Raw genomic sequence first — 72089 nt, forward strand, 5'->3', positions numbered from 1 at the left:
TTAGGTTGGCCCCTTAAATTTTGCAGTATATTAAAGGTCAGCCCCTTAAATTCTGCGTTATTTCAAAGGCAAGCCTCAGTAGATTTTGGTTATTTTAAAGATTAGCCCCTAAAGTTTTGCGTTATTTTAAAGATCAGACCCTTAAATTTTACGTTATTTTAAAGATCAGACCTTTAAATTCAGCGTTATTATAAAGGTCAACCTCAGTCAATTTTGCGTTAGTGACCGTGTTATTAATTGCAATTAATACATCAATTGCAAACAGTTCCATCTTATTTTCATACCATAAATCATGACGCTGGGAAAGACGGTAAACAACATAGGTGTCAAAAACTGCATCTAAAAAAAACACAAAAACAGAAGTTACTTGCTCATAATACTTAATAAACTAAGAAACACAAGTTAGAAATTATATTTTCATTTACATTTTTATATTTATCTTATATCATTATGTGTTTTTTATCAAATAGATTGAACATAGTCCTGTGTAGTGCCATATAACATCTGTACCATAGTCTTCCACTGTCTTGGGTTAGAGTTCTCTTGCTTGAGGGTACACTCGGGCACAATTTTCTACCTGTTTCCTTATTATCTTACCTCACTGGGCTATTTTCCCTGTTGGAGCCCTTGGGCTTATAGTATCCTGCTTTGAAAACTAGGATTGTAGCCTAGCTGATAATAATAATAATAATAATAATAATAATAATAATAATAATAATAATAATAATAATAATAATAATAATAGTAGTAGTAGTAGTAGTGGTAGTAGTAGCAGTAGTAGAATAATAATAATAATAATAATAATAATAATAATAATCGTGAACTTTAACTGGGAAACATGATTTAGATGGCAAATTTGAGGGTTTCCAAAAACAAATATTAACGATAAGATAATAATTTACTGGCTATTGTATCTACTGTATTGCTGATTACAGCCGTGTCACATACTGTATATGGAATGCAGGAGAGAGAGAGAGAGAGAGAGAGAGAGAGAGAGAGAGAGAGAGAGAGAGAGAGAGAGAGAGAGATGGTGTAAAATAAAAAGAATGAAGAATGCTAAAAACATATGGGCATAGTTCTCGAAATAATAGATGGTAAGGAAGAGAAGACGATGGATTGACGAGCTGAGAAAATTTGCGGGTATAGAGTGGCATAAAGAGAAACAGACGGGAGTGGAAGGAAATGTCTGAGGCCTTTGTTCTGCAGTGGACTAGTTGCCTTTGATGATGAATATGATGATCAGATTTCTGCTATGGTTGTCCACATTGAATAACAACAACAACAACAATAACAATAATAATAATAATAATAATAATAATAATAATAATAATAATAATAATAATAATAATAATAATAATAAATACTGCAAAATCCAGCTGAAGGCAAAACTTGAATTTCCAAGTTTATCATTGAGCTTTAAACAGATAGGCCTATTCAGATGGAAAAATCTTGCCCTAGGCCTACAAAAACCCTAAATTTGGTGATGGGAAAATCAGTGTTAAGTGCCCTAAAATTAGATTTCATTCATCAAAATAAGAAATATTAGATTTCATTAATCAAAATAAGAAATATTAGATTTCATTAATCAAAATAAGAAATATTAGATTTCATTCATCAAAATGAGAAATATTAGATTTCATTAATCAAAATAAGAAATATTACATTTCATTAATCGAAATGAGAAATATTAGATTTCATTCATCAAAATGAGAAATATTAGATTTCATTAATCAAAATAAGAAATATTAGATTTCATTCATCAAAATGAGAAATATTAAATTTCATTAATCGAAATGAGAAATATTATATTTCATTAATCAAAATAGGAAATATTAGATTTCATTAATCAAAATAAGAAATATTCGATTTCATTCATCAAAACAAGAAATGTTAAATTTCATGAATCAAAATAAGAAATGTTAGATTTCATGAATCAAAATAAGAAATATTAGATTTCATTAATCAAAATGAGAAATATTAGATTTCATTAATCAAAATAAGAAATATAAGATTTAATTAATCAAAATAAGAAATATAAGATTTAATTAATCAAAATAAGAAATATAAGATTTAATTAATCAAAATAAGAAATATAAGATTTAATTAATCAAAATAAGAAATATAAGATTTAATCAATCAAAATAAGAAATATAATGGTATAATGAAAAATATAGGACAGTGGATAACTGAGGGAAAGTGGAATAAAGTAAATAGTTTTTTTAAATACACGTATTGCGTAAAAAGGGAAACAGATGAAATACAATAAACAACAGAATTAGCAAAACATCACATTGAAAATGCTTAACAAAGGAAGTAAAAAAAATGTAGGTCATGGGCTGCTGATAAAATGTAGAACATCAATTAAATGAAAGACACTATGAATAATTTCATGAACTAGAAAATGTCAGACTGTGTCAAGTATTGCATATGTCTGTATATGATTGTGTATAGAGACCTGCTGATTTCAGAGTAAAGCACACGCTGGTATAAGGCCAATTTAATATACTACTACTACTACTACTACTGCTGCTAATACTACTACTACTACTACTACTACTACTAATAATAATAATGTTTATTACATCTGTCTGTATATAATTGTGTATAGAGACCTGCTAATTTGAGAGTAAAACACACGCTGGTATAAGGCCAATCTAATGTAAAACAACGCCAATAACTACTACTACTACTACTACTACTACTACTACTACTGTTTATGGAGTCCGCGGACCATAGAATTCCCCCATGATCAGCTGATAAACAACAGTATTGCCAGTTTAAGCTATTCACGCTAGAACTAGCGCGTTTCTGAATAGTCTAGCGCTATTTGACACCTTGTAGACAAATCTAGCGCGAAATATAGCGCTTTTCCAACCATTATGATTTATGGCAAACTGATTGGTTTAAAGGTCAAGGGTCAGTAACAATGCCATAGAGACTGATAATATACATAAATACTCAGCACCCAAGACCCCTCATCACACAAGCTAGGACCAGGGAGGGCCAGGCAATGGCTGTTCATGATTCATCAGGTAGACCTATAGGCTCCCTAAACCCCAAATCCTTAGCTCACAAGGATGGTATGGTTGCGGACACTAAGAGAAACTATCGAGCTTGAGCGAGATTCGAACCCCAGTCTCTCTAAAACAGAAGCAGATATCATGTTATAGGGATGCTATTAGACTTATGGATTATCTTCGTGTATTATCCAACAGTTTACGTACTTCTTTTTATTAATGATTTAGTTTCATTCAATTATTTTCTCTCTCTCTCTCTCTCTCTCTCTCTCTCTCTCTCTCTCTCTCTCTCTCTCTCTCTCTCTCTCTCTCTCTCTCTCTCTCTCTATATATATATATATATATATATATATATATATATATATATATAATTACAGTTACAGTTACAATTACAATTACAATTACAGTTACAATTACAGTTGCAATTACAGTTACAGTTACAGTTATAATTACAATTTCAATTACAGTAACAGTTACAATTACAATTTCAATTACAGTTACAGTTACAATTTCAATTACAGTTACAGTTACAGTTACAGTTACACTTACAATACAATTACAATTTCAATTACAGTTACAATTACAATTTCACTTTCAATTACAGTTACAGTTACAGTTACAATCAAAATTTCAATTTCAATTACAGTTACAGTTACAATTTCAATTACAATTACAATTACAATTACAGCTATAATGAAAAAAATCTAGCGCACTTCTGGCGTGATTTTGAAGCTATCCCGGCGGGTTTTCAAAATGCAGAAATGGCAACACTGTCAGAAACACCAAAAACAAAACATAGTAGAGACTGCATGACGCGCCCTTGAAGTACCAGTTGCAGAAAGTACGTTATTTATTATTGATTACTTCTCCCCCAACAGCTGTGAAGTGAATTAAAGTGGTAAGTAACTTAAATGTAAAGTATTAACGTCTTGGAGGCTGTTAAGTATACTTATAAGTGGCGTCTGTTTAACAAAGGATACTTAAGAAGCTGTTCTTTAACGTAATCATGTTAATTTTGTTTTTCTGTATTATTTTATTAATTAGGATTATTATCGTTGTTTTATCTTATATGAAACGTCCTTGTCTCGCAATCTGTTGGATGGGAATGAAGCACACCAGGCTCGATAGTTATTTGCGTCTGCAACCTGGCACTCCCTGGTCCTAGCTTGGGAGCTGTTCATATATATACATAGTCAGTGTCTAGGCCATTTGGGTTGAATGTAGTTTGTATTTGGGGTGAATTTAGTTCGTTGGGGGTAGGGTAAGGAAAGAATAAGGCAAGGGGGGGGGGGGGCGGTCGCTGTGGTTCATAGGACCCCCCCCCCCCCTCTCAGTAGGTGTAAGCATATGGCTCCTAGGTTAGGCGGGGAACCGGTGCCTTTGTATATTAGCGGACAGTTTCTCCCGTGTGCATAGAAAATGGACAACAACAAACCTAAACTTCTCCATCTAACCTAACCTACGAGCCATGTCCTTCCTAACTTAGCTAATGAGGGGGTTAATTCCCCTCGTGCAACCCCCCTTACACTGCCGTATTCTTAGTCGGCTGTCGGCATACATACACCCCACTGTTTCCCGTGTAAAGTTTTATTTTTTAGTCTGTCCCAACGAATTACAAAGGTTCCAGACATTGTTCTGCCATTCATGAGTTACATTGAAATGGTATGGAGGTTTTTTTTTTTTTTTTTTTTTTTTTTTTACAGAAGTCCTTATGTTGACGTGCCTAAGAATATAAGTTTTCCAAAGCTTAGATTATGTTCAAGATAGTTTTATTGTTTTTGACCACTATTTTTTATTTTTATGGCAAAACCCTTTTTGGTTCCCCTTACGTTTAATAGTAAAGACGAATCAGTTTGTGAAACTGTTAAATCTTGACCCGTGCTTTATCATGAATAAATGTCAATCCCTCCTGTTCTTTATAAGCCGTTCTAGGTTGACTTTTCCTTACTCAGCAGGGTGGTGCACCTTACACTAACCAAAAATTACCAAAGACCCCAAAGTACCTTGAATTATTACTCTATGGCGCGCACGGAAAGTTATACAGTGCGGTGCTATGAAACCATGGTTTAGTGTAAGCCTATAGAAAAACATGAACAAAGAAATACTGTAATGCTAATAACGGGGTATATGTATAATGACGCCCAAGCCCCATAACCCTTATTTTCACCCCTATCAATAAGAATACTGTAGTTTAAACATTCCTCCTGTTAGGTAAGTAGGTAACGATGTAGCTTGCAAGTTAGGTTAGGTGGGTTCTATGTATACGGGAGGTCCTGTCTGTCATCATATAAAGGCTCCTGGCTAATGCAGTGGCAGTGTGTTTGCCTAGCATTCGCAAGGCAGCATATCGGTCCCACCCGGGATCGTGAGTTAAAGTTGTTTACTGGAGAGGCCACTGCTGTGGTTGGGCACCACAGTTGGCTGGTGTTCTGGTGAGAATTTATTCTCATGTAACTGAAACCAGACACCTTTAACCTTTTTAACTTCTAACAGCTGTGGGAAAATATACGCATCAAAAGTTTCATTGCTAAAAGTTACATATACAGTACATAGTAAGTAGAAATAGGGGTAAAGTGGTAATACTGTCACGAGAGTGATAATTGTAAAGTAAACAGTTGAATTTGAAGAGAGTTTTGCAGGATTTTAAGGTTGCTAATAAACTTGGATTTTGAACACCAGGTTGATCATTACCTACCCCATCTAACGATGCTTTTTCATGACTAATGCATTCCATAATAGACTTGATATACACTGTTAGTGAATATTGAATCGGATATAGAGCTGTCTTCAAGTTTTACCGGGTAACATAGCGTAATGGGACCTAACCCAGCTTAGGGTGGTATGTCCAGACTGAGAGGGGAAAGCAGTGAACCTCTTCATTGTTTTAAAGTAACTTAAATAGTGATACTTACAGGGGTATGTCTTAACCTAGAGGCTATACTGTATGTTGTACATTATGGTTAGCAGTTATGAATGAACGAAGGAATTTAAGGGAAACAAAAGCTTTTGCAGTTTCCCAGATAACTGTAGCCGACTTGCAGTTTCTGCGTAATGTGCAGATACTGTATACACTTTTGTTCCAGTTAACAGCATTCCTGTTGCTGTTTACTCCTTGCTACTGTGTAGTAGTGACAATGATGTAACTGCAACTTAGGAATGAAACAGCATTGCTCTTCGTCGTTTCTCATCATCGATAGAACTTCAAAGTTTTCATTCACATCTGCTGTTCCTTCGTCTCCTAGAGCCGATGGCATATTCACGCATTCGTCGGAGTAAGTGCACACTGCCGATCAGAAGAAGAAGAAAAGAGGGAGCGGCCCTTCTTTTCCTCTTTTTGAACGATTAGTACTTTTAAGACAGATCGATACCACAGTACTTGCATATAATTCACTTGGGAGATACAGCGTTGCCCTATCTTTCACCAAGGTCGAAGAGAGAAACTGAGAGATTATGCGCTACTGTACTTAAGTTGCGCCCATTAGCACAATACTATGCAGTACTTTACTGTACTCACTTTACTTTGATGGCTGCTTTACCTGTCCCATACAGCAGGGGAACCCCACTCTCTAGAGGACCTCCACTGTCGTTTTACCTTGTTCGTTCAGAGTATTTAATGTTTCATATCGCATATTGTTCATTTACTGTTAAATCGTCACTGTCAAAAGACTCATGAAATAAGAAAGTCTTCAGTTTCCTCTTGAAAGCCTTAATGTCTTCAATCATTCGAATGTTTCGTGGGAGCTTATTATAGTCTCGGGGCTGCATATTTAAAGGCTCTTGAGCCTAAAGTAGACATATATCTAGGTTCCAACAGTTTGAAACCATCTGTAACTATTCTCGTCTCTACACGATTTGTTGGCTGCGCAATGTGTAGCAATTCTTTTAAGTATTTTGGACGCCCGGTTCTGATAACTTGGTGAGTTATTGTACATATTTTAAATTCAATTCTCGCTTTAATCGGCAGCCAGTGTAAATCTATTAGTATAGGGGTGATCCTTTCTCTAGGTGGGACACCTTTTATCAGTACTGTGTGTTACTGTGTGCTCGGGTGTCTTATGGGAGCGCCACCTAATCTGTTTGCATAGGAGTGCTATCTCATCTGTTTGCAATCTCACACTTTTACAGTAGCTGTTCATGCACTCATTAGAGCATTATTATGTGCTTGCTCGCTCCATAGAGAGTGCTATCTCACTTGTTCCCAATTGCACGCTCTTATGGGAGTGTCATCTCGCCTGTTTGCGATCGTGCACTCCTGCTTGAGTGCCACTGCATCTGATCACACACTCCTTTCACCTCGGCTGTTCACAATTGTGCACATCTACGTAAATGCCCCCTCACCTGCTCGCTCTCGTGCACCATCTCACCTGCTCATAAGAGCATGCTGCTGTGGGAGTGCCACCTCACTTGCTTAATAGAGCTCTCCCCTTCTGGAACGCAACCTCACATGTTTGCACTAGAGCTGTTATTCATTGGACTCGTAGCATTTATATGCTCGCTCACACTCATTCATCTGACTTGGAGCAATCACATACTTGTGTCCTCCCATCTATTCACACACAAGTACGTTCACTTGTTGTTAGCATGCAATCTTTTAATCGCAAGTACATCCCCCATCCCCATGTGGGTCACACTCGTCAGATCTTGATGTCGCACCTCTTCTTGCTTAAGTGTGCTCTACTGCTGGCTACCAATCTCTAGACAATGCTCTACTATTTGCATTCGCCCCTCTAGAAAACTACGCTCGTCTGATAAGAGCTCACATTCACCTTCTAGTAAGTTGAGGCACTTGATAATAATTCATTATTCCTTGTAAATTTCATGAGGCAAGAGAGTATTCCCGAGAACATTCGTTCCCTGAAGATACGTGTTGGTATGCAATACAAATGCTTACACCCCTGGAACCTGTCCTCTTCCATAAAAATGAGTGTACAAATTACCGGTTGGAGTGAGGGCCTCGCCCTTCTCTTCCTTTACTGTACGAGTATCCTCTTGCTTTCGATAGAATAAGAGAACAGTGGCATACCAAGAGACATTCCTTTGGGAACAGGCAATGGTACAGTATATTCTGTTTGTCACCCGTTGTCGGTCTCGTACTGAATGCGGGGCCCTCAGCCGAATGCTACTACTGTACTACACTTGAAGAGGAAGACATTGTCGAAATACTGTAGGTCTGATCAGTATAAATATGCATCTCCAACAATCTTAGAGTACATGAGGGAAGTACTTACAGAGATCATACCCAACACTAAGTTGCTCGTACCGAGAGCGTGCCCAGAGCTGAGTGGTATGCTATATAAGTGCTCACATGCCTGTTGGTAGCTTTTGGCCATGTACGATATCGAGCTTTCGTTTTCTCAATGGGGAAAAAAAAGAAGACCCCTATCCAGCTCCTAGACTAGAGTTGAATAGGACAGAACCAGAATCGAAGAGGGAAAGGTAGGTGAGTCCCTCGTTCATGCTAGGGCAGGAAATTCCTCAATCTAGCCACCACCAGTGGGGTAATGCTTGGCAGAAAAGCAAATGAGATAGCAATTTCACCAGGCAGAGCAGTGGACGTTCATCATTTCGTATACCACATCCTGCTCACCAGCTCTCCCCATCCTCTCATTCCAGCTCTGACAACATGGTCCTTTTATCACCCAGGATCAAAAAATTATATTGCTCTTCAGTCAAAGGTGCAGACTATTTTGCTAAGGGTGCTTTAGAGGAAGTCCAGGCTGAGTCTCTGGACTTCTTCAGCCAACTGTTTTTGGTCGAAAAGGCCTCATGGTTGAAGACCTGTCACCCTGAGCAAGTTCATCCACCGCTCAGTTCAGGATGTAGATGCCCAGCACAGTCAGACAAGCAGTGAGATAAGATGACTTTATGATCTCTCTTAATCTTAGGGATTCATACATTCAAATCCCCATAAATCGTTCTTTGAAAAAGTATCTATGTTTTGTCTTAGGAAGCAAAATCTTTCATTTCTTTGCATTGTACTGTCCACGGCCCCCTTGGTATTCAATATTCACTCGAGCGTTTACATCGGTGCTGGCATGGGCTCATTCCAAGGGAACTTATCAGATCCAGAATTTAGACAATTAGCTAATACTAGCAGACTCAGTGATCCTTCTTCGTCATCATCAGGATGGACTTTTCGCTTTTGGTCACGATCTGGGGATAGTGACAAATCTAGAGAAGTCCAATCTTTCTCCCACACATAGAATGATACATGGACATAGATACAGGAATAGGGAAATTTTATCCATCCCAAAACATAATAACCCAGTTGTGAAAGATAACTCCTTTCCTCTACCAATCACAGATACCAACATAACAATGGCAACAGCTACTAGTCCACTTGACTTGGTTAGAGACTTGTCCCTTACGGTGCTATTCTCCGCACCTTAGCAGGTCCAAGCATAGCTATCCCGGTTTTTAGCCAGCCAGTTTGGTAATAGGAACTTCCTCCCACCTAAGGATGCATCTCCTATTAAAGGACGGAGGTTTGTAGAGAATTCATGTAGGAACAAATCATGAATTTAGAAAATAGTTTTTATTTTCCTAACTATACAAACCTGAGACTTTTAACTACCTGCCTTCACCTCCCCCGAAAAGCACATGTGCAATCAAAGTGACTTTGTTCACCAAACAAACCTTCCGTTATTTATATATGGATATGTGTTTCGACAAAGCTGGAAAAAGGCCAATTAGACTCTTTGATGCGAGGTGGCAACCCTGCCCATAACTTGGGTAGTGAGTGGCTGGTGGTACCAGCCACCTGTATATACAGTGCTGAACCAGCCACTTTTCTTTTTGGCTTGTAGAGAGTGGATGTCTACTCTCTCCTCCTCCTCAAGGTTGCCATAGACAATGACGAACATTATTGTTTTGCTCTCATTTTATGCTTACTTTCTCTTTTTTTTTTAGTGTGATTGTGCTTAGTTGACGATATGCGTACATGCCCTGGTTCCGGAGATCGTACTTGCGGGACCTTCGTGTTGTCGGCAAACACCGACCCACATTCTTTGTGTCCGACTCGTAGAAGGCGTTGTTGCGAGCAAGACTCGCCTCGTGACGAGTCTGTTCATTGTACCAGCAGGAGGGACAGGGTTTCCCTGTCACTGGCTGGTAGCTACTGGCTACTGCCGACACCTCGTTAAAGTTTTAACTCGTGAGTTCTAGCTGTGCTTGAATCATTCTTATATTAAATGACTCGGGTTTGTATACTATAGTTAAGAAAAATACAAAGTATTTTTAAAATTTTTTTGTTCCAACACAAATACTTACCTCGAACTACTTTCTTAGGAGTTACCTGTAATCTCCTCCCTACCGACAAGAGTTTTGTGTAGTATACCCTACACCCGTTTTCTATGGAGGGCTAACCCGGGAGTAAGAGAACATGCCCCGAGGGTAGCCTTGAGCTAGGTCAGCGTCGTTAGCCAGTAAGTTCTCTGGTCGCGACGTGATACCATCACGTCCCTCTCGTCTCTTACGACCCTTTGTGTCCGACTCGTGTGTCCCGCGTGGTTACTGCGTGGTATCTCTGTGCTTATCCCTTGTGTTCTTGCGTGTTCACTGCCCTTCCTTGTGCTTTCCAAGTGTATTCCTTGTTGATTCCCTTTGTTCCTGTGCCTTGTGGTTGTGTGCGATGGAGCAGATCCGCCGTTGTCCTGGGCCTAGAGCCGGAAAGTCGTGTGGAGCGTTCCTTTCCAAGCCCGAAGTAGACCCTCACTCCCTTTGCTCTTCCTGTAGGGGCAGGATGTGCTCGCCATTGGATACGTGCATTGAGTGTGTTAGTTGGAGTGAGATTCAGTGGGTGCGTTACGGCACTAAGAAGAAGTCGTCGAAACGTTCGCCCAGGAAATCTAGCATCTCTTCGCCGTTACCATCACCCAGTGGACGGTCCGACGGGGCTTCTGTCTCGACTTCCCCAGTTCTGACCCCCGAACCTGGTGCGGAGGTTCCCGCCGGGGAAGACCGGTACCACCGCAGGGGAGTGCCTGTTGTTCTAGAACCGAAGCGCCTGGTGGGAGTGCCCGGTGACCCGGCTCCTCGGGATCAGGCGGAAGGTACTGCTGACGGTAGAGAAAGTTCCCCGACCGAGGACTCGGCCTATCGGAAGGTTATAGGCCTGATTCGAAGGCATCATCGGATTGAGGAACCGGTCACAACCGATGAGGACTACTGGAGGTCCAGCGTGACCCGCTTGATGCAGGCACCCGTCCAACAGAAAACCTCCCTGGCCCTGCCTGTGGCCCGAGATCTCGTCCTGGGACGGGCTCATGTTGATAGAGTTGTGGCAGGCAATGCCGAAGCTCCCAAAACGCAGAGCTCCTCGAAGTTGCTCCAAGGGCTCAAGACACAGAGTAGGTTCTATGTACCAGAGGGACAACGACCGGGAGCCTGCAAAGTGGAGCCTGCCCTCGACGTTCTAGTACAGGGTGCCCCGGAGGACAGAGCCTCTTCAGCCCCGATTTGCTTTTCGCAGTCGGAGGCTGCGATGATGGAGGAGATGTCGAAAGACTTGGTGCACGTCTCCTCTTGGTTGGACTGGTGGGCTTCCACGCTGGTAGGTGTTCAAGCCACATATGACTTAACGGACCTGGAGCAGCAAAACCTCCTGAGTGAGCTTATCATCTCAGGGGGCAAGACCCTGAAGTTCCTTACGTATCAGTCCCTTGCCCTTTCAGCGAATTGGGCTCTTCGCAAAAGGGACACTATTCTGGCGAAGCTTTCCCGGAAGGTCCCAGACAGGGAAGCGAGGGCCATGAGGAGCCTTCCTGTGTGGGGTGACTCCTTGTTCCCCTTGAAAGAGCTAGAAGAGATTATGGAGAAGGTGGCTAAACGAAAGGAAGTGAACGCTCCCAGGCCCCAACCGGTAAGGAGGCCCTCCTACAAGAGATCAGCATCAGATGGGCCCTCTACTTCTCAGGCCCCGCCTAACCTGACGAGGAGAGAAGCCCCTTCGTCCTCGTGGGCTTCAGCGCCACAGCCCCCCCGTAGAGGAGCTCCAGCAGCGTCTGCCTCGTTTAGAACAGGGTATTCTGCCTCGAGGAAAGGCCGTTCAGGCCGCTCCTCCAGGAGGAGGTAGAGTGGGAGGCCCCCTACTCCTGCCCAAGCCTCAGGTTGGGGGATGCCTGAGACTACATTGGCAAGCATGGAAGGCTCACGGAGCAGAGCCCTGGACAGTATCCGTACTGAAGGAGGGGTACAGGCTACCGTTCTTAACGGAAACCCCGCCTTTAATTCCGGCCAGCCTGTCGGAGTGGCTGGCACCCAAGGACCCGTTGAAGAGGGCGGCCCTTCAAGAAGAGGTGTCCACGATGTTGGAGAAGGGTGCCATGGAGGAGTTCCTGCACCCGGGACCAGGTTTCTACAGCCGGCTGTTCCTGGTAGAAAAGGCGACGGGGGGTTGGAGACCGGTGATAGACCTGTCAGCTCTCAACAAGTTTGTGCGAAAGACAGATTTCAAAATGGACACTCCGAAGTCGGTCTTGCTGTCCTTGAGGGAGAAAGACTACATGATGACCATAGACCTCAAGGACGCATACTTCCAAATCCCAGTCCACCCCTGTCATGGGTAGATAGAATAATATAGGAAAGAATGTTAAAACACGTGATTTTTCTACTCTTAGAGAAGCAGAGAGAGAGAGAGAGAGAGATAAGGTCCCGCTATTGTTTATTGAAGCTGCCATCGTCAAGTTATGTGCCTAGGTTGGAGGTCTTTGAGCACAACGAGCCCCTGTCTATAGAGGACCAAGGAACCCATAAGAGAAGATTAAGTGTGTTTGTCGCCGAAGAGAAGTACATTAGCCGAAGGAGTCAACTTTATGAAATTTGATTACACCAGCAGAGCGTTCGTCTAGGTGTTATCAGCGGTTCCAAGGAACACCAATGAGGATGAAGAAACGAGAAAATTTCCTTATATGGACCTGTCCATAGTTAACCCCTCCCATACAGGGATATATAAACTTCCACGCGATCAAGAAAAGGACAGTACGAAAAAGAGACGAGGAAGAAACCCAAGAAAGAAAGAGAGAGAGAGAGAGGGCGAACAAGCTGAGCGAAGGAGAGAAGGCGTAAGAACGAGAATGCAGACGTAACCAGCTTTGTCCGAGATGTCCTAACGAGTTGCCTCCCGCCCTCATTACCCCCGACGAGCCGCCAGACCTGAAAACATCTCCGTTCCTGCCAACCGTCGAGAGCTGCTGCGAAGAGTAGTATATTCTTTTGTATTATTTATCTACCATCTTGACTGTTCCCCTATTTGCTGGAGTGTAGTTTAATCAAATGATTCTCTTTGTTTAGTTCAGTGCTTCCTAAGTACTCAATCAAGAAACATTCACCTTTGACTAGTTGTAAATAAAATTATGTTTTCTTTTGCGAGTTTTCTTTCTATATTTCCTATTGTTTCTAATTGGTTGTAGTTGAAATGTCCCCATTTCATTAATTAATTCAACAGAATCTGGTTCGATCCCCACGAGGATCGTAACAGTTGGCGACCTTTGCCAGAATTTTCGACTACATAACCAATTGAAACAGGGAGAATATAGAAAGAAACAGAATGAGTGCGGTTACGAGAGATTTGATAGAATCAGGTAAACTTCTTGGTCTAGATGGCGATGATCTCCGTGATTATGTTATTAAGAGAGAACAGGAAACGTTTGAGAGAGATGAAAGAGCAGCTGAAAGAGAAGAAAATGAAAGAAAGCGAGAAGAAAATGAAAAAGAGCGTAAGCATGAGTTAGAAATGGCTCGTTTAAGACAAACTCTTCATAACAGTCGGTCAGGTAGCAGATCAGGGAGTAATTCATCTTTAAATAGTGACACTGATAGTTTAGATATGAGTGCAGTGCTTAAACTTATACCGAAATTTGATGAGGAAGATGTTACGAAATATTTTATGTCTTTTGAAAAGTTAATGAACAGAGTAGGTGCTCCTAAAAGACAGTGGACTTTGTATTTACAATCAGTTTTAAGTGGTAAAGCACATTCTGTGTATAGTTGTTTGTCTGTGGATGAAAGTAAAGATTATGAAACTGTGAAAGAAACCGTACTTAGTGCATACAGATTGGTACCAGAGGCGTACCGTAAGAAGTTTAGAAGTTTGAAGAGAGATGATACTAGTACTTATGTAGAGTACGGAAAGAAGTTAGAAAGGTCGTTTTGTGATTGGTTGACTTCCGCTGAAGTCGATAATTTTGAAGATCTCAAGAACTTAGTTTTGTTAGAAAGTTTCAAAGATAACATATCTCCAGACATCAAATTATATATAGAAGATAGGCGTGAAACATCTTTTGCCGGTGCTACTAGATTAGCAGATGAGTACAGTCTCACACATGGTTTAAGTGGCAGTAAAAAGAAAAACGATCTTTTGTCAAGTAAGGCACAACATAGTAAAAGTAGTTCTAGCAATAACGATAATAGGAACAGGGATTATTATCATTATTATTGTTACACGTGTGGGAAGGAAGGTCATATTTCTCGGTACTGTAGGAGCCAATGGGCAGTCAGTAATTCAGAGGTCATTTGTTACAATTGTAATAAGAAAGGTCATATAGCTAGGAATTGCACAGTAGAAAGTACGAATGTGAAAAAACCTGTGTCACTAGTTAATAATCTTTCTTCAGGAAGGAATAATCTCTTGAAAGAAACGAGGAAACATTATGGTGAATTTTTGTCTGAAGGTTTAATTTCTTCTCTTAAAGGAGGTGATTCAAGGGAAGTAGTTTTGCTTAGAGATACGGGAGCGGCCGTATCACTCGTTAGGAGAGAGAGTGTACCAAGGAATGTAATAATCAGCATGAAAGAAAAAGTTATGCTAGGTGGGTTTCCGAACACTTGTGTAGTTTGTCCTTTGTTAAAGATGAAATTGGAAAGTCAGTTAGTAACAGGAGATGTAAAACTAGCAGTCGTGGATACTTTGCCCGTAGACGGCGTTGACATTATTGTCGGCAATGATTTAACTACCTCCAAGTGTGTGAATCCTATTTTAAGTGAAGTTCAAGTGCCTGAGATGATAGTAACCAGGTCAGGATTAGATACAGATATTGACTACGGTCATAGGTTGTTCGAGGATTCGAACGTAGGTAATAGAGGCAGTGACGATGAGCTTAGCATGAGTGTAGCTGAGGAAACTGACTTTACGAATGTTGATGATGTGAACAGAGATGATGATGTAGCTGTCGAAAGAAGTGATGTGCAGATTAGTGTTTCAGAAACTAGCTTATTGAGTAAGGATGAACTAGTTAGGATGCAGAGGGAAGATGAAACACTAACTAGAATTTTTGATTGTGAATTGGATGATGAACCTGAAAATGTTTGTAAGGAAACATTTAGTTTAAAAGACGAACTTTTGTGTCGCTATGTTCGTCCTAAGACAGGTAGCAAAGAGGAGGTCATAGAGCAATTAGTAACTCCTAGGAAACTTCGTGAATCAATTTTGAAATTAGCACATGATGAACAAGGACATTTAGGAGTAAATAAAACATTCAAGTGTATAACTAAAACGTACTTTTGGCCTAAAATGAAAAGTGATGTGAAGAGATATGTTTCAAGTTGTCACGAATGTCAAATGGCTGGCAAACCTAATCAAGTAATTCCCCGGGCCCCGTTATGTAATATCCCATCGGTAGGAGAACCTTTTGAGAATGTCGTAATTGATATCGTAGGCCCTTTGCCCAGGAGTAAGGGAGGGAATATCTATCTATTAACAATCATTGATAGACTAACACGATATCCAGAAGCAATCCCAGTAAGAAATTGCAATGCAAAAACTGTAGTTAAACGCTTGCTGAACTATTTCTCTAAATTTGGACTTCCTTGCGTTATACAGAGTGATAATGGTAGCAATTTTGTATCAAAGTATTTCAGAGATAAAATGAAAGAGTTAGGGATTAAACTTGTAACTTCCACCCCCTACCACCCTGAATCACAAGGAATTGTTGAACGTTTTCATCAAACGTTGAAAAGTTGCTTAAGGAAGTTGTGTAATAATTTTGAGCATGATTGGGAAGAAAAGTTACCTTTTGTCTTGTTGGCTTTACGATTAACTCCTAATGACACCACGGGATTTAGTCCCTTTGATTTGTTGTTCGGTCACACCGCTAAAGGACCTTTAGAAATTTTAAAGTGTAAGTTAATGCAAGAAGAAGGTAGAAAGGATTACATACAGAATATCGAAAATCACAAAGAGGATTTAAGGAAAGCCTGGCAGATGGCAAAAGAAAATGAGAGCAACCGTCAAGGGGAAACTAAAAGAAAATACGATCTTAAGGCTAAAGACAGAATTTTCCATGTGGGTGATAAAGTCTTAGTATTAGTCCAGAAAGAAGGTCCCTCATTATCTTATAAGTTCGAAGGTCCATTTCCTATCATAGAAAAAAGGGGAAATTTGAATTACTTAATTGATATGGGTAAGCGTAGAGCTAAGTGGTTGCACATCAACTTGCTAAAGAAATATAATGAACGTCCAATGCCAGTTGTAACAGTGTCGCAGAGAGAAATTACTTTTGAGAAGAACTCTGATGTTCTTAATAATTTCACGTTGTTTAATTCTAGCTTAGAGGAAGAAAAAACAAGGGAATTATTCAATGTATTTTCAAATTATCCAGAAACTGTTAGTGATAAATTAGGTTTGACTAATCTTTTAGAACATGATATTGAGTTACAGGACACAAAACCCATTAGACAAAGTCCTTATCGTCTAAGCCCAGAAAAAACAAATTCAGTCCGACAGGAAATTAAGTATATGCTAGACAATGGTTTGATTGTTCCCAGCGAAAGTGACTGGTGTTCTCCAATAGTTCTTGTTAAGAAGGAAGATGGATCAGATAGGCTGTGTATTGATTTTAGAAAAGTGAATAGTGTTACGAAACAAAGTAATTTTCCTCTCCCCAGGATAGAAGATTGTTTAGATAAAATAGGAAATGCTAAGTTTATTTCTAAACTTGATTTGGCCAAAGGTTATTGGCAAGTACCTTTAAGTAGTCGAGCACAGAAAATATCTGCTTTCATAACACCTTTCGGTAGTTATGAACCCAAAGTTATGGCTTTTGGTCTACGAAATGCAGCGAGTACTTTTCAAAGATTAATGAATAGAGTTTTAAATGGAATTGATAACTGTGTTGTGTATTTGGATGATCTTGTAATATTTTCAGATACGTGGGAGCAACATTTACGCATTTTAGCTAAAGTATTGTCAGCACTTGAAAAAGCAAAACTTGTTTTAAATCTGAAGAAATGTGAATTCGGAAAAACTTCGATCACATATTTGGGTCATAAGGTAGGTCTAGGTAAGATTTGTCCAAAAGATGGGAACATAGAAGCTATCATCAACTTCCCAATTCCTACCAGTAAAAAACAGGCAATGAGATTCATCGGAATGATTTCATATTTCCGCCGATTTGTTCCTAATTTTTCAGAAATAAGTGCTCCAATTACTAATCTTTTCAAGAAAGGACGAAGTTTTGTATTTGATAATGACTGCATCGAAGCTTTCAATAAGTTAAAGGCCATAATGATTCACGAGCCTGTACTAATGTTGCCCGATTTTAGCAAGGAATTTAATTTAGCGATAGATGCAAGTGACATTGGAATAGGAGGAGTTCTGCTGCAAGAAGTGAATGGGATCAAGCACCCTGTGGCTTATTATTCGAAGAAGTTAAATAAAGCACAGCAGAACTATTCAACTATTGAGAAGGAATTGTTTAGTTTAGTATCAACTTTACAACATTTTGAGATTTATGTACGTAGTGGTCATGTTTTAACTGTGTATACTGATCACAATCCATTAGTTTACTTAGATAGGTTTAAGAATAAGAATAAACGTCTCATGCGTTGGAGTTTGGAATTACAAGACTATGATTTAAAGATAGTTCATATAAAGGGAAAGAATAATGTAATAGCCGACAGTCTTTCTAGAGACTTTTCAGAATGATATGGACGTTTGTTTCCTTTCTGTTTTTGTGTTTTTCTTCTATCAACACGTAAGAGTGTGTTTTGCTTTTGGTTACATGATACGAGAGTAATGAAGTAATTGTCTCTCAGTTTAGGGATAAGAGATTTTCTCCTTTGATAGCTTTGTTTAAAAAAAGATAAAATCAGTAGATTTTCCTTTTTTTTTCTTTTAGGGGGACGTGTCATGGGTAGATAGAATAATATAGGAAAGAATGTTAAAACACGTGATTTTTCTACTCTTAGAGAAGCAGAGAGAGAGAGAGAGAGAGATAAGGTCCCGCTATTGTTTATTGAAGCTGCCATCGTCAAGTTATGTGCCTAGGTTGGAGGTCTTTGAGCACAACGAGCCCCTGTCTATAGAGGACCAAGGAACCCATAAGAGAAGATTAAGTGTGTTTGTCGCCGAAGAGAAGTACATTAGCCGAAGGAGTCAACTTTATGAAATTTGATTACACCAGCAGAGCGTTCGTCTAGGTGTTATCAGCGGTTCCAAGGAACACCAATGAGGATGAAGAAACGAGAAAATTTCCTTATATGGACCTGTCCATAGTTAACCCCTCCCATACAGGGATATATAAACTTCCACGCGATCAAGAAAAGGACAGTACGAAAAAGAGACGAGGAAGAAACCCAAGAAAGAAAGAGAGAGAGAGAGGGCGAACAAGCTGAGCGAAGGAGAGAAGGCGTAAGAACGAGAATGCAGACGTAACCAGCTTTGTCCGAGATGTCCTAACGAGTTGCCTCCCGCCCTCATTACCCCCGACGAGCCGCCAGACCTGAAAACATCTCCGTTCCTGCCAACCGTCGAGAGCTGCTGCGAAGAGTAGTATATTCTTTTGTATTATTTATCTACCATCTTGACTGTTCCCCTATTTGCTGGAGTGTAGTTTAATCAAATGATTCTCTTTGTTTAGTTCAGTGCTTCCTAAGTACTCAATCAAGAAACATTCACCTTTGACTAGTTGTAAATAAAATTATGTTTTCTTTTGCGAGTTTTCTTTCTATATTTCCTATTGTTTCTAATTGGTTGTAGTTGAAATGTCCCCATTTCATTAATTAATTCAACAGAATCTGGTTCGATCCCCACGAGGATCGTAACAACCCCTCAAGCCGGAAGTTTCTCCGGGTGAAATGGGGTACCCAGATCCTGCAATTCAAGACCCTCTGCTTCGGGTTGTCGACAGCTCCCCAGGTATTCACGAGAGTCTTCACGACAGTCTCGGTGTGGGCTCACGAGCGAGGTATTCGCCTCATCCGGTACCTGGACGACTGGTTGCTTCTTTCCTCCTCAGAGGACGTTTTGAAGGAGCAGGGTATAAAACTTCTCCAGTTTTGCAAGGGTCTGGGTATCATGACCAACCCAGAAAAATTGAACCTATCTCCCTCCACCAGAATGACCTATTTGGGGATGACACTGGATTCCCTACTAGTGAAAGCTTTTCCGTCAGAGGAGCGGGTAAGCAATCTAATGAAGATCCTTCTCCCTCTCCTGTCGGGGCAACCCAGGAGGGCGAAGGACTGGCAAAGGCTAATAGGTCATCTGGTGTCATTGGAGAAACTGGTTCCCCAGGGGAGACTCAGACTCAGGGCCGTCCAATGGAACCTGAAGAACTTCTGGAACCAACTGGACTCGCCCCAGAAATTAATTCCAGTCCTGCCAAACACAATACCCTCCCTGGAATGGTGGCATTGCCGGTCGAACACGCTCAAGGGGATGCCCTTCACGACCGAGCCTCCCGAGATGCTCCTATTCACAGACGCCTCCAACCAGGGATGGGGAGCCCATCTCCTCAACGGGACGGCGAGAGGAACCTGGATGGACGGGGAGAAAGGCCTACACATCAATGTCCTAGAGTTGAAGGCAGTCCAAAAAGCTTGCCTGCACTTCATCGATCTACTAAGGGGAAACACTGTGGCGTTGATGTGCGACAACGCCACAGTGGTAGCGTACATAAAGAAGCAAGGAGGCCTAAAATCAAGGGAGTTGTGCGGTCTCGCCCTAGAGATCCTGGATTGGGCGGAGGCGAACCAGATAGTGTTATTGGCAAGGTTCATCCCCGGGAAAAAGAACGTCCTAGCCGATGGTCTCAGCAGGATGGGTCAGATAGTAGGAACAGAGTGGTCCCTCCTCCCAGAAGTAGCCAGGCTCATCATTCAACGGTGGGGTTCCCCGGTGATGGACCTCTGCAACCAAGCTGAACGCACAACTCCCCGTGTATTGTTCTCCTGTCCCAGACCCAAAGGCAGCCTTGGAGGATGCCTTTCAGCACAAGTGGGACAACCTAGACGTGTACACTTTTCCCCCCTTCACGTTGATCAGGCAAGTGCTCAACAGAGTAAGGGCTGCCCGGAACTTAAGGATGACTTTAGTAGCGCCCTGGTGGCCGGAGAGAGAGTGGTTCGCAGACCTAAAAGACCTGACAAGCCATCCTCCGTGGCCACTCCCCGACAGGCCAGATCTTCTACAACAGCCACACTTTCTCAGGTTACACGACAACCCACAGTCTCTATGCCTTCACGCCTCGAGACTATCGAGCGCCTCCTGAGGAAGGAAGGATATTCGTCAGGAACGGCTAAGAGGATGTCGCGATACCTGAGAAGGTCGTCGGCAGCGGTCTACCAAGCGAAATGGGCCTCTTTCACGAAGTGGTGCGCTTCGAAGAGCATCAAACCCCTCAAAGCCTCAGTCCCAGATATCGCAGACTTTCTAGTATATCTCAGAGACGAGATAGGGATGTCAATCCCAGCTATAAAAGGAGTACGAGCAGTCTTGGGTCAAGTCTTCCTTCTGAAGGGCATCGACCTGGGCTCCTCTAGACACATCTCTATGCTTGTCAGGAGTTTTGAACAGTCCTGCTCCCCTCAAACTGTTAGGGTGCCTCAGTGGGACTTGGCTAGGGTCCTGAAGATGTTAGGTAGCCCCCCGTTCGAACCAATGAAGGATATTGTAGACAGGGATCTCACTCTCAAGACGGTCTTTTTGTTGGCCTTGGCCTCTGTGAAAAGGGTAGGTGAGATCCATGGGCTGTCTTATGACGTCTCTCATTCGAAGGGGTGGAGAGAGATCTCTTTCAAGTTCGTCCCTTCGTTCGTGGCGAAAACCCAGAACCCAGCAGTCTGGGATCCTAAATTCGAGGGGTTCTCTCTGCCAGCTATTCCTAGGACTGGGAATCCTGAGGATTTGAGGTTATGCCCTGTCCGTGCCATTAGGAAATACCTTGAGAGGACTGCACATCTCCGGCCGGGCATCAAGAGCCTTTTCGTCTCCACAGGTGTTACAAAGAAGCAGGTATCGAAGAATACCATATCCTTTTGGTTGAGACAAGTTATTGCCAGGGCCTACAAGGAGGAGGGACTAGCCGTGCCAGGTACTCCCAAGCCCCATGACATCAGAGGTCTGAGCACTTCCTTAGCCTTTGAGAAGAACATGGCAGTGGGCCAGATCCTTCGGGCGGGCACCTGGTCGAACCAGTCGACTTTTACTGCCCATTACCTCAAGGACTACTCAAGAAGGTCCTTAGACGGGTTCTCCATTAGGACAGTCATCTCCGCGCTCCAAGTGATTTAACGGTGAAGCCCCAGGCACAATCGTGGATAGCAAAACCAGGAGACACAGGTTCGTTCCTTTTCACCCTAATCCCCGTTTCCTATCCCTATCGGAGATAACCACACTTATGTAACCAATGAAGAACACGTCTCTGCAACTTTGTTACTGGACTCAACATCAGAATATTTTTCAAAGGGTGAGTACTTAGACACTAACGTGAGCTCTTTGTGTAGTTTACCCTACCGTTCGTTTCCCAGTTTTTAAGAACCTAGTTCATATCTAGGATACTTGGCGTCCGCTTTGCTGGGTCTGAAGGTCAGGAAGCCACTCCCACCTCCTAAAGTGTAAATCTCCTAAGAAAGTAGTTCGAGGTAAGTATTTGTGTTGGAACAAATTAAAAATTTTAAGTAATTTTTATTTTTCCTAACATACTTACCGAGAACTACTTTCGGGTAATGGCCCTCCCTACCTTCCCCGAGTGCCTTTCTGCCCTTGCAGGGACTTGTTGCAACATCCGAGGAACTTACTGGCTAACGGGACCCAAGCTGACGCCGACCTAGCTCAATGCTACCCTCGGGGCACGTTCTCTTACTCCCGGGTTAGCCCTCCATAGAAAACGGGTGTAGGGTATACTACACAAAACTCTGGTCGGTAGGGAGGAGATTACAGGTAACTCCTAAGAAAGTAGTTCTCGGTAAGTATGGTAGGAAAAATAAAAATTACTTAAAATTTTTTATGTTTTTATAAGATTTCATAATTGTTTTGAGAATATATTTTTCACAAGATGCAAGGTGGATGGTACGGCAGTGTTTTAACTCATATGATAATTTTCAAATGTTCAACTTAAAATTAACTTGAATTATTTTATTTCAGGAGATAAAGAAGTAAGCGGAGAAGAACAAAATGGCTCGCCGAAGTGGATGTTGTATGTATTTTAACATAATCACTGCTATAATTGGCACGTTTGGCGGGTTGTCAGCTTTTGGCGTATTCTTCTTCCATTTTGGAAATCGTCAAGCAGGTCTTTGGGCCTTTGTGTCGGGTGAGAATAGTTTTGTGTATGAATATTTTGCTTGTTCTTCGTAATAATGTTGGCTGTGTAACTATCTTGCGCTAGTTGTGATCACCATATAACCGTTGTACAGTAATATACTTCTCTCTTAGCTGGAATCTTTTACTCATATTTGTTCCGTAACTGGAATACAAACCACGCTATTTAATAGGGGTATTACTTTCAACGTAACTGAAATGACGAGCCATTAATTTTTAATGAGGGTTTACTACCCACACTGCTAGTTAGAGGGGGTAGGGGAGGGTAGCTTACTACCCCCCCCCCTCTCACACACCTGTGCTTGAGCTCACTTTTGCTCTCGGCTCGGATGTTGGTCGGACGTGTCCGCACTCATCCTCGCCATCATTTGGCAGCCATTTAATTGCTTTTGTCTTTTCTTTTTCTAGTTCTGTATATGTGAAGTGGGCCTCTGCGATCATGCGCACCTGCCGTGTGTTTCCCGACCGTCCCTGTTGAACATTCATGTCGGCGGTCGAGACTGATCCTCACGCCCTTTGTCCTTCTTGTAGGGGTCAATGGTGTGATAGCAACGGCAGGTGTAGGTAGTGGTCTACCTCCCAGCGGGAGAGGATTTCGTGACGACGGAAGAAGAAGTCCAAACGGGATATTTCTCCTTCAAAGGTTTCTTTGAAAGGAGAAAAACCCAAGGCCTTTTCTTCCGTTGCCCAAACCTCCTCCGAAGCTCCCACTCAATCGGTCTCTTTCGAGAGACCGTCGAGTGGTAGCGTAGACCGATGTATTGTTTACCAACCTCGGGACTCGAGAGATGACGTTGCTTCCCCTAGCGAAGCAGCTCCACCTCTCCCCCCAGGGGAGGATATGTCACTAACCTCTCTTTTTCAGCTTTGGTCCTCCTTGGGGCTTACGTGTTCTCCCTCCAAGGAGGTTTTGCTTAACTACATCCGATTGGGTGCTGCTGTCAAGCAATCGTCGTCACCGTCAGAGGTTGATCCTCTGTCTCTTGTCGACGTTGTGGTGTCAGAGGTATCCAATGCGGTATCACCCATCACCTCTGCCTCTCCAAACTCTTCGGTAGGTAACGGCTTAGTTTCTCCCGTTCCTGTTCAACCTACGAGGGAGAAACTAAGTCCGTCGTCAGTCTCTCCTGCTAGTGCTTCTTCCCCTCGGGGGAGTTCACTTACAGAGACTCCTCTTTGGAGGACAGCAGAAGGTCAGCTTGCTGATCCAACGGCCCCCGAGGGCGCATTTGTTGGAAGGCTCTCCTTCCTCTTCGCCTCAGAGGCCTTCCTTCACCTACGGTGAGGAGGCGCCTCTTTGGTTCAACATCTTCGATGCAGTCCACCGCAGAGGAGCCTCGAGACCAATCATCCATCACTGCTCCTGCATTGGTCCTGGACCTTTCTGCAGATTGTTCGCGATCTCCTTCGGTGGAAGGTCGTCCTTTTAAAGGACACGTCGACCTTCCATCCGACAGACCTGCCATCACCATTTCTACATGGGCCTAACAAGGCTTCACCTAAGCATGCTATTGTGCGCCAACCACAAACGCGCTACGCGCCAATGAGACCTGACGTACGCTCTTTAGTAGCTCGCCAGGCTCCATCACTAAACCCTAACACAGGGCATCAAGGGCGTATGCGCCAACACGCGTATACGCTCCAACAGGAGCATAGCTCCATCACGCGCTATGTGCGCCCTCATGCGCCCACGTTCTTCTGCGCACCAGGTCTTGCCTGCGCGCCCTACGCTTACGCGCCAACATTCTCCTACGCGCCTGCGCCCAGCTGCGCGACAACACTCACCTGCGCACCATCAACCTCCTGCGCACCATCAGTCTCCTGCCCGCGCGCATACGCACCCAAAATCCAACTCTCTTGCACACCAACGATCTACTGAGAGTAGTACTTCTGGGAAGTCAGCAATGCTGGCTTCTCCCATGCACCAACCAGTACCATCGCGCCAGCACTCACCTGCACGCACGCTCGCCCATCCTCTCCAAAGGATGCGCGCCAACATTCTCTCGCACTCCCGTGCGCCCCACATGATTTAACTGCGCGCTAGGGATCTTTCTCCTGCGCGTGCGCGCCCTACAGCTGGTATAGATACGCGCGAACTCTCTCCCGTGCGCCCGCGCACTCAACGTATTAATCCTGCGCACCCTCGCACGCGCACCAACAGTCTCCCGCACGCGCGCCCGCGCGCGAACCCCAATATTCTCCCTCGCGCAAGCGTCAATATTCTCCCATGCGCGAGACTACTTAACTACGCATGGCAAGGTCGCCATCGCTTCATTCCCCTCCCCGCAAGCGCATACCGCCGCGCATTGTGGGAGAAGGAAAATATCCAGAGAGGTCCAGGATCCCAAACCCACCAATGATGGGGACTCCTCCCTGGGATCCTTCAATCCCTGTCCCTTCCAGGGGTATGTCTGACAGCGCGTCTGTCAGTCAACAGCCCTGGTTCGGTGCACTGATCAGAGCCGTAACGCAGGCTTTCAAGCCTGTCCTCTCTAAATTGGGACACAGAACCATGGCTTCTTCCACCCCTTTGAAGAGTTCCAGACGCGGTCACTTCCCCAAGGGCGAAGCTGACTCCATGTAGACCTTCGAGGCAGGTTCCTTCCTTTCCTCAGACTGTCTCTCCTTCCCTTTCGACGAAGATTTCCCGTCCCCAAGGGAATCACGCGAAGAGAGACTTTCCCCCATCGCCCCAATGGAGGAAACCTCTCCTCGCACCAAGGGGTCTACTCAGTCGGGGATTGAAAGAAATATGCTACCCTTGTCAATGTTGGAGTCCTACATCCTTCCCAGGAAAGAATCTAAGGACTCCAAAACATTGCCGAAGTCCTCTACTAGGACTAGGATGGAGCCAGCTAGTCACTCAGGGAATGTCCGCGACTCTCCCCAAGAAGAGCCTTTGGGGATAGAAGGACACTTTGCTGCAAGTCCTACTGCAGGAGGACCAGCAAGAGTCAGAACATGCGTTTTGGCAAGTTCTAACTCTAATGAGGGCTCTCAACGGGTTTTCTGTTCCAGAGATCCCTTCTCGAGAGGGCAAGGACACGGTCTTGGACCGTGTCTTTGGTACTCAGAAACCCTCCAAGACCAGTGCAGCACTGCCCTGGTCTCAAGGGGTTAAGAGTACCAGGGACAAGATCTCACAACAGCTCTCCGAAATGTCCTCCTCCAACCGTTCTGGTGCCACCAACAAGCTCCTCCCACCTCCTCGCGTACAGCAGAGGAGGTACTTCGAGATCCTTGAGGAGCCTTGTTTAGCTCTTCCTCTTTACCACTCGCAGGAAGAGCTAACCAGGGGAGTCCCTCTTGAGAGAGACTCCAACCGGCAGGTCTCGTTCTCTGCAGCCGAGATCCTCAATCAGGAGAAAGTCGCGAAGTGTGCTATGCAAGCCACGGATATCTGGTTGTGGACCTTAGGTATCCTGATACGTTCTGAGGATTTCTCCAAGGAACGTACCAGGAAAGCTATGGAAACCTTCATTCTCTCAGGTACTCGCACAATCAAGTTTCTGGCCCACCAAGTCCTGAACTTGTGGGCAAATACCATCCTGAAACGTCGCGATGCAGTAGCTGAGCGATTCCATCAGAAGGTCCCTAGCGCCGAGATCAATAGGCTTAGACATTCCTCCATAGAGGTGTCTTCTTTTGGAGCCTAAGGATGTGGAACATGCCGCTGAGAGGTGGAAGAAGTCTTATCAAGACTACCTCCTTCATAAGGCTTTAACATCCAAACCCTATAAGCCTCCAGCATCACAGCAGTCCCGTCCAGTCAAGACCACTACGACAACAATAGCAGCGAAGACTATGATGTCAAAGAAAGGAAAGGCAAAAAGTCCTCCACGGGAGGCAAAAATCCCAGAGGGAGCAACCGAGGCCGCAAACGCTAGGACAGGCAGTCCCCCTGCATTTTCACCAGTGGGGAAATGCCTACAAAGTTGCTCAAACAGGTGGAAGCAACTCGGGGCCGATTCCTGGACAATCTTCGTGATCAGTCTAGGATATCGTATCCCGTTCATAACATCTCTACCTCCCCTGGCAACGAATCTAGTGTCAGTGAACTCCCTTGCCATGGGATTGGCAAGGGGGCAAGCTCTTCGGGCAGAAGTCCAGACCCTGTTGAAGAAGGGCGCTCTCCAAGAGGTCCTCGTCGGATCCCCAGGCTTCTTCAGTCTACTCTTTCTTGTAAAGAAGGCGTCTCGAGCCTGGAGACCAGTCATCGACCTCTCAGCTCTGAACAAGTTTGTCAAACAAACTCCGTTCAGCATGGAGACGGCAGACACGGTCAGACTAGCAGTAAGTCCTCAGGACTTCATGTGTACACTGGACCTAAAGGACACGTACTTCCAGATCCCAGTCCATCCGTCTTCAAGGAAGTACTTAAGATTCAGCCTAGACAACAGAATATACCAGTTCAAGGTGCTGTGCTTCGTTCTTTCCACAGCACCACAAGTCTTCACCAGTGTGTTCACCCTTGTATCATCTTGGGCACACAGGATTGGCATCCGTCTCCTCCGTTATCTGGACGACTGGCTAATCCTAGCAGACTCGGTGTCAACCCTTCTTCAACACCGAGACAAACTTTTGAGACTTTGCCAAGATCTGGGGATCATGGTAAATCTCGAGAAGTCTTCCCTGCTTCCCACTCAAAGACTGGTATACTTAGGCATGATTAGAGACACCACTCTCCACGAAGCCTTCCCATCAGACGACAGGATAGCACGGCTGAGGAAGGTCGCAAGACCTTTTCTCAGACAAGAAGAACTTCCAGCCCAATCGTGGTTACGTCTCCTCGGTCACCTTTCATCGCTGGCCCATCAGTTCGTAATGGTCGCCTCAGGATGAGATCCCTCCAGGGGCAACTCAAGTCCCGGTGGGATCAAGTATACGACTCCCCAGACATCCAGATCCACATGGGACCTGCGGAACTGACGGATCTCCAGTGGTGGGTGGCAGACGAGAACCTACGAAAGGGAGTGGATCTTCTCGTCCTCCCCCGGATTTGATGCTGTTTTTGGACGTTTCAAAAAAAGGGTGGGGGGCCCACGTGCTGCACCCCACAACCTCAGGCCTCTGGTCAGAGTCAGAAAAGTACCTCTACATAAATCTCCTAGAAATGAAGGCCATCTTTCTAGCCCTTCAATAGTTCCAACAGTACCTGGCAAGTCATTCTGTGGTGGTGATGAGCGACAACACCACAGTAGTGGCCTACATCATAAACAAGGAGGTACTTTATCACAGCAACTATCCCATATAGCAGTAGAGATATTGAGATGGGCCGAAATCCACTCTATACCACTATTTGCATGCTTCATTCTGGGCAAGAGGAATGTGCTCGCCGATAACCTGAGCAGAGCATCTCAGATAGTGAGTACCGAGTGGTCTTTGGATCATCTAGTAGCCAACAAAGTCCTGACTTTGTGGGGTTCTCCGACTGTGGATCTTTTCGCAACGGCCCTGAACTTTAGGCTCCCGCTGTACTGTTCTCCAGTCCCAGACCCCAAGGCTCTCTGGCAAGATGCTTTCCAACAACGGTGGGACAACATCGACGTTTACGCCTGTCCCCTGTTCTGTCTGATGAGGTTACTCAACAAGTCCAGAACATCGGTCAATCTTTTAATGATCCTCATATCTCCGCTATGGCATCCCGCAGAATGGTTCCCGGACCTTCTGCAACTCCTAACGGAGCTGCCAAGAGAACTCCCTCCACGACACAATCTACTCAAACAACCACACGCCAACATCTTCCACAAAGCCGTAGGTTCACTAAGACTTCACGCCTGGAGACTATCCAACATCTCTCTGAGAGAGGATTTTCGCAACAAGTTGCAATCAGGATGTCTGGACACCTGTGAAAATCATCAGCAGCAGTCTACCAGGCAAAGTGGAAAGTCTTCTGTGGTTGATGTCGTGGAAGGGGTATCTCTCCACTCGATGCCACTATTCCAGCAATAGCGGAGTTCCTCGTGTATTTGCGTGAAGAAATGCGCCTATCAGTCTCGGCAGTGAAAGGGTATTGCTCAGCCTTAAGCCTCGCCTTCAGGCTGAAAGGAGTGGACCTTTCTTTATCGCTAGAACTTTCTCTACTCATACAGAGTTATGAACTTACCTTCCCTCAGTCGGGAGTGAGACCTCCCCCATGGAACGTGATTAGAGTTCTCAGGTCTCTTAAGAGACCTCCCTATGAACCATTTCGCCAGGCTTCAGATCGCCACCTAACCTGGAAGATGGTGTTCCTGCTAGATTTGGCCTCGGCCAAGCAAGTCAGCGAACTTCATGGTCTCTCGTATGATATGGCCCATTCAAGGGGATGGGGGGAGGTAATGTTCAGCTTCGTCCTTAAGTTTATTCTCTAAGACTCAGAATCCGGGAGTAGCGGATCCTCGATTCGACTCCTTCCGGATTTCTAGTCTCCGTACTGTAACAGATGACCCAGACCATCTCTTACTATGCCCAGTAAGGAGCTTGAGGCTCTACCTCAAAATAACAGCCGCAGCTCGTCCTCGTGTGCCAGCACTATTTGTCAGCACAGGAAGGACTAAGAGGAGGGTCACCAAGAACACCATCTCTGCATGGATTCTCAGGGTCATTGACCTGGCACTGAATCCAGACCCTCCTCCGTCATGTCGCCCCAGAGCACATGATGTCAGGGGCATAGCTACGTCCCTGGCCTTCAAAAGAAATTTTTCAGTGACGCAGGTTCTTCAAGCTGGGGTGTGGAAACGGCAAACCACGTTCACATCCCACTACCTGCAAGACGGTGACCCGCAGGAGACTCGATACTTTCTCTATCGGTCCTGTGGTGGCTGCACAACAACTGGTTTAAAACCTCAAGCTCCTTATTGGACAAGTAGCAGAAGGTTGAAGGCATTGTTACGCGGTTTTAGTGTGCATGAATGAAAAGGTTTGACTGGCCCTTATTCTTTTCTTCTTCATCCCCTCTCTTGGGGAAAGCAATATCCTGGGTTCTCTGCATAGTTGACCTCAAGCCACTGCAGGTAAACCATGCTTCCTTGTGTTCCTAGTATTAATATTAATACTGTTACATCCCCATACCCTGACGAGGTGGTATTGGGAAAGTCCTAGTCTACAAGTTTCCATCTAAAGAACTTTCTAGGATGAGTCACACTTCTTCATACCTTCATACACAGCTTGCGTAGGTCGCAGACCTTGAGTAGCAAGGTTTTAGCGAGGTGCAGGGACTCCTTTTTTAAATATTAAACTTAGCCGGTGAATATATAATAGCTGACGTCTCCGACGGCTCGACAGATTCCAAAAACTCGCGAGCGATCGCCGTGAAGGTTGCGGGTGTGCCCACCAGCGCCGACTATCGGCCAGATACCGCATATACTTGTCAATTTCTCCAGTTCTTCTCTGTCGGTCTTGTCGACAAGTTGGTTCCGCTCGCTTTATGACCTCGAGTTTTCGACCGAATTGATGAAGTACTTGGTTTTGGTTTTATTGCTTTCGCCGTGTTGGATTATTCAATACTATCTTCAAAAGAAATGCTTTTGAAAGGAGAGGAAAAGTGTTTTGCTCTTGCGTTTTTTTTTAATCTCTGGTTTTTCCCTAGAGAAAAGATGGCCGACCCTTCCCTCAGTGTACGGAAGTGTGTTAAAGGCTTTTAGTAATTATTTTATCACTTTATAAATTATTGTTGATATTTATAGATTTACCTCTATATATTTTATATTTTATATCTCACCCGCCTTTATTAGGCCTCTTCGATTAGCTTTCCATTTATACTAAACATCAAGATAAATTTTATGTTTTTGTTTATATGCGGCCTTTACCTATAATTTATAGGCGGTCCTAACTTGGAAAACGAAGTTAAACAACGTTGAGCCCATTCAACTTTTATTTTTGTTTAGTTTAAAACAGTTGCTCTGTAAGAGTGATGAAATGAATATTTTTTAGAAAATATTTTAAGAAATATATTCTTTGAATAGTCTTCGTGCTGTTTTTTCAAAGATGAACTAACGTTTGGTTTATTTATGCTTCGCAGTTTGCGCTCTATCGTTACGATAGAGAAAGAGAGAATCACGGTTTCACTTTGCAGAAAGAGTAAATCGATTTTGACGTTTTGTTCATTCTTCTTTCAAACTGATGTGTTTTAGATACTAATTTAAAGGAACTTGTTAATTTTCAATTTCTTAGTCCTTTCAGTTTTTTCCTTTAGTCAAATAACCTGTTATTGACGAAGGGTGAGTGGGCCATTCTCTTGTGAGTGACAAGAGAGAGAGAGAGAGAGAGAGAGAGAGACAGAGAGAGAGACGGAGAGAGAGAGAGAGAACGATCCGATCTTTATTCTCCTCCCAAGTCTCTGTACAAGGAGTTTGGGAGCGAGTAACGTTGTTCTCGATTCAGGTTTTTTTTTTACTCTCGTCCCAAGTCTCTGTACGGGGAGAGAGGATAAAACGTTTTAGTTTTTATTCTCGTCCCAAGGCACTGTACGGTGAGAGATTGAAAACGTAGTCCTTAGTGAACTAGTGTTTAGTCTCCTCCCCAGTCACTGATCATTTTAACTTTATATATTTCCATTTTATTCGATATATATGTATATGTTTATTGATTTTTGCATGTGTGTTTCATTTTGTACTAATGTGCTTACATTATACGACTCATTTCACAATTCTAACCTTTTGATGTAAGGGAGAATTGCGTGCTTCAGGTAGAAATCAGTTTTATTCATGTTTAATGTGAAATTATTGAAAAATACGATATCAGTGAAGTAAGTGCAAAAAACATGTTCTGTGTTGCGGAGGGTTCGTTTGTTCGTGCTTGTCACTTGCCTAGTCCGAGACCTCTTTCAGGCTCCCCTGCACCAGGGAGAAGGAATGTCGTAGGACCTAAGGGAGTGAGGAGTGTAAACCAACGAACAGACGTTCCCTCAAAGGTATCAGACGTTGCTCGGCAAGCACGTCCTTGCCATAAGACAGGAGAGACGAAGTTTCTCCTCGTCTTCCGATGATTCGTCTCTTTAAAAGCCTGGGCGTAAAGTTTCGAGACGGTTGAAACATTTATTAGTTCCTTCAGAACAAGTTCAACGTCCTAGCTGTAGTCATAATAAGAGTCCCGTTCATAGCGATGACGTTCATGTACAGACGTTTCTGCCACAGACTCGACGTGACGTTGAGCGGTAGACACCGTAGACACAACGTGACATCGAGTGTCAGTCACCGTAGTCTCGATATAGCATCGATCAGCAGTCACTGCTGTTTACTACGTGACGTTTGAACGTCAGCCACTGCAGTCACAGGTTGATCCGAAGTTAGATATGCTATTAAAGCTTTCTTCTTCAATAGAAGCTTTCCATCCTGTTTCTGTGCGAAAGGATCCTTTGCTTTTTGTACGTCACGGTTCTGGGATACGTGATTCGGGTCTTCAACCTTCTAGACGAGCTTTGTTACGCCACGCTGACGTTATCTCTAGTTACAGCTTTGCTGTTAAGCGAGATGCGGAGCATAAATCTCGATGTAACTTTGATCGCTTTGAACGTCAGCCCCTGCAGTCACAGCGTGACGTTGAGATGCAGACACCGCAGACACGACGTGACGTTGAGCGGTAGACACCGTAGACATGACGTGACGTCGAGGGTCAGTCATCGTAGTCACGATATAGCATCGAACAGCAGTCACCGCTGTTACTACGGGACGTTTGAACGTCAGTTACTTCTGTCACGACGTGTAGTAGAATAACATTCTCTGCAGTCACAACGTGACATCGACCCTCCAACTTTAACTTCTGTTCATATACAAGTTGATGTAGCCGGTCAGGCTTTTCCTTCACGTCATTCTGAATATAAATCTCCTTCTCGCAAGACTTTAGATTTATCAGATGATGTGCCTTCTGAAGAAGTAGAGTACCCCCTTTCAACTAATGTACCTTTGGGGAGTCATTCAGAAGAGGAGTAACCTAGGGTGGTCCAACAATCCCTTGTTTTTTAATTATGAATTTCTTTAGTGAAATTTTGTCCTACTCGTTTTGTAACGGCTGCTCCGCCGTCTGAGTTTACTCTTGGCATGACTTTCTTCGACTCCTACATTTACGAAGTCAGTTCTCTCTTGTTCTTCCAAGAGGGCCATGCTCTTACTGGGAGACTGGTTGGAATCCAGGAGAAGTTTAGGAAAGTCTGCTTTTGCTTTTCCTCCTTCTTAATTAGCTTCTCGCTCGGGCGTCTGGTGTGACACAGGAGAAGCTCGAGGAGAAGTTCTCGGCTTGGGAGTACCTGCCTCTGCCCAGGGAGACTTCTTAAGCCTAGTGGACTCTCCTCGTCGTCTAGCCATGAGACGCTCCAAGATTTTATGGTCTGCTTCAGAGCTAGACCATCTCCTGTTAGGAGTTTTTTCGAGCGTTTGAAGTTTTTTATTTGTTGGATTGGTCACTGGGAGCCTTAAGTAAGAAGGTCTCTCCAGTTGTCAATGTATTGCTATACAATTATGTCATGCATGAACAAGGCTATCAGGGATGGCTCCAATGATCTGGCAACCACGTTCACTGCAGGAGTACTTAAGATGTAAGTGCGCTCAATGCGTTCATTGTCAAGACAAAGTTCACGATGAAGACTACCAAATCTGTCTTGGCAGCAGTAAGGGAAGGCGACTGGATGGTCTCTCTCGACCTTCAGGATGCATACTTCTACATCCCGATTCATCCAAACTTTCAACAACATCTGAGGTTTGTGGACGGGAAAGTAATGTACCAATTTCGAGCACTGTGCATTGGCCTCATTCCTGCTCCTCTTGTTTTTTACAAGGCCCTTGCAAAATGTAGCAAGCTTTCTACATTTTTTTTTGGAGGATTCAGAGCCTCCCTTTATTTTGACGACTGGCTAATCAGGGCGTCGTCATTAAATCGCTGTCTGGAAGGCCTCTAATGGACATTAGACCTAACCAAGGAGCTAGGTCTCATAGTGAACGTAGAGAAGTCGTAACTTACAGTACTCCATTCCAGACTATTCTTTATTTGGGAATGGAGATACAGTGTCCGATTTTTTCGGGCCTTTTCGTCTCCCACAAGAATGGAACAAGCTCTGTTAAAAGTCCTTCACTTGCAAGAGAAAAACAGTTGCTTTGTAAGAGTTTGAACGAGCCTCGTGGGAACTCTTTCATCGCTGGAGTAGTTTATCTCTCTGGGGAGACTCAACCTTTGCCCTCTCCAATTTCACCTAAACCATTGGAACAAGGAGAAGGGCTTAGAGAGTATCTCTTTCCCAATCTCCAACTCAGTCTAGACATGTCTGACTTGGTGGGACAGCAACATCAGACTTTGAGAAGGTCTTTCTCTTGCGATCAAGAACCCAAACCATGTGTTGTATTCAGATGCATCGGATTTGGGTTAGGGAGCTCCACTGGACAGTCTGGAATGCTCGGGTCTTTGATCCACGGATCAGAAGGAACTCCATTTAAGGCAAGTAACATCTCTCCTTTGGCGAGATTTGTGCAAGGAAAAATGAATGTCTTGGCGGACTGCCTCAGCAGAAGAGGACAAGTCATCTCCATGGAGTGGACGTTGCATAAGACTGTGTGCGAGAAGCTATGGATGACATGGGGTCAACCCACCATAGATCTTTTTGCGACTTCACTGACAAAGAGGCTCTCGACTTACTGCTTTCCAGTTCCAGATCCAGAGGCAGCCCACATAGACGCTTTCCTGCTGGACTGGTCTCACCTGGACGTTTATGCCTTTCCACCTTTCAAGATCCTAAACAAGGTGCTGCAGAAGTTCACCTCTCACGAAGGGACCAGGTTGACATTGGTTGCTCCACTCTGGCCCGCGAGAGAGTGGTTCACAGAGGTACAGTGATACCTCGGTACTCGACCATAATCCGTTCGAGATCCGTGTTCGACCTCCGATTTGTTCGAGTACCGAATTTTTTTTCCCCATAAGAAATAATGGTATATATTCTATTCCGTTCCCAAGCACTCGAACAGGCCCAAAATATTAATAAAACGTGTACCTAAACAACAATAATTATCTAAATGTGTATGAAATTGGTCAGAAAATCCTATAAAACAATTTTAAACCATTTACTGTACTAAAATAAAACAATTTTAAACCATTTTCTGTACTGTAGTGAACATACCTTTGAGCAGCGGTTCGATGGCATACAGGGATGGATGTGGAGAGGATGGAAGGGGGAGGTTACTGCTTGGAAGGAGAGTCCCCTTCCATGATGTGGCGGGGTAGTTCTCCTTCAGGAGTTGTTTCTCTCTCCAATGAAAGGGTGGGCAGATCTATTTCAGGGGTTTCTTCTCTTCTTTGTCTCTTCTTTGGAGGAGAAACAGGCTTTGATGTAGCAGCTTTCTTTTCTTTTGTGAAAAACTGGTCTATTGTTAATTGTTTCTTCCTCCTCTGCAGTATTCTTCGAAAATGATACATGACACTATCATTAAACATATGCACTGCCCGGTTTGCTACTGCAATTTCTGGGTGGTATTTTTCAGCAAAAGCCTGCACATCTGCCCACTTGGAACAAATTTCATTGATGAGAGAACTTGGAACATCCTCCCTTACCTCATCCTCTTCTGAAGATTCCTGCTCCACAATCAGATCCTGCTGCTGTTGTTGTTGCAGGTGCAACAATTCCTCCACAGTCAACTCGGTAGAATGGCTTTCTACAAGCTCATCAATATCATCCTTGTCGACCTCAAGCCCCAAACTCCTGCCCATGACAACAATTTCCTCAACGACATCAGTGTCATCAGAAATTACAGGGGTAGCAGTGCTTGGACCCGCCTCTGGTTGGAAACCTTCAAACTCCCTCTCTGTGACACATGATGGCCACAGCTTACGCCAGGCAGAGTTCAATGTCCTATAGGTCACACCTCGCCAAGCTTGGTCAATCATGTTAACAGAGTTGAGGATGCTGAAGTGTTCCTTCCAGAATTCCTTTAGGGTCAACTTCGTGTCACTGGTCACTTCAAAACACTTTCTGAAAAGGGCCTTGGTATAGAGTTTTTTGAAGTTTGAAATGACCTGTTGGTCCATGGGCTGGAGTATGGGAGTAGTATTGGGGGGCAAGAATTTGATTTTGATAAAGCTGTATTCTTCTTTCAAGTCATCCTCGAGACCTGGAGGATGTGCAGGAGCATTGTCCATAACCAGAAGACATTTCATTGGCAAGCTCTTTTCAATGAGGTAAGCCTTAACCTGGGGGGCAAACACTTCGTTTATCCACTCAGTAAAGAATTGTCTTGTGACCCAAGATTTAGTGTTCGAGCGCCACATAACTGGTAGTGCACTTTTACAAATATTATTTCGTTTGAACACCCGGGGGTTGTCCGAGTGGTACACTAACAAGGGTTTGATCTTGCAATCGCCACTTGCATTTGCACACAGCAACAATGTTAGCCTATCTTTCATTGGCTTGTGACCTGGCATCTTCGTCTCGTCCTTGGTAATGTACGTATTGGCTGGCATTTTCTTCCAAAATAACCCAGTCTCATCACAATTAAAGACTTGTTGTGCGATCAAATTTTGTTCATTTATGTACCGATCGAATTCCCCCACGTATTTATCGGCTGCAATTTGATCCGAACTAGCTGCCTCCCCATGCCTAGTAACACGATGAATACCTGTTCTATTACGAAACTTTTCAAACCAACCCCTGCTCGCTTTAAATGTAAATGAATCACTTTCACTGGTACTCGGACTTTTCTTCACTAATTCTTCATAGATATGCAACGCTTTTTCACAAATGAACGCTTCACTAACACTTTCCCCGGCCAACTGTTTTTCTTTAATAAATATTAAAAGCAACTTTTCCATCTCCTCAATCACTTGTGGCCTTTGCTTAGTTACCGCCGTAACTCCCGTTGCAACATTCGCCTTCTTAATCATTTCTTTATGCTTTAAAAACGTAGAAATGGTCGACTTCGCCATTCCGTATTCTACCGCTAAATCGGACACTCGTACACCATTCTCATATTTCGCTATAATTTCCTTCTTCAACTCGATCGTTGTTCGCACTGTTTTCCTCTTCTCCTTCCCCTTAACACTCATTACTTTCTTGGGACTCATTATGAAAGCTAAAAAAGCAATTAAAAGCACTGAAAATCACTAAATCACAACGAATGCTGATCGCGCGTTGTCTGAGTGACGCTCTCGAGAGAACTGATGCTTCCCGAACAAGCGAGAGTGGCCGAGATGGCGCGATCATCACAAAGCCCATGCGGTCGTCACGTGTTCGGCTGGTCGAGTACCGAATTTTTGGTCGAGCACCGCAGCAAAAATTTCTCGAAAATTTTGGTCGAACTCCGAATTGTTCGAGTATAGAGTCGTTCGACTACCGAGGTATCACTGTACTTCTATGGCTGGTAGACGTTCCAAGAAGTCTGCCGTTACGGATGGATCTCTTGCGACAGCCTCACGTAAAGAGATTTCATCAAAGCCTCCCCACGCTTCGTCTAACTGCCTTCAGACTATCGAAAGACACTCTTGAGCTCGAGGGTTTTCGAAGGAGGCAGCTAGAACGATCGCGAGGGCTAGAAGATCCTCTACCATCAGGATCTATCAGTCGAAATGGGAGGTATTTAGAGACTGGTGCAAGTCCTCCTCTATTTCCTCTTCCAAGTGCCTCTGTAGCACGGATCGCGGATTTTCTGCCTTATCTGAGAAACGGTCGCTCCCTCTCTGCATCCACCATTAAAGGCTACAGAAGCATGTTAGCTTCTGTTTTCAGGCATAAGGGTTTGGATCTTTCTAATAACAAAGATCTCCAAGACCTGCTTAAGTCTTTCGAGACTTCCAAGGAGCGTCATATTTCGACTCCTGCTTGGAGCTTGGACGTGGTCCTACAGTTCCTTATGTCAGACAGGTTTGAACCATTAGATTCAGCCTCCCTGAAGGATCTTACCCTCAAGACACTTTTTTTGGTGAGCTTGGCTTCGGCTAAAAGGGTTAGTGAGATACATGCTTTTAGCAAGAACATCGGCTTCTCCGCTAATAAAGCAGTATGCGCTCTTCAACTTGGTTTTTTGGCCAAGAATGAACTTCCGTCTCGTCCTTGGCCTAAATCATTTGAAATCCAAAGTCTTTCTGAGATTGTGGGGAATGAAGTTGAAAGAGTGCTGTGCCCTGTTAGAGCTCTTAAATTTTGTTTATCCAGAACTAAACCGCGATGAGGTTGTTCAGAGGCTTTATGGTGCTCCGTTAAAAAGCCCTCTTTGCCCATGTCTAAGAATGCGTGGTCTTATTTTATTAGACTTTTGATTCGGGAGGCACACTCTCAATTAAGTGAGAAGGATCATAATTTACTTAAAGTCAAGGCTCATGAAGTTAGAGCGATAGCAACTTCTGTAGCGTTTAAGCAAAATAGATCCATTAAAAGTATTATGGACGCGACCTTTTGGAGAGGCAAGTCGGTTTCGCTTCATATTACTTGAAAGATGTCCAGACTCTTTATGAGGACTGCTACACACTGGGACCATTCGTAGCAGCGAGTGCAGTAGTGGGTGAAGGCTCTACCACTACATTCCCTTAATCCCAATATCCTTTTAATCTACTCTTGAAATTTTTAATCTTATTTTGGGTTGTACGGGAGACTAAGAAGTCTTTTGCAATCTTTTTGATTTGGCGGGTGGTCAAAATATTGTTTCTTGAGAGCGCCCAGATTAAGGGTATTGATGAGGTCCTGTTATAGAGGTGTTCACCCTGGATATAGCAGCTCCTGGGAGTCTTTCAGCATCCTAAGAGGATCGCTGGGCTTCGTGAGGATAGCGGACTAATGAGGCAGAGTAATTATCAGAGTCAGCTTCCTTACCAGGTACCTATACTTAAGTCTGTTTTTTGAATAGTTGTCAAAAACTCTTGAGCATATACGCCTTTATTGTATTAATACTGGTCTCTACCCACCACCATGGGTGTGAATCAGCTATTATATATTCACCGGCTAAGTTTAATATTTAAAAATGATATTTTGATTATAAGATAAATTTTTGAATATACTTACCCGGTGAATATATAAATTAAAGGCCCTCCCTTCCTCCCCGATAGAGACCCAGCGGACTGAGAAGAACTGGAGAAATTGACAAGTATATGCGGTATCTGGCCGATAGTCGGCGCTGGTGGGCACACCCGCAACCTTCACGGCGATCGCTCGCGAGTTTTTGGAATCTGTCGAGCCGTCGGAGACGTCAGCTATTACATATTCACCGGGTAAGTATATTAAAAAATTTATTTTATAATCAAAATATCATATTTCTTGAGTGCTAACACACTCAAATAGGGAGCCCCCGGGCAAAGCCAAAAGCCAGACTGGCTGGGATGCCCACCCTTCCTAATGGGTGAGTCACCCCTATTAAATAGCATGGTTTGTATTCCAGTTACAGAACAAATGACAAATTTGTAGATAATTTGTATTTTTCCTAACTATACAAACCTTAGCTATTTAACCAAACTTGCCCGCCAGCCCTATCCCCCTTGACGTCGTACCTCCAAGCAAAGTGATCTCAAGCACAGGGGTGTGTGAGGGGACGGGTAGCAGGCTACCCCCTACCCCCCGCCAACTAGCGGTGGGGTAGTAAACCTTCGTTAAAATTTTAATGGCTCGTCATTTCAGCTACGCCGAAAGTAATAACCCCTATTAAATAGCTAAAGTTTGTATAGTTAGGAAAAATAAAAATTACCTACGAATTTGTCATTTGTTCCGTAACCGAAATACAAACCACGCTATTTACATTGGGTGTACTTTTGGCGTAGCTGAAATTGACGAGCCAATAGATTTTAACGAGGGTTAAACTACCCCCGCGCTAGTTAGCGGGGGTAGGGGAAGGGGTAGCTTGCTACCCCTCCCCCCCCCCCCACACACCGGTGATTTGCTTCACTTCACTTTTGGCTCAGACAATGTGCAGACGTGCCTGTCTATCGTCCTCGTTTTTGACAGCCTCAATCTTTTCTTTGCTTTTCCTCAGCTTTGTGTGTTTGAAGTTGGCCTCGCCCTTTGGTGTTCATCATGTGCAAGTGCCCTGGGATTGCCGGCCGCCCTTGCGGTACCTTCATGTCTGCGGTGGATACCGATCCTCACACCCTTTGCCCGCAGTGTCGAGGCCGACGGTGTGATAGTGAAAATACATGTAGTGAGTGTAGGGAGTGGTCTGCCTCCCAGTGGGAGAGGTTTGCCCGCCGGCGTAAGAAGAAGTCCAAGAGAGACCGTTCTCCTTCGAGGGTTGCCTTGAAGGAGGAAGGATCTCGGGACTCTTCTTCCGCCGCCCAAACCTCCTTCGAAGCTCCCCCTCGTTCGGCTCCTAGTGAGAGGCCGCCGAGTGGGAGCGCAGGCCCTAGTTCTGTTTCCCGACCTCGGGGTGCGGGAGAGCGCGTCGCCTCCCATAGCGGGGCGGTTCCCCCTCCTCCTCCGGGGGAAGATATTGATAATGTTAATTCTATGTATAATGATGATCTTTTTCAGCTTTGGGGTTCCTTGGGGCTTAAGGGCCTGCCCTCCAAGGAAGCCCTGTTTGACCTTATTCAGTTAGGGGCCGCTGTCAAGCAGTCGCCGGTGATAGCAGAGGTAGATCCTCTGTCTATCGTCGACCTCGTGGTGGCAGAGGCTTCCGACGAGTCTGGTCAAACCTCTGCGGCTCCTGATGGTGATGACGTTGCTGAAGGCTCTCCTTCCCCTTCTGTACATCCTTCGGAGGGGGAAGGGGGTCCTACGGGATCTTCTGCGGCTAAGACTCCCTCTCGGGGGAGCACTCTGATTGAGACTCCTCTTCGGAGGACTGATGATCCTGACGACCTTCCTCGTGGCCGCCTTCGCCGTAAGGCTCATCGTCCGCTTCGCCGCAAGGGCCTCCCGTCTCTCTATAAGGGTGTCAAGAGGCGCCTTTTCGAGTCTTCTCCTCCTCCGTCCTCCGATGGGGACTCTCCTCACCAGAAGCAGTCTGTAGCAGCCGCGTCCTTAGACCTCTCCGGGGATTGTTCACGTTCTCCTTAAGAGACCTCCCTATGAACCATTTCGCCAGGCTTCAGATCGCCACCTAACCTGGAAGACGGTGTTCCTGCTAGATTTGGCCTCGGCCAAGCGAGTCAGCGAACTTCATGGTCTCTCGTATGATATCGCACATTCAAGAGGATGGGGGGAGGTAATGTTCAGCTTCGTCCTTAAGTTTATTCTCTAAGACTCAGAATCCGGGAGTAGCGGATCCTCGATTCGACTCCTTCCGGATTTCTAGTCTCCGTACTGTAACAGATGACCCAGACCATCTCTTACTATGCCCAGTAAGGAGCTTGAGGCTCTACCTCAAAATAACAGCTGCAGCTCGTCTTCGTGTGCCAGCACTATTTGTCAGCCCAGGAAGGACTAAGAGGAGGGTCACCAAGAACACCATCTCTGCATGGATTCTCAGGGTCATTGACCTGGCACTGAATCCAGACCCTCCTCCGTCATGTTGCCCCAGAGCACATGATGTCAGGGGCTTAGCTACGTCCCTGGCCTTCAAAAGAAAATTTTCAGTGACGCAGGTTCTTCAAGCTGGTATGTGAACGATGGAAACGGCAAACCACGTTCACATCCCATTACCTGCAAGACGGTGACCCACAGGAGACTCGATACTTTCTCTATCGGTCCTGTGGTGGCTGCACAACAGCTGGTTTAAAACCTTAAGCTCCTTATTGGACAAGTAGCAGAAGGTTGAGGGCATTGTTACGCGGTTTTAGTGTGCATGAATGAAAAGGTTTGACTGGCCCTTATTCTTTTCTTCATCATCCCCTCTCTTGAGGAAAGCAGCATCCTGGGTTTTCTGCACAGCTGACCTCAAACCACTGCAGGTAAACCATGCTCCTTTGTGTTCCTAGTATTAATATTAATACTGTTACGTCCCCATACCCTGACGAGGTGGTATTGGGAAAGTCTTAGTCTACAAGTTTCCATCTAAAGAACTTTCTAGGACGAGTCACACTTCTTCATACCTTCACACACAGCTTGCGTAGGCCGCAGATCCTGCATAACAAGGTTTTAGCGAGGTGTAGGGACTCCTTATTTCTTGAGTGCTAACACACTCAAATAGGGAGCCCCCAGGCAAAGCCAAAGTCCAGACTGGCTAGGATGTCCACCCTTCCTAATGGGTGAGTCACCCCTATTAAATAGCGTGGTTGTATTCCAGTTACGGAACAAATGACAAATTCGTAGATAATTTGTATTTTTCCTAACTATACAAACCTTAGCTATTTAACCAAACTTGCCCGCCAGCCCTATCCCCCTTGAAGTCGTACCTCCAAGCAAAGTGAGCTCAAGCACAGGTGTGTGAGAGGAGGGGGTAGCTCCCTCCCCTACCCCCGTTAACTAGCGGTGTGGGTTGTAAACCCTCGTTAAAAATAAATGGCTCGTCATTTCAGCTACGCCGAAAGTAATACCCTATTAAATAGCTAAGGTTTGTATAGTTAGGAAAAATACAAATTATCTACGAATTTGTCATATCTTATTAAAGTTCCATGAGTCTATCTATCTATATTTATTTATTTATGCATGCCTAAAAGTGTGTTAATTCAATGCTAAACCATCCTCACGTAGTGTACCTTACATTCAAATTTGTTCAGACATGCTCCCAGGGTCCATTTTAGAACCTCAATTGTAGTCAAAAGGATTTTTTTATAGGAATATTCTGTGTATTACAAATTTTAACAAGATGGCTCAATCAAGCAGTGACCCTTAAGTCTCTTGTGTTTTTTTTTTTTTTCATCTTTCTCTATGAATTCATATATTTTTTTCTGAAATTATCCTGAATTCATTTATTTTCTTATAAATTTATCCTGATTTCATATATTTTCTTCTAAATTTATCCTGATTTCATATATTTTCTTCTAGATTTATCCTTAATTTTTGTTTGTTCCGTAACCGAAATACAAACCACGCTATTTAGTTAGGGTATTACTTTCGGCGTAGCTGAAACGACGAGCCATTAGATTTTTAACGAGGGTTTACTACCCTCTCGCTAGTATTAAGTTAATACTGTCACGTCCCCATACGCTTACGAAGTGGTATTGGGATCGTCCTAACCTAGATTTCCATCTAAAGGACTCCAGGTCAACTTCCTAGGACGAGTCACACTTCACTCCTTCACACACTAGCTTATGTAGGCTGCGGTCCTTGCAGAGCAAGGCACTTGCGAGGTGCAGGGACCCCTTATCTTGAGTTTTACACACTCAGATACTGAGTCCCCAGGCAAAAGCCAAAGCCAGTACGGCTGGGGCTTACCACCCTACCTAAGGGTTAAGTCACCCTAATTAAATAGCGTGATTTGTATTTCGGTTACGGAACAAATGACAAATTCGTAGATAATTTGTATTTTTCCTAACCATACAAACCTTAGCTATTTAATCAAACTTGCCCGCCAGCCCTGTACCCCGGGAAGTCCTACCTCTAAGCAAAGTGAGCTATTCACCGGTGTGTGAGGGGGAAGGGGTAGCTAGCTACCCCTCCCTACCATCTCGCTAACTAGCGAGAGGGTAGTAAACCCTCGTTAAAAATCTAATGGCTCGTCGTTTCAGCTACCCCGAAAGTAATGCCTTAATTAAATAGCTAAGGTTTGTATGGTTAGGAAAAATTCAAATTATCTACGAATTTGTCATATTTTTTTCCGAAATTTATCCTGAAGTCATGTATTTTCTTTGAAATTTATCCTGAATTTATATATTTTCTTCTAAATTTATCCTGAATTCATATATTTTCTTCTGAATTTATCCTGAATTCCTTTATTTTCTTAGAAATTTATCCTGAATTCATATATTTTCTTCTAAATTTATCCTGAATTCATTTATTTTCTTCTGAATTTATCCTGAATTCATTTATTTTTTTAAAAATTTATCCTGATTTCATATATTTTCTTCTAAATTTATCCTTAATTTTTGTATTTTTTTCTGAGTTTATCCTGAATTCATATATTTTCTTCTAAATTTATCCTGAATTTGTATATATTCTTCTAATTTTTTATCGTTATGAGGATCTTTTACACAATAGTTTTACTCCAGGCATTTTAGATAGTCTTTATAATCAGCGTGAAACTATCGTTTTGATTGTTAATTATTTGAAGACGAAATGGCACTAAATAACCTTTTAAGGATTTAGTCCGTAAATCTTTCAATCCATTTATATTAAATAAATCTTGAGTCCACAAAAACATCGTGAAATAATGCGAGTTTCTTTCATTACAGGAACATTTGCCGCAACTACTCTGTTGATTCACATTCTATACAAGAAGCATACTTTAGAATCCTGGTATACGGCAGAAAACCTCGTCCAGATTCGTCTCCTGGGATTCCTTGGAATGCTTGCGGGCTTGGGAGGTGTCGCTGCATATCTTAGCATTGCTGTTTCTCATCACGAAGGTAACACATCTTCGTTTTTAAGCATGCGTTCAAACTACCGTACAAATTTGGTCAATGCTGTTTTGGTATGCGATCCCATTTATGGTGTGATCTCAGAAATTATTCTCTTGTTTTGGTATGTGATCTCGATATTTTTGATAGGTAAAAAAACAAGAATAATAGAAGACCTAATGGTTCTTGCTTTGCGAAAAAAAAAAAATCAAGCTCGGTGTGTACTGGCTAGCGGTAATGTTGAGCTGTGCACTCTAACATCAGTGATTGATTATTATATCTTAAATAATTATTCCCGATATATATTTTTTTAGAAAATCTAATGGTTCTTGCTTCGCCGTGAAGTGAAGTGAGATCGCATACCAAAGCAAAAGCACGACTTTGAGATCGCATAATAAACCAGCACCATTTGGTCATTTAGATCTTGGTGCCGTTTGGCTTACTTAGGTATAAGAATTGACACAGTAATTTATGGGTGATTTAAAACTTGTTCATATTTCATTCCTAAAATGTTTCATATTTAGTTGTTTATTTCTATATTTTGGCTATTCTGTAATGAGTACTTGACCATTTGGGATAAAACTGAGGAACTTGAGATTATATGGAATGATGGAAATCAAGTCAACCTTTAGAGTATGACTTGCAATGTTGATGGGACATTTTGAAATGTCATGATTTTCCCCTATTTTTCGATGTCCTACAGTGTACTTTACTTACTAAGACTTTGAAAATACAGTACACTGTTCTATATATTTGAAGTTCATATTGGTAGATGTGGTAAATGGTGATGTTTGGGCAGAATTGTTGCTAATGCTTGAATGCAAATCTGTTTTAATAAAGGCAAAGGCAGATAGAGTGCATAACTTTAGTTTGTACAATCTGATTGGTTTTAAGAAATGAAGAGTAAGATTTTTATTTGGCTTTAAAACTCTTCTCGGAAGAAGTTATTGAACGTATTTAAAGTTTGCTGTACGTCACCGTACTCTACAATACGAGTGACATCATGTTATTTGTAAAGTTTGCTGTACGTCACCGTACTCTACAATACAAGTGACATCATGTTATTTGTAAAGTTTGCTGTACGTCACCGTACTCTACAGTACGAGTGACATCATATTATATTGGAAGAAAAACTGCTACAGCTCCGAAGGTAAGTTAATAACTAATTGTTAAGTAATAAACATGTTTTTAAGTCATAAGAATAGTGAGCATGAAGAGTAGATTATACAGTAATTCTTTTGGTATGTATTTCCAGAAATGCCTTCCATCAAAAACATTGGAACAAACCATTACTTCATGCTAATTTGGGCGGCATTGACCCTGAAGTGGGGGGCGTCCCTCTTCGCCTTCTCCCACATCTACCGTAAACGACTCTTGGAAGAATACCACCCACTTCTGTCATAATTATTAACTTTAATTCATCTTCATTAGGGTCACGGCAATGAAATCCCTTCAATAAATATACACTTATTACTTATAGGTACGAGTAATAAGGTATTTCACGTGGATAACAGATGCTAGCGACTCTTGACACAAAGCTTTCTCACTCCAATAATTATGTAGTGTTGTGATTATTCTGATAGTAACATATCCATTTATGGAAAGTCATAATCTTTTTTACTTATCAAAAGATTATGAAAGTAGATTACACTTTTCGTCTGAATTTACAGTACATTTCACTTTATATTCAACTTGGCTTTGATAAGTGTAAGAGTTACATTATAAGCTGAATGAATGAGTTATACAGAATTTACCAATAATTATTTTACATGTAATCTACTGTAGTTGAGCTACCACTAAGCAATTCTATGAGTTAATTAAGTAAACAGTAATTTTAATGGTATCGTTTGATATGGGCGTGAGTTCGTAAAAATCTCTTGATTCTCAGTAGGTATTTTATACCTTTACAAGAGAAATTTTTTTTTTTGTTCATTATTATGCAAAGATTCATTATATTTTTGTCACCATTTACTAGAGGCTCCTTTGTAATTATGCAAGCATATTAATGGTATACATATATAATGTCAGGTTACATTCTGTCTATTCCTTCTTCCCAATGTTTTGTCTCATTTATTATTATTACTAGCTAAGCTACAACCCTAGTTGGAAAAGCAAGATGATATAAGCCTAAGGGCTGCAACAGGGAGAAATAGCCCTGTGAGGAAAGGAAACTAGGAAATAAATAAACAATATGAGGAGTAATGAAAAACCAAAATAAAACATCTCAAATACAGCAACATCAACAACACATATTTCTTATATAAACTATAAAAAACTAATTTCAGCCTCCTTTTCAAACAAAATTATTTTAAGGTTAGCCATGTAAAATTTCTCTTGTTTGAGGGTACACTTGGGCACATTTTTCTATCTTATTTCTCTTCCTCTGGCTTTTTTTAAGTTTTTATAGTCTATAAATGGAATATCTATTTAAATGTTACTGTTCTTGATATTTTTTATTGTCTCATTATTTCTCTTGTAGTTTATTTTCTTATTTCCTTTCCTCACTGAGCTATTTTCCCTATTGGAGCTCTTGGGCTTATAGCATCCTGCTTTTCCAACTAGGGTTGTAGCTTAGCAAGTAATAATAATAATAGGATTGAATGATCTGCTTAAACTACACAGGGGAATTGCATTACAGTAATATAAAGTGCTGAACTTTTTTTCTACGGTCATATTTGTACCTTAGATTCAATTGCTGCCTGTATATCCCTAGATACATAACTTCTTTCATTTTACATTCTCTAATATCCATTTTAAACAGATAAAAGATCAGGTACTACGGTCTAGCCTTACAAAAGTCGAGGAATGTGACCTGTTCTGTCTAAACTGTTGTATAATAACAGTAATAATTGTAGCATATTTGAGTCATCACTGAAACACACTTTGTCATATGGAATCTAACTCGTTTTTTTACTCTTAAAATAGTTTGGCCTTTTTTACTCTTAAAAGTTTGGCCTTTTTTACTCTTAAAACAGTTTGGCCTTGGTCATAAGCTGCTATCTTAGAAGCAAATCAAAATTTATAATGCAAATAAATTAGGAGATTAAAAAGTGGTGCTACCAATTAATGTATATAGTCTTATACTGTACCGTACAATATATAATGAATTTTATGCAGTAGTTGTGTTAGAATTTAGAAATTAATATCTTTTTTATAATACAAACTTTTGCCATCTCATTAGGTTAAATCCCTCTTCTCTTGTTCGTGTGACATGGGGTCTTCAGTCTCGTCCTTATTATCGATAATAGCCTATAGTGTAGCAATGTGGGGTATACTGTAATCAGGATATGCAAGGTCCCATCTACCATTGCTGCTTTACTTCATGCCTTATATTTTTCATCTATTCGCGTTGGTCACTTCATACTTAGCTATCAAACTTCTTTGCCTCGCTCCACTTTTTACCATCAATTAAAGAACAAATCCTTCAGGTTAAACCTCATGGGACTAGAAATGTCTGTATGTTCATGTTATACTAAGGTAGATAATCTTACAATAATATTATTGTATCTGTTTATATTACTCTAGGGGAAGGTGGCCAGATATAGGCAAATGTTTGTGTTCTGTGAAACACAATTATCGTAGGTTTTAAAGGTTCATTTCCTCTACTTAAAGTCAGATATCTGCTTGAGTAGGAAGGCAATAAGAGTGGTCTAATCCTGTTAGAATGATCTTAGTAAGAGGAAAAAATGCCCCTGAATTGTGTATTTTAGCATCAGCTTGAGGATGTAAGCTTTTCTTAGTGGGTCTCAATCATCTGTTTGTCAAACCCATTAAGCTATTCAGTTGGTCCTAAACAAAACTGATGGATGTGAGATTGATATAGGAACAAGAGTAAGGGTTTGAACACCCACTTTAGTGATTTGATGATGATTGCAAGTCCTCTCAGGCTATTAAGGCAACTCATAAAACATACCCGAGTTTCTGTCTATCTCATAAACAATTCGTTGCTTAGGTAGCTTATTGGAAACGTCCTTGCTTGGCAATCTGCTGGACTGGGGTTCAAGACGAGCTTAAGCTCAATAGTTTCCTGTAGTTTCTTGGGTGTTTAGGGGAAATATCAGCATCCATTGCCTGGCCCTCCCTGATCCTAGCTTGGGTGGAGGTGGGTCTTATCCACTGATCATATTTATATATGGTCAGTCTTTATGGCATTGTCACTGTCCCTTACCTCTGCCATTCACGAGTGACCTTTAAAACCTTTAAAACATTGTATAATGTTCATTCAATATTTACTTTATGGAGTCAATATACAAAATTGAATTTATGCAATGACACTATAAGTTTGCAGTTGAATCATAAATTTTCTGTTGCAGTTTATTAAAACTTTGCACTTCCCAAGCAATAAAGGTAGCAATATTCTCTCACTAGTAGTGGTGGAGGTATTTCAGCAAGAATAAAAACTGCTTTCAAATAATGGGGAAAAAAGACAAATATTATAAAAATGAGAAAGAGAAAAAGGGGAATTTATTTATTATTTTATTCTTCATTGCATTTCATTCGTTATAATTGTAAAAATATTCCTAAAGTCCTGATATTTTTTCAATATTTTCCCCCATTCACTCTTTTATCATTCATTCTTATTTCCTCTTGATTTCGCAGAATTTTCTGTGAGTTTACTTACGAGAATAGTAGTGAATGGAAACTTTTGATCCCTGACTTGGGAAGAAGGTGTCTGAGGTGGCTGTATTAAGAAACCTTTTATTCTAGTTTAGGCTAAATGCTATAAGCAATGGAGGATTTTTGATAAGATGTGTGGAAACTGGCAGGAAGGACCAGCTATCAAGTACAGTTGTTTTAAGGCTGGTTTCCACGAGGATAGTTCACTAGCGGCAAGTAAACTTTCCAGGATAGTAAGCGTTTGCACGAGGACACTTTGCCTTTGCACAGGATAATTTGCTGACGCCAGTAAACTATCCCTGTGTAAAGCGGCCTTTAGATATGGAAATAGGCCAGATATTGCGTGTTAGTTATAATGTGGAATGTCATGTTCAGCTTTTACCAAATGATGGAGCTGGATTAGATGTAACAGAGGCTGGAGAAAGATAGGATATCTTCTCCCTCAAAGTCTTGACAATGGGATCTTGGAATTATGAGAGAGAAGTTAGACAAAGCACAAAAGAAGAGCCAGAGGGAAAGTTAAAGGAAAAGAGGTAAATATATAGAGATTACCACATTCAGTGAGAATTTATCAGCAATCATTCCTATTGAATCTTAGATCAAATTTAAGTCATGTTACATATGAAGGATGTCTTATATCAAAATTTATACCGTAGGTTAAGTCAAGAGGTGACTTAAACGTATTGTATGCAACCTTATACGTTCTATCCCCAACTATTGGCTTATATTCCCTTTTATGATTTTAGATTTAAAAGAATTTCAAAAGTAAGAAATGTTGAATTTCAAATGTAAAGTGAATTGTTATTCGTGAATTGAAGTAGTACTGAGTAATAATATTGCATATTTGATAAATCAGAGTTTACAAAGACAGAATGAAAGGTAGTGTATGGTCGAAAGAAGGCTAGCATAATTATACTGAAATTTAGAACAATGCATGTAAAAGCCAAATATATAAGTTAAAATGACATAATACTGGATGTATGGTAATGGAAAACAATGGAAGAAAATGATGGCAGGAGATTCATCTAATTTTGGACTCTACCACTCATTAATTTTGTTTTTGGTGGGGGGATTGTTGGAGGGAGAGCTGCCCTTCAAGTTAATGAAGCAAATATATGGTTAATGTTAAGGAATTAATTATTATTTTCATGGTAACACTATAATGTTGGTTGGAGGCAGTACTGAAATTTCATGACATTGGCAATGTTGTGTTTTGTCTTTGTTATGTTATGCATTTATTGGTTAGTATTTTGATGGCAGGATCTTTTCATTATAATTGCTCAAACCTCTCTCTCTCTCTCTCTCTCTCTCTCTCTCTCTCTCTCTCTCTCTCTCTCTCTCTCTCTCTCTCTCTAACATATCGATGTCAACCTGACTTCAAGCTATTAAAACTTCTGCCTTGGATATTATCTCTCACTCTCTCTCTCTCTCTCACTCTCTCTCTCTCACTCTCTCTCTCTCTCTCTCTCTCTCTCTCTCTCTCTCTCTCTCTCTCTCTCTCTCTCTCTCTCTCTCAGGTAATGGTTTTCACTTGAAATTATACCTGTTGTAGGTGAAAATTTATAGTTAATTATACTTTAGATTTGTGAAAATAATATTTCAACTCCAATATTCGCCTGTGATGTGTATTGTGCCACTCATATTGAATACTCCTCTTATGCCATTGCAAATTATATTAAACCTGCAAACAGTAGTGTTTTCATTACTTGCACATAAAAAAAACACTGCTACTCAAGAATCTATCCCATATTTTTTAAGCCTATTCATTCAAAATCACGTAGATATGTTGTAAATAAATACTATATGTTGCTGTACTTGTTATTAATTGAGTAACAAATAAATTATTTTTATTTCAATTTTTTCTTATTCCTCGATTCATGTTCCATTGAAAATGCTATTGCTTGTAGTATGGCGTATATAATGCACTGTGATATCATTCTCATCTAAAACCTAAGGGTAAGACCATGCCGGAAGCAAGAAGCATCGAGGCACAGGCACGACTTGAGTGGCAGAGCAGCGACGAAGCTACACAGGGCCACGCCAGAAATGCCACCCTGCTACACATCACAGTACAGAAGAAACTTTCTTTCTGTACAAATATACCCTTATTATTATTATTATTATTATTATTATTATTATTATTATTATTATTATTATTATTATTACTTGCTAGGCTACAACCCTGTTTGGAAAAGCAGGATGCTACAAGCCAAGGGGCTCCAACAGGGAAAATAGCCCAGTGCGGAAAGGAAACTTAAGGAAAAATAAAATTTTTCAATATTAATCTTACCCGATGATCATGTAGCTGTCAACTCCGTTGCCCGACAGAAATCTACGGACGGGATACGCCAGCGATCGCTATACAAGAGGGGGGTGTACTCACCAGCGCCATCTGTGGTCAGGTACTCCAGTACTTCTTGTCAACACCACCTCAATTTTTCCTCTGTCGTGCCGCCGGCAAGACCTACATGGATACGCTGTTGATTTTGGAGTCTTTGTTCACGGTTTTGGTGAAGTATTTGCTCTAAAATTTAGCCTTCGCTGTACAGGAAGCTTTTCCCTTAGCTTAGATAGCTTTTGGAATTAAATTGATTTATTGGTTAACGATCTTTGCTTTACTTTGGAATTCCCCCTTGACTGTTCTCTAAATTCAAGATGTCCGACCACTCTCAAGCTCCTAAAATTAGGCGATGTAGTGTTAGGACTTGTAATAGGCGTCTTCCGAAGGCCTCTGTTGATCCTCACACCGTTTGTTCCGACTGTAGGGGAAAATCCTGTCAGTTGGAAGATCGATGTGGGGAATGTGCTGGGCTTTCGGAATTCGATTTTAATGAATTCCTCAAGTATACGACTAGGTTAGAGAGGGAGAGAGTTAGGAGGAGTTCTTCTCGCTCTTTGGTTTATTCCTCCCCCCATGATCCTCAACCTTTTCCTTCCCCTGTAGTGGTGACCCCCGAACCTACTACGAGTGCTCAGCCTGATATGTCGGATATGTTACGTGCCATTCAGGCTCTTGGTGATAAGGTGGAGTCTTTAGTGAGTGACCACAATCTTCTCTTGGCAGATGTCAAGGAACTTAAAGTGAAAAGTGCAGTGGGAAGTGTTAGTGCCAGTGGTGTGCCTAGTGTCAGTGTCAGTGTTGCGCATGAGGATACTTCTGTGCGTGCCAGTCGTCCTCCCAGTCCGGGACCTCTTGCAAGCTCCCAAGCCCAGGGGAGAAGCAACGTCGAAGGGCAAAAGGGTTCGGCAGGCCTTGATCGGCGCACAGTTGTATCCTCAGTGGTTGCGGGCGTATCTGATAGAGATCGTCACTTCCACTCCCAGACGATTGAGCCCTTAAATTCCTCGTCTGCGGAAGAAGTTTCCAGGAGGAAACGCTGGACCCAGGTCTCACGACCTCTTAAACGTAAGGTCCCGTCCGAGCGAGTCCAACGGCCCAGGTGTAGCCACTGGGCCAGTTCGGACTCGCCGCAGTCATCTGATGACTGCACACCTCCTAAGAGAGGTAAAGCGGTGCCTCAACAGGCCTCTGCTCCAACTTCTGTTGATCCCAAGTGGTCTATGCTGCAGACTATGCAGTCTCAGCTTGCGGTTTTGATGCAGGAGTTTCAGGCAGAGAAGGTTAGCACACCTCCTCCTGCGAGAGCTCCTCCACCTCTGCGCAGTCCACCCTGCCAGACGTATGATGTTGAGGCTCCTCCTGCTTCCATGCGTGAGCTGCCGCATTGGGAGTTGCCAGGTACCAGCGCTATGCAGCAACCTCCTCTTTCCTTGAGGCAGGAGCCTCTTGCTATGCGGCAACCTCCTCAACCCTTGAGGCAGGAGCCTCTTGCTATGCGGCAACCTCCTCTACCCATGAGGCAGGAGCCTCATGCGTTGCGGCAACCTCCTCTACCCATGAGGCAGCAACCTCATGCTATGCGGCAACCGCCTCAACCCTTGAGGCAAGAGCCTCTCTCTGCGCAGCAACCTCCTCAACCCTTGAGGCAGGCGCAACCCTTGAGGCAGGAACCTCATGCTATGAGGCAGCCTCCTCAACGCATGCAGCAGCCGCATTCTTCGCAGCATGAGCCTCTTCCCATTCAACATAAGCCGCATACCATGCAGCATGAACCTCATGCCTTACAGCATTCGCTTCTGACCACGCTTGCTCCTCAGACCACCGCAGAACCTCCTTCACCCCAGCCTCATGACTTTGTCATTGCCAGCCCTCAGCCTCTTCAGCAGAGGCATGATGATGGATCCGCAAGTGCGCATGCACCCGTTCTACAGGATTCAGCCATTCAGCATGCCGCTATACCGTTACCTCTCGCTTCTCAACTCTCAGGCGATGAGGTTTCTGAGGATGAAGCTGCTCACCTGGATGATCCTTCTTCTGATGTGGAGGAACACAAGTCTTCGCCGCCTTCCTTAGACTTTCGTAAGGTCCTGGCTCTGTTCAGAGAGTTATACCCTGAACACTTCGTTTCTGCAACCCCTCGTTCTCCTCCATCCGAGTTTTCTCTAGGCATGCAGCCTATTACGTCTGCCTACACCAAGCTTGTCCTCGCCAGATCATCAAAGAGAGCTTTGAGGGTTTTAGGGGATTGGTTGCAGTCCAGGCAGCAACTGGGAAGGACATCTTTTGTGTTTCCTCCTCCTAAGCTGGCTTCTAAGTCGGGCGTCTGGTATGCCACGGGAGAGGAACCTGGCTTGGGGGTCCCTGCCTCTGCCCAGGCCGACTTCTCAAGTTTGGTTGACTCTCCCCGTAGGTCGGCTATGAGACGCTCGAAGGTCTGCTGGACTTTTTCTGATCTGGACCACTTGTTGAAGGGAGTCTTTCGCGCCTTCGAAATTTTTAATTTCCTCGATTGGTGCCTGGGGGCTTTAAGCAGGAAGACTTCCCCTTCTGACAAAGACTCGGCCATGCTGATCATGTCCTGTATGGACAGAGCAATTCGCGATGGTTCTGGCGAACTTGCCTCTATTTTTGTCTCAGGAGTCCTCAAGAAAAGGGAACATCTATGCTCCTACTTATCGACTGGCATCACCCCTTGCCAGAGGTCACAGTTGCTGTTTGCTCCTCTCTCCAAGTTCCTGTTTCCGGAGGAGCTAATCAAGGAGATGGCTGCGGCTCTTATCCAGAAAGATACGCATGACCTCATGGCCTCTTCAGCACGTAAGGCTAAGACCGTACCTTCCGTGCCGAGATCTTACCGCACCCCTGTGGCTGATACACCTGCTACCAGATTCATTCCGCCCTTTCGTGGCAGAGCCCCCAGTAGAGGAAGTTCCCGTGCAGACAGTCACCGGGGCAAGTCCAAGAAAGGTGCCAAGTCCACGAAAAGCAAGCTTTGACTTCCCTCCTCTCCAGACAGCTGTAGGAGCCAGACTCAAGACCTTCTGGCAAGCCTGGGAAAGAAGAGGTGCAGACGCTCAGTCTGTCAAGTGGCTAAGGGAGGGTTACAGAATTCCGTTCTGCCGCAATCCCCCTCTGACCACATCTCCCATCAACCTCTCTCCCAACTACAAGGAGAAGGACAAGAGGCTAGCGTTACATCAAGAGGTGTCGCTCCTGTTACAGAAGGAGGCAGTGGTGATAGTCCGGGACCATCAATCCCCGGGCTTTTACAACCGTCTCTTCCTGGTGGCCAAGAAGACAGGAGGTTGGAGACCGGTGCTGGACGTCAGTGCGCTCAATGCTTATGTCACCAAGCAGACGTTCACAATGGAGACGACGAAGTCGGTCCTAGCAGCGGTCAGGCAGGAGGACTGGATGGTCTCGTTGGATCTGAAAGACGCCTACTTTCACGTTCCCATCCATCCAGACTCCCAACCTTTTCTGAGATTCGTCTTTGGAGAGGTTGTGTACCAGTTCCAAGCCCTGTGCTTTGGCCTAAGCACGGCACCTCTTGTGTTTACGCGACTGATGAGGAATATTGCGAAATTCCTTCACTTGGCAGACATCAGAGCCTCCCTTTATTTAGACGACTGGCTTTTAAGAGCCCCCACAAGTCGTCGCTGTCTGGAGAGTCTCAGATAGACTTTGGATTTGACCAAGGAACTGGGTCTCTTGGTCAATTTAGAGAAGTCCCAGCTCGTTCCTTCCCAAACCATCGTTTACCTGGGAATGGAGATTCAGAGTCGAGCTTTTCGGGCTTTTCCGTCGGCCCCAAGAATCAACCAAGCCCTAGAGTGCATCCTGAGCATGCTGAAGAAGAACCGATGCTCGGTGAGGCAGTGGATGAGTCTAACAGGGACTCTTTCATCGCTAGCCCTGTTCATCGAGTTAGGGAGACTCCACCTCCGCCCCCTTCAGTACCATCTAGCAGCTCACTGGAACAAGGATATGACGCTCGAGACGGTCTCTATTCCTGTTTCCAAAGAGATGAGGGCTACTCTAACGTGGTGGAAGAACAGCATTCTTCTCAAGGAGGGTCTCTCATTAGCTGTTCAGACCCCCGACCTTCATCTCTACTCGGACGCATCAGACTCGGGCTGGGGCGCGACATTGGACGGACAGGAATGCTCGGGGACATGGAACCAGGAACAGGAAACGCTTCACATCAATTGCAAGGAGTTGTTGGCAGTTCATCTGGCCTTAATGAACTTCAAGTCCCTCCTGCTAAACAAGGTGGTGGAGGTGAACTCCGACAACACCACAGCCTTGGCGTACATCTCCAAGCAGGGAGGGACTCATTCGAGGAAGCTGTTCGAGATCGCAAGGGACCTCCTCATTTGGTCAAAAAGTCGAAAACTCACGCTGGTAACGAGGTTCATTCAGGGCGATATGAATGTCTCGGCAGATCGCCTCAGCAGGAAGGGTCAAGTCATCCCCACAGAGTGGACCCTTCACAAGAACGTGTGCAACAGACTTTGGGCCCTGTGGGGTCAGCCAACTATAGATCTGTTCGCTACCTCGATGACCAAGAGGCTCCCATTGTACTGTTCCCCGATTCCAGACCCGGCAGCAGTTCACGTGGATGCTTTTCTGCTGGATTGGTCCCACCTCGACCTGTATGCATTCCCGCCGTTCAAGATCATCAACAGGGTTCTTCAGAAGTTCGTCTCTCACGAAGGGACACGGCTGACGTTGGTTGCTCCCCTTTGGCCTGCAAGAGAATGGTTCACAGAGGTACTGCAATGGCTGGTCGACGTTCCCAGGACTCTCCCTCTAAGACTGGACCTTCTGCGTCAACCTCACGTAAAGAAGGTACACCCAAGCCTCCACGCTCTTCGTCTGACTGCCTTCAGACTATCGAAAGACTCTCTAGAGCTAGAGGCTTTTCGAAGGAGGCAGCCAGAGCGATTGCCAGAGCAAGGAGGATATCCACTCGCAGAGTCTATCAATCTAAGTGGGAAGTCTTCCGAAGCTGGTCCAGAACCAATGCAGTTTCCTCTACCAGTACCACTGTAACCCAAGTTGCTGACTTCCTGTTACTGTACATCTTAGGAATGTTAGATCTCTATCAGCTCCTACGATCAAGGGGTACAGAAGTATGTTGGCAGCGGTTTTCCGCCACAGAGGCTTGGATCTTTCCTCCAACAAAGATCTGCAGGACATCCTTAGGTCTTTTGAGACCTCTAAAGAACGTCGGTTGTCCACTCCAGGCTGGAACCTAGACGTAGTCCTAAGGTTCCTTATGTCATCTAGATTTGAACCTCTCCAGTCAGCCTCTTTCAAAGACCTCACTCTCAAAACTCTTTTCCTCGTCTGCCTTGCAACAGCCAAAAGAGTAAGTGAGGTTCACGCCTTCAGCAGGAACATAGGTTTCACATCTGAAACGGCTACATGTTCCTTACAGCTCGGTTTTTTGGCAAAAAATGAGCTTCCTTCACGTCCTTGGCCTAAATCGTTCGAAATACCTAGCCTTTCCAACATGGTGGGTAACGAACGGGAGAGAGTACTTTGCCCTGTCAGAGCTCTTAAGTACTATCTTAAAAGGTCAAAACCCTTGCGAGGACAATCAGAGGCCTTATGGTGTGCTATTAAGAAACCTTCGCTGCCTATGTCTAAGAACGCAGTTTCTTACTACATAAGGCTTCTGATTAGAGAAGCTCATTCTCATATGAAGGAAGAAGACCTTGCTTTGCTGAAGGTAAGGACACATGAAGTGAGAGCTGTGGCTACTTCAGTGGCCTTCAAACAGAACCGTTCTCTGCAGAGTATTATGGATGCAACCTATTGGAGGAGCAAGTCAGTGTTTGCATCATTCTATCTCAAAGATGTCCAGTCTCTTTACGAGAACTGCTACACCCTGGGACCATTCGTAGCAGCGAGTGCAGTAGTAGGTGAGGGCTCAGCCACTACATTCCCATAATCCCATAACCTTTTTAACCTTTCTCTTGAATGCTTTTATTGTTGTTTTGGGTTGTACGGTGGGCTAAGAAGCCTTCCGCATCCTAGTTGATTTGGCGGGTGGTCAATTCTTTCTTGAGAAGCGCCTAGGTTAGAGGTTGTGATGAGGTCCTTTAGTATGGGTTGCAGCCCTTTATACTTCAGCACCTAAGAGTTGTTCAGCCTCCTAAGAGGACCGCTGCGCTCAGTAAGGAAGACGTACTTATTAAAGGCAGAGTAATGGTTCAAGTCGACTTCCTTACCAGGTACTTATAATTTTATTTGTTATTTTGAATAACTGATAAAAATGAAATACGGGATACTTAGCTTCTTGATTAACATGTATACTGGTTTTCACCCACCCCCCTGGGTGTGAATCAGCTACATGATCATCGGGTAAGATTAATATTGAAAAATGTTATTTTCATTAGTAAAATAAATTTTTGAATATACTTACCCGATGATCATGATTTAATTGACCCACCCATCCTCCCCATAGAGAACCAGTGGACCGAGGAAAAAATTGAGGTGGTGTTGACAAGAAGTACTGGAGTACCTGACCACAGATGGCGCTGGTGAGTACACCCCCCTCTTGTATAGCGATCGCTGGCGTATCCCGTCCGTAGATTTCTGTCGGGCAACGGAGTTGACAGCTACATGATCATCGGGTAAGTATATTCAAAAATTTATTTTACTAATGAAAATAACATATTTCAAGAAGAGTAACATTGAAATAAATATCTCCTGTATAAACTATAAAAAACTTTATCAAAACAAGAGGAAGTGAAATAAGATAGAATACTGTGCCTGAGTGTACCCTCAAGCAAGAGAACTCTAACCCAAGACAGAATTGTTTGGTCTTTGGTGAAAATGTGTGGAACCACTGTGACATTTCAAAACGTGGCACATTGATCAGTGATAACTGCAGATGGTCAGGCCTTCCTTCTCATCCGGTATGGCAGAATACATTATGATTCAGATTGCCATAAACCTCTTGCTTGTAACCTCCATACTTTCTGCATCCAGTGTGGCCTTATCCTAAGTGTAGCCAAGACACTGTAAGTGAAAGATACGGAACATATCCTGGTGGTCAAAAGGAATTGATTTGGACTTTGTTATACTGTAAATGGGAATTATTTGTAAATCAATCCAGTTAAAAAGAGGTACGCATTACAAAGAATGCTCTTCGAGCATGAGGTCATTATTTTAAGGTGAGATAAGGCCAATTTAAGGCAGAAGTACCTAGATTATCAAAGGAATTTATCACCTCAGATAACCTCAAGTTTTTTTATTTTGAAGTGATCATGAAAAGAATTTTAACTCAACTGAAACTCGAGCAGTTTTTGAGATAAGCGTTACTGAATTTTTATACTGCCAGGAAAAGAAGAGATGAGGAATTGGAGACTGAACATTAATAGAATATCTAGCCGCCCTAGCGTGGGCCGTATAGCCTGGTTATATATATATATATATATATATATATATATATATATATATATATATATATATATATATATATATATATATATATATATATATACATATATATATATATATATTTCCAAGTTGGAGCCCCTGGGCTTATAGCATCTTGCTTTTCCAACTAAGGTTACAGCTGCTATTACTTGTCCTGTTGTTGCTGTTACTTGTTATTGCTGTTGCTTGTCCTTGCTGCTGTTACCTGTCCTTGCTTCTGTTATTTGTCTTACTGCTGTCACTTGTTCTTGCTGTTGCTTTTCCTTGTTGCTGTTACGTGACCTTGCTTCTGTTATTTGTTCTTACTGCTGTTACTTGTTCTTACTGTTGCTGTTACTTGTCCTTGCTGCTGTTAATTGTTCTTGTTGTTGCTGTTACTTGTCCTTGCAGCTGTTATTTGTTCTTCCTGCTGTTACTTGTCCTTGCTGCTGTTACTTGTTCTTGCTGTTGGTGTTACTTGTCCTTGCTGTTGCTGTTACTTGTATTTGATGTTACTTTTTGCTATTAATTGTCCTGGCTGCTGCCACTTATTCTTGCTTCTGTTACTTGTACTTGCTGCTGTTACTTGTATTTGCTGCTGCCACTTGTTCTTGCTTCTGTTACTTGCCCTTGCTCCTGTTGCATGCCCTTGCTGTTTTTACTTGTTCTTACTTCTGTTACTTGTCCTAACTGCTGTTACTTGTCCTTGCTGCTGTTACTTGTCCTTGCTGCTGTTACTTATTCTTGCTGTTGCTGTTACTTTTCCTTGCTGCTGTTACTTGTTCTTGCTGTTGCTGTTACTTGTCCTTGCTGCTGTCGTTTGTTCTTGTTGCTGTTACCTATCCTTGCTGCTGTTACATATTCTTGCTGTTGTTACCTATTCTTTGCTGTTGCTGTTACTTTTCATTGCTGCTGTTACTTGTCCTTGTTGCTGCTACTTGTTCTTGCTGCTGTTAATTGTCCTGGCTACTGTTACTTGTTCTTGCTTCTGTTACTTGTTTTTGCTGCTGTTGCTTGTTCTTGCTGCTGTTACTTGTTCTTCCTATTGCTGTTACGTGTCCTTACTGTTTTTACTTATTCTTGCTGCTGGTACTTGTCCTTGCAGTTGTTACTTGTCATTGCTGCTGTTACTTGTCCTTGCTGCTGTTACTTGTCCTTACTCCTGTTACTTGTTCTTGCTGCAGTTACTTGTATTTGCTTCTGTTGCTTGTCCTTGCTGTTTTTACTTGTACATGCTTCTGTTGCTTGTCCTTGTTTTTTCAATATTAAACTTAGCCGGTGATTATATAAGCTGCAGCTCTGCTGCTCGACAGAAAACTCTACGTTCAAAATCCGCCAGCGATCGCCATGCAGGTAGGGGGTGTACATCAACAGCGCCATCTGTCGGGCAGGTACTCAGTACTCAATGTAAACACAGAACTCAATTTTCTCTGTCGTGCTACCGGCAAGACCTACTAATTCGCTGTTGCTAACTGGATTGGTTTTCACATCTTTTTGGTGAAGTACACATTTCTGGTTTTGAGCTTTCGCTTTGCAGGCTTTATCTTCAATACATCCTTGCATTCTTTTGTTGATATCGGATTTTTTGTTGATGACTTTGGATAGTTTTTGAATTCCCCACTTGACTAATTCAAAATGGCTGACCCTTCTCAAGTCCCTAAATTCAGGAAGTGTAATGCTAGGGACTGTTCAAGGCGTCTTCCGAAGGCCTCTATCGATCCTCACACCGTTTGTTCCAATTGTCGGGATAAAACCTGCCAATTGGAAGATCGATTTGAGGAATGCGTTGGGCTTTCGGAATTCGATTTCATCGAATTCCTTAAATATACACGTAGGCTAGAGAGAGATAGAGTCAGGAGAAGTTCGTCTCGCTCCGTTGAATTTTCCTCTCCTCATGCCCCACAACCTATTCCTTCCCCTGTAGTGGTTGCTCCTGATCCCCCTTCTAGCACTCAACAACCTTCGATGGCAGATATGATGCGTGCCATCCAAGCTCTTGGTGAGAGAGTCGAGTCCTTGGCTAGTAACCGCAACCAGCTCATGGCAGACGTCAAGGAGCTGAAGTGTAAGAGTGCAGTGGGTGATAAAGTGAGTGATAGTGTTGTGGATAGTGTTGCGCTTGAGGGTTCGTCTGTTCGTGCCTGTCGTCCTCCCAGTCCGGGACCTCTTGCAAGCTCCCAAGCCCAGGGGAGAAGCAATGTCGTACGACCAAAGGGTTCGAGAGGCTTTAATCAGCGAACAGACGTTCCCTCCGTGGTTTCGGGCGTATCTACCCAAGATCGCCCCACCCACACTAAGACGAGTGAGCCCATTTATTCCTCGTCTGCGGAAGAGGTTTCTCGTAAGAAACCATGGACCAAGGTCTCGCGGCCTCTTAAGCGCAAGTCGGTCCCTTCCGCTCAAGTCCAACGGCCCAGTTGTAGCCACTGGGTCAGTTCGGACTCGCTGCAGTCTTCCGACGACTGCTCACCTCCTAAGAGAGGCAAAGCGGTACCGCATCAGGCAGTCACACCGTCTGTTGCCGCACCTGCTCCTGTAGACCCTAAGTGGTCTTTGCTGCAGACCATGCAGGCTCAGTTAACGTCATTGATGCAGGACTTTCGTGCGGAGAAGATTGACGCTGCACCAACCTCTAGCCTACAACCACCCACGGTTGTGCATCCTGTGGACGCTGAGGCAACCTTCGACCGCACTCCAGCTAAGAGAGTCCCGCCACCCATGCGCTGCCAGCCGCATGTTGACGTTCAGCGACGCACGGAACCTTCCGTTGACGTTCGCGAGGTACAACAACAGTCTAAGTTGTTTTGTTTTGACGCGGTGCGTCAACCTCCGCAACCCATTGTGGTTACCTCTGCTCGCCCACATCAGACTACACAGTCTGGAGTAGACGCTATGCGTCCCCGCGCTGCTATGGTTGTTGCCAGTTCACAGACTGGGCAACAGTTCCATGACGTTGCGTCCGGTTCAGTCACACGTGCACCCGTGCTGCCGGATTCAGCTGACCAGCCGATTCCTACTCCTTTGCCGCTTCCTCCTCAGTTCTCAGATGATGGACTCTCTGATGATGACGACGCGGCCCACATTGATGACCCACATACGGACCTTGACGAACCCAAGACCACGCAACCCTCTTTGGACTTTAGGAAAGTTCTTGCTCTATTCAAAGAGACGTATCCGGACCAGTTTGTGTCTGCGGCCCCACGCTCCCCTCCATCAGAGTTTGCTTCAGGTACGCAGTCATCCGCGCCTGCCTTTACGAAACTCGTCCTCGCCCGCTCGTCCAAGAGAGCTTTACGGGTTTTAGGAGACTGGATGCAGTCCAAAAAGGACCTAGGGAAGACAGCGTTTTCGTTTCCCCCTGCGAGACTCTCCTCCAGATCGAGCGTCTGGTATGCCACGGGAGAAGTTCTCGGCTTGGGAGTTCCTGCCTCTGCCCAGGGCGACTTCTCAAGCCTGGTAGACTCTCCCCGCAGGCTAGCCATGAGACGCTCTAAGATATGCTGGTCTCCTACGGACTTAGACCATCTGTTGAAAGGAGTGTTTAGAGCCTTCGAGGTCTTTAACTTTTTGGACTGGTGTCTGGGAGCTTTGAGCAGGAAGATCTCCCCTTCTGACAAGGAATCTTCCTTGCTCATAATGTCCTGCATGGACAAGGCCATACGAGACGGATCTAGTGAACTTGCGGCTTCGTTCGTATCCGGGGTCCTCAAGAAACGGGAGAACCTTTGCTCTTTCCTGTCAGCTGGAGTAACACCATGTCAGAGATCTGAACTCCTTTTTGCTCCACTCTCTAAGTGCCTTTTTCCAGAGGACTTAATTAAGGAGATTGCTGCCTCTTTGATTCAGAAGGACACCCATGACCTGGTTGCGTCCTTTGCCCGCAAAGCCACCCCTTTGCCTTCCGTGTCAAGACCCAGGATGGACACACCAGCGTCCAGATTCATTCCGCCCTTTCGTGGCAGAGCCTCCAGCAGAGGAGGTGCTCGTGCCGAAGGGAGACGTGGGAAGAAGAAAGGTACCAAGTCCTTTAAAGGCAGAGTCTGACTGCCTCCTTCTTCAGACAGCAGTGGGAGCCAGACTCAAGAACTTCTGGCAGACCTGGGAGGCAAGAGGCGCAGATGCACAATCTGTGAAGCTGCTCAGAGAAGGGTACAAGATCCCGTTTGTCCGCAAACCCCCTCTAGCAACGTGTCCCATCGATCTCTCTCCCAGGTACAGAGAGGAACACAAGAGACGAGCTTTGAAGCAGGAGGTGTCTCTCTTACTAGAAAAGGGAGCGGTAGTCAAAGTCCGGGACCATCAATCCCCGGGCTTCTACAACCGTCTCTTCTTAGTGGCAAAGAAGACAGGTGGGTGGAGGCCGGTGCTAGACGTCAGTGCGCTGAATGTCTTTGTCACAAAGCAGACGTTCGCCATGGAGACCACAAAGTCTGTTCTAGCAGCGGTCAGAAAGGAAGACTGGATGGTCTCTTTAGACCTAAGGGACGCATACTTTCACGTCCCCATCCACCCAGACTCCCAACCTTTTCTGAGGTTCGTTTACGAAAAGGTTGTCTACCAATTTCAAGCCCTGTGCTTTGGCCTAAGCACAGCTCCTCTTGTGTTTACGAGGCTGATGAGGAATATAGCCAAATTCCTTCATTTAGCGGACATCAGAGCCTCCCTCTATTTGGACTCTAGATCTGATCAAGGAATTGGGTCTCCTGGTCAATATAGAAAAGTCTCAACTGGTCCCATCCCAAACTATTGTGTATTTAGGGATGGAGATTCACAGTCAAGCTTTTCAGGCTTTTCCGTCGGCCCCCAGAACAAGTCAAGCCCAGGTATGCATCCAGAACATGCTGAAGAGGGAACGATGTTCAGTCAGACAGTGGATGAGTCTGATAGGGACGCTATCATCCCTGGAACAGTTTGTTTCGTTAGGGAGACTATACCTCCGTCCCCTTCAATTTCACCTAGCTGTTTACTGGAAAAAGGACAAGACGCTAGAAGCGGTCTCGATCCCCATTTCCGAGAAGATGAAGTCGTCCCTGACTTGGTGGAAGGACAGTATCAGCCTCAGAGAGGGTCTTCCCCTGGCTGTTCAGACCCCCAACCACGTTCTCTTCTCGGACGCATCGGACACGGGCTGGGGTGCGACTTTAGACGGTCGGGAATGCTCGGGAACTTGGAACTCGCATCAAAGAACGTTACATATCAACTGCAAGGAGCTACTGGCAGTTCATCTGGCCTTGAAAAGCTTCAAGTCCCTCCTTCAAGGCAAAGTGGTGGAGGTGAACTCGGACAACACCACGGCTTTGGTGTACATCTCCAAGCAAGGAGGGACCCATTCTATGACGTTGTACGAGATCGCAAGGGACCTCCTCACCTGGTCAAAAGATCTAAACCTTTCACTAGTAACGAGGTTCATCCAAGGCCACTTGAATGTCATGGCAGATTGCCTCAGTCGGAAGGGACAAATCATTCCAACAGAATGGATCCTACACAAGGATGTGTGCAAGAGACTGTGGGCCACATGGGGCCAGCCTACCATAGATCTCTTCGCAACCTCGATGACCAAGAGGCTCCCAATACTGTATATTGCTCACCAATCCCGGACCCAGCAGCAGTTCATATAGATGCCTTTCTACTGGATTGGTCACATCTAGACCTTTATGCATTCCCCCCGTTCAAGATTGTCAACAAGGTACTGCAGAAGTTCGCCTCTCACGAAGGGACAAGGTTGACGTTAGTTGCTCCCCTCTGGCCCGCGAGAGAATGGTTCACCGAGGTACTTCAATGGCTGGTGGACGTTCCCAGAACTCTTCCTCTAAGGGTGGACCTTCTATGTCAGCCACACGTAAAGAAGGTACACCAAGGCCTCCACGCTCTTCGTCTGACTGCCTTCAGACTATCGAAAGACTCTCTAGAGCTAGAGGCTTTTCGAAGGAGGCAGCCAGGGCGATTGCTAGAGCAAGGAGGACATCCACTCTTAGAGTCTACCAGTCGAAGTGGGAAGTCTTTCGAAACTGGTGCAAGTCAGTATCAGTATCCTCGACCAGTACCTCTGTAACCCAAATAGCTGACTTCCTATTATATCTGAGGAAAGAAAGATCTCTTTCAGCTCCCACGATCAAAGGTTACAGAAGCATGTTGGCATCAGTCTTCCGTCACAGAGGCTTAGATCTTTCCAACAACAAAGATCTACAGGACCTCCTTAAGTCTTTTGAGACCACGAAGGAGCGTCGTTTGGCTACACCTGGTTGGAATTTAGACGTGGTACTAAGATTCCTTATGTCAGAAAGGTTCGAGCCGCTACAATCAGCCTCCTTTAAAGATCTCACTTTAAAGACACTTTTCCTGGTTTGCTTGGCCACAGCTTAAAGAGTCAGTGAGATTCACGCCTTCAGCAGGAACATCGGATTTTCATCTGAAACGGCTACATGTTCTTTACAGCTTGGTTTTCTAGCCAAAAACGAGCTACCTTCTCGTCCTTGGCCGAAATCGTTCGATATTCCAAGCCTTTCAAATATGGTTGGAAATGAACTAGAAAGAGTCTTATGCCCTGTTAGAGCTCTTAAGTTCTATTTAAAACGAACTAAACCTTTACGAGGACAGTCAGAAGCTTTATGGTGTTCTATTAAGAAACCTTCTTTGCCCATGTCAAAGAATGCCTTATCTTATTATATCAGATTGTTGATACGAGAAGCTCATTCCCATCTGAGTGAGGAAGACCAAGCTTTGCTGAGGGTAAGGACACATGAAGTTAGAGCTGTCGCAACTTCAGTAGCCTTTAAACAAAATAGATCTCTGCAGAGTATAATGGACGCAACCTATTGGAGAAGCAAATCAGTGTTCGCGTCTTTTTATCTTAAAGATGTCCAGTCTCTTTACGAGAACTGCTACACCCTGGGACCATTCGTAGCAGCGAGTGCAGTAGTGGGTGAGGGCTCAACCACTACATTCCCCTAATTCCATAACCTTTTTAATCTTTCTCTTGAAATGTTTTTTATTGTTGTTTTTGGGTTGTCCGGAAGGCTAAGAAGCCTTTCGCATCCTGGTTGATTTGGCGGGTGGTCAAATTCTTTTCTTGAGAAGCGCCTAGATTAGAGGTTTTGATGAGGTCCTGTAGTATGGGTTGCAACCCTTGATACTTCAGCTCCTAGGGGTCGCTCAGCATCCTAAGAGGATCGCGAGGCTCCGTAAGGAAGACGTACTTAAAAAGGCAGAGTAATTGTTCAAGTCGACTTCCTTACCAGGTACTTATTTATTTTATGTTTGTTATTTTGAATAACTGCTAAAATGAAATAAAAAATCCTTAGCTCATAATAATGTAAACAATTATTGCTGGTCTCTACCCACCCCCCTGGGTGTGATTCAGCTTATATAATCACCGGCTAAGTTTAATATTGAAAAATGTTATTTTTATAATAAAATAAATTTTTGAATATACTTACCCGGTGATTATATATTAAAGGACCCTCCCTTCCTCCCCAATAGAGGCCCAGTGGACCGAGGAGAAAATTGAGTTCTGTGTTTACATTGAGTACTGAGTACCTGCCCGACAGATGGCGCTGTTGATGTACACCCCCTACCTGCATGGCGATTGCTGGCGGATTTTGAACGTAGAGTTTTCTGTCGAGCAGCAGAGCTGCAGCTTATATAATCACCGGGTAAGTATATTCAAAAATTTATTTTATTATAAAAATAACATGTTTTTACTTGTCCTTGCTGTTGCTGTTGCTTGTCCTTGCTGCTGTTACTTGTACTTGCTGCAGTTACTTGTTCTTGCTGCTATTACTTGTTCTTCTTGTTGTTGTTACTTGTCCTTGCTTCTGTTGCTTGTCCTTGCTACTATTACTTGTCCTTGCTGTTGCTGTTGCTTGTCCTTGCTGCTGTTACTTGTTCTTGCTGCTGTTACTGGTAGTGGAGCCCTGGACGTTATAATGCTCCAAGAAGTCGGGCCAGCTTATATACGTCCTTTCTGTATCTCTTGGAAGGAAATTATCCTGGCGGGATATCTTGGAATGGGACGGAAGGTCACTTATCATCAAAGATCTATGTAGACCACCCATCTCACCCACACCCCCCACGCCCACAAAATTTCATGGGTGTTTTGAGGTGTCTCATGTTTTGCCACATGATCTTAATGTTTATCTATAAGGTTATAAAGAATTATAAAAGACAAAAGTCAAAATGACCAAAATGTATCTCGTATTGATATAAGCTAATGTTGGTAAAGGACATTTTTTCTTTAATTCATTTTATGCAGAAGAATACAATAAAAAAGATGTTTCTACTAATTAAAAAAGAGAAAGAAAAAGAGAATCATATATATACATATATATATATATATATATATATATATATATATATATATATATATATATATATATATATATATATATATATATATATATATGTAATCATCAGCCATTGCTAATTCACTGCAGGACAAAGGTCTCAGACATGTCCTTTCAATCTGTCCTTTTAGGGGTTTTCTATGCCAGTCTATAATTTTCTTAGCTCGTCAAGCCATCGTCTTCTCTTCTATCCCCTGCTTCGTTTGCAAATTCTTGGGACCCATCTGTTATTCCTTTTTTTCACACACATGCATATTATATATATATATATATATATATATATATATATATATATATATATATATATATATAAAGTATGACATGATGGTAATAGTAAATAATTTATATTTAGGTCAGAAAACTGCGAGATATTTTACCGGATTTTAAGATTTCCCTTTTTTTTCTTTTTTTTTTGACATTTCATTGAAAAATCAAATTCTAATTTATGTTTTATCGAATTTATTTTTGTCACATTTTCACTATTGTATGTCATTTATTTTGTTCTTTCTAAAATTATCTTGAACAAACTTTGTATGAGTCGAGTTTTACTTATTAAAGGTTTTAAAAGTAGCTCATGATGTCCTTTAGAGACTGGCCTTTTATACATATGATCAGCGCCCAAGCTGAGACCAGGGAGAGCCAGGCACTGGCTGCTGATGGCTCAGCAGGTAGATGTATAAGCTGGATTACCATTAACATATTTATACAAGTATAAGTCAGGTAGTATTTTGGCCAAGGCACCAGCCACCCGTTGAGATACTAGCACTAGAGAGTTATGGGGTGTTTTGACTGGCTAGACAGTAGTACACTGGATCATTCTCACTGGTTACGGTTCATTTTCCCATTGCTTACACATACACCGAATAGTCTAGTCTATTCTTTACAGATTCTCCTTTGTCATACATCCGACAATGCTGAGGTTACCAAACAATTCTCCTTATTACACTGTAATTGTTCAGTGGCTACTTTCCTCTCGGTAAGGGTAGAAGAGACTCTTTAGCTAGGGTAAGCAGCTCTTCTAGGAGAAGGACACCCCAAAATCAAACCATTGTTCTCCAGTCTTGGGTAGTGCCATAACCTCTGTACTATGGTCTTCCACTGTTTTGGGTTAAAGTTCTCTTGCTTGAGGGTACACTCAGACACAATATTCTGTCTGTTTTTTTATTTACTCACTGGCTATTTTTCATTTTTGGAGCCCTTGGGCTTATATCATCCTGTTTTTCCAACTAGGGTTGTAGCTTAGCAGATAATAATGATACTAATGATTTTTTTGATTTTCATTTTGGCCTTCGTTTTTAGATATATACTTTTGGGTACATACAGGTTAAAGTGACACTCCTGTTTTGGAATATATGAAAATTTCAGAATTGAAACCTTTATCTTATGATAATACACTTATCATTTAATTAAATCACTTGAAAAAAAGGATTTTGGAATAAGGTCAAATGCTATATATGCTGTTTTATTTGTGTTATAATCAAAGCAAAGTAATCACCAACTATTAATCATGTTAAAAACCACATTTATTCCAACCTTAATAACACTGCTGTTAGAATCTGGTCTCACGGGGGGAAGACATTGAAAATTAACGGTTTCTTAGTTAATCTGCATTTTGAAATGCTCAAGTTTTTTTTTTATTTTTCAGATGAGTTTAGGAAATAAAATCCCTCCAATATTTTCGAAAACAGATTTTCAGAAAATCATTATAATAAAAAAAGGTCTTCCAGTTTGGGATTCAGTAACGTCAGTTCTACCATCTGAAATCAGTAGCAAAGTCCAGGTGTGAAGTGGCTGGGCTGGAGACTTGGAGTTTGGAATTAAATTTTACACATTAGGGCTGTTGCCACTCACATTATCGATCATTTTGAACAGGTCAGGTTCCATGTGGTCCATCAGTAACATGCTGACGCATTGTGGGAAGAAGGAGTTGCGGAAGCAGTCTGCCCTGGAGGGAAAATAAGAAAAGTTTCATTAAGGATTTTGTAAGGAAAACGGGACCCAGCGTTGCATTGTGGGTGGTAGAATTGAAGGCATAATTGGTGAGTAATACGAACTGGTTTAGAATTACTTTATTGTGTAGCTAACACAAAAGGTTTAGAATTACTGTATTGTGTAGCTAACACAAAAGGTTTAGAATTACTGTATTGTGTAGCTAAAACAAAAGGTTTAGAATTACTTTATTGTGTAGCTAACACCAAAGGTTTAGAATTACTTTATTGTGTAGCTAAAACAAAAGGTTTAGAATTACTTTATTGTGTAGCTAAAACAAAAGGTTTAGAATTACTTTATTGTGTAGCTAAAACAAAAGGTTTAGAATTACTGTATTGTGTAGCGAACACAAAAGGTTTAGAATTACTGTATTGTGTAGCGAACACAAAAGCTTTAGAATTACTGTATTGTGTAGCGAACACAAAAGGTTTAGAATTACTTTATTGTGTAGCTAACACAAAAGGTTTAGAATTACTGTATTGTGTAGCGAACACAAAAGCTTTAGAATTACTGTATTGTGTAGCTAAAACAAAAGGTTTAGAATTACTGTATTGTGTAGCGAACACAAAAGCTTTAGAATTACTGTATTGTGTAGCGAACACAAAAGCTTTAGAATTACTTTATTGTGTAGCGAACACAAAAGCTTTAGAATTACTGTATTGTGTAGCTAAAACAAAAGGTTTAGAATTACTGTATTGTGTAGCGAACACAAAAGCTTTAGAATTACTGTATTGTGTAGCTAAAACAAAAGGTTTAGAATTACTGTATTGTGTAGCGAACACAAAAGCTTTAGAATTACTGTATTGTGTAGCGAACACAAAAGCTTTAGAATTACTTTATTGTGTAGCGAACACAAAAGCTTTAGAATTACTGTATTGTGTAGCGAACACAAAAGCTTTAGAATTACTGTATTGTGTAGCGAACACAAAAGCTTTAGAATTACTTTATTGTGTAGCGAACACAAAAGCTTTAGAATTACTGTATTGTGTAGCGAACACAAAAGCTTTAGAATTACTGTATTGTGTAGCGAACACAAAAGCTTTAGAATTACTGTATTGTGTAGCGAACACAAAAGGTTTAGAATTACTGTATTGTGTAGCTAACACAAAAGGTTTAGAATTACTTTATTGTGTAGCTAACACAAAAGGATTATGAAATTTGTTATGATTTTTGTACTTAGGGAAATAAAAACTCAGATTGGAGTTAACACAATAGAAGGAATAGGAAATTTTGTTTTAGAATTTCTCAATAGATAAAATAAAATCCTTTTAATCATTTAAAATAAAACTAAATTTACTGACATCTCTGGACATTGTCAGAATACTTAAATACGGATTTTTCGAAAGGGTATAACTCCATGTAAGTTTTTTGGGGAATATGACATTTCTAGTGTACGTGACCCGTCAAAAATGGCGTCTGAATTTTTAGAAAAATATGTATACACACGCACACACAAATTCATTTCTCCCCCCTCCCTTTATTTACTACAACCATATTATATATATATATATTTATATATATATATATATATATATATATATATATATATATATATATATATATATATACTGTATATATGTATATATATATTTATATATATACAATATATATATATATATATATATATATATATATATATATATATATATATACTGTATATATGTATATATATATTTATATATATACAATATATATATATATATATATATATATATATATATATATATATATATATATATATATATATATATATACATACGTATATATATATATATATATATATATATATATATATATATATATATATATATATATATATATATATATATCCAGACACTTGTTCTTTATTATATAAAACATTGGCCATCAATAACATCTACTCTGTTTCGAGAACTTAAGGCGTTATAACATAAGTAAATATAATTTTGACTTAGAATACAAAGTTATCAATGTTTAATACATTTTTAATTTGAAATAATTTATTATTATTACTATTATTATTATTATTATTATTATTATTATTATTATTATTATTATTATTATTAGCTAAGCTATAACCCTAGTTTGAAAAGTAGGATGTTACAAGCCCAAAGGCCCCAATAGGGGAAAAGTAGCCCAGTGAGAAAATGGAGTAAGTAAGCAGACAGAATAGTGTGCCTGAGTGTACCCTCAAGCAAGAGAACTCTAACCCAAGACAGTGGAAGAGGCTATGGCACTGCCAACGATTATTATTATTATTATTATTATTAGTATTATTATTAGCTAAGCTACAACCCTTGTTTGAAAAGCAGGATGCTATAAGCCCAAGAGCTCCAAAAGGGGAAAAATAGCCCAGTGAGGAAAACCAATATCAAATTGAAATCCAGTTTCAGTGGAAATTACTCGCACAAATTTTGAAACTAAAATTTGTGAGTAGCTCTTTTAGGAGAAGCACTCTCCAAAAAAATCAAATCAAGAAAATTTCTAATTTCCCTTTGAAAATTGCTTTTAATATATACTTTCCCATTCTAAATTTTATTAGTTTACAATATTTATGTATAGCCTGCTCTATATATTAGTATATTAAAAGTAATAATAGTAATAATAATAACAACAATAAGGATAAAAATCAAAGTAATAATAGTAATAATGATAATAATAATAATGATAATAATAATGATAATAATAATAATAATAATAATAGTGATTATAATGATAATAATAATAATAATTATAATAAAAATAATAATGATAATAATAATGATAAAAATATTGATAACAATAGTAATAATGATAATAATAATATGAATAAAAGTAATAATAATTATAAAAATAATAATAATAATAAGAATATGATAGAAATAACAATAAAAATATAATAATAATAATAATAATAATAATAATAATAATAATAATAATAATAATAAGAATGATAAAAGTAATAACAATAATAGTAATAATTATAATAATAAAAATCAAAGTAATAATAATAATAATAATGATAATAATAATAATAATAATAATAATAATAATATTTACTAAACTTACTTGCAACCAATCAGAACTTCTGGATCACGGAATAGATTATTGCAGTCATCGCAGAGACGGGTAAGGGCGGCATACTGCTCCTTGTCGAACTTCCCGTGACATTTTATCGACTGAAACTCCTTGAAAGTGTTGGGACGAATTCGAATGAAGGAGGCTGCTGTGTCCTGGGTGGAAAATAGAGATTTATATTAGTATATTTCGGTATATGACAATGGGGGAGGGTCCCATACAGCATACGTAACACTTCACAATATCCCATTCAGTGTACATACATTATATTGCGTCCCATATAGTTTGCATACACTATACAACATCCCATACAGTATACATACATTATAAAGTATCCCATATACTATTCATACACTTAACAACATCCCATATAGCTTGCATACACTATACAACATACCATATAGCATACATACACTATACAACATCCCATACAGTATACATACATTATATAGCGTCCCATATAGTGA

The 72089-nt window shown here is 42.6% G+C and overlaps 2 protein-coding genes across 2 annotated transcripts in view; one reads left to right on the forward strand and one right to left on the reverse strand.

Moving 5' to 3' along the window:
* The first annotated feature begins 3789 nt into the window (after positions 1–3789).
* Positions 3790–48449, forward strand: LOC137629469 (heme transporter hrg1-A-like). The gene is made up of 4 exons (XM_068360784.1): positions 3790–3915; positions 22378–22546; positions 43702–43875; positions 45122–48449. The coding sequence occupies exons 2-4, from the start codon at positions 22408–22410 to the stop codon at positions 45268–45270; spliced, it is 462 nt and encodes a 153-aa protein (XP_068216885.1). The 5' UTR covers positions 3790–3915; positions 22378–22407; the 3' UTR covers positions 45271–48449.
* Positions 48450–68299: 19850 nt separating this feature from the next.
* LOC137622846 (ion transport peptide-like) overlaps positions 68300–72089 on the reverse strand; it is a 7641-nt gene continuing 3851 nt past the window's right edge. Inside the window, exons 3-4 of the mRNA XM_068353426.1 lie at positions 71614–71777; positions 68300–68542 (exon numbers count right to left, since the gene is read on the reverse strand). Of these exons, the coding sequence (XP_068209527.1) occupies positions 68422–68542; positions 71614–71777 (285 nt within the window). The 3' untranslated portion in view covers positions 68300–68421. The remainder of the gene's footprint in view (positions 68543–71613; positions 71778–72089) is intronic.

Source organism: Palaemon carinicauda, chromosome 2 (assembly GCF_036898095.1).
Source record: "Palaemon carinicauda isolate YSFRI2023 chromosome 2, ASM3689809v2, whole genome shotgun sequence".
In the NCBI taxonomy this organism is placed as follows: Eukaryota; Metazoa; Arthropoda; class Malacostraca; order Decapoda; family Palaemonidae; genus Palaemon; species Palaemon carinicauda.

Excerpts from the sequence above, each read along its gene's own strand:
- LOC137629469 (XM_068360784.1), top strand. The coding sequence starts at position 22,408 with ATGGCTCGCCGAAGTGGATGTTGTATGTATTTTAACATAATCACTGCT. Across the intron at positions 22,547-43,701 it reads TCTTTGGGCCTTTGTGTCGG|GAACATTTGCCGCAACTACT; the intron begins GTGAGAATAGTT and ends CTTTCATTACAG. Across the intron at positions 43,876-45,121 it reads TGCTGTTTCTCATCACGAAG|AAATGCCTTCCATCAAAAAC; the intron begins GTAACACATCTT and ends ATGTATTTCCAG.